This window comes from Atractosteus spatula, chromosome 11 (assembly GCF_055471065.1).
Source record: "Atractosteus spatula isolate fAtrSpa1 chromosome 11, fAtrSpa1.hap1, whole genome shotgun sequence".
NCBI lineage: Eukaryota > Metazoa > Chordata > Actinopteri > Semionotiformes > Lepisosteidae > Atractosteus > Atractosteus spatula.
The window spans coordinates 15,888,703-15,960,791 of NC_142716.1; the positions used below are offsets into that span (position 1 = coordinate 15,888,703).

General features: G+C 36.9%; 2 protein-coding genes across 2 annotated transcripts; one reads left to right on the top strand and one right to left on the bottom strand.

Moving 5' to 3' along the window:
* Positions 1–3,512: 3,512 nt before the first annotated feature.
* Positions 3,513–14,512, top strand: tspan1 (tetraspanin 1). Its single transcript, XM_088926617.1, has 8 exons — positions 3,513–3,621; positions 3,995–4,057; positions 6,634–6,840; positions 7,381–7,455; positions 9,384–9,482; positions 10,602–10,745; positions 11,229–11,312; positions 12,007–14,512. The coding sequence occupies exons 2-8, from the start codon at positions 4,001–4,003 to the stop codon at positions 12,076–12,078; spliced, it is 738 nt and encodes a 245-aa protein (XP_088782743.1). The 5' UTR covers positions 3,513–3,621; positions 3,995–4,000; the 3' UTR covers positions 12,079–14,512.
* An 11,582-nt stretch (positions 14,513–26,094) lies between these two features.
* On the bottom strand, positions 26,095–47,803 carry pomgnt1 (protein O-linked mannose N-acetylglucosaminyltransferase 1 (beta 1,2-)). The gene is made up of 22 exons (XM_088926618.1): positions 47,672–47,803; positions 47,102–47,314; positions 46,509–46,611; positions 45,573–45,688; positions 44,939–45,004; positions 44,412–44,525; positions 43,841–43,958; positions 43,642–43,740; positions 43,361–43,488; positions 42,853–42,923; positions 42,212–42,287; positions 41,848–41,931; positions 41,540–41,581; positions 41,384–41,442; positions 40,932–41,004; positions 40,494–40,622; positions 39,286–39,411; positions 38,229–38,293; positions 37,632–37,676; positions 36,806–36,941; positions 35,067–35,176; positions 26,095–27,993 (listed from the first exon to the last, which is right to left on the bottom strand). The coding sequence occupies exons 2-22, from the start codon at positions 47,219–47,221 to the stop codon at positions 27,912–27,914; spliced, it is 1,962 nt and encodes a 653-aa protein (XP_088782744.1). The 5' UTR covers positions 47,222–47,314; positions 47,672–47,803; the 3' UTR covers positions 26,095–27,911.
* Between the last annotated feature and the right edge of the window lie 24,286 nt (positions 47,804–72,089).

Here is a 72,089-nt window from a genome sequence, read left to right on the forward strand (position 1 = left end):
CAGCCTTACTGGGAAAAGCACCTTTCTGATAATGGACGGTTGGTTGGATATGTGCAAGGTAGCTAAAACCTGTTTAATCTAAGAGGTTAATAGACATTTGCTGGAAATTTAATAGGATGAGTAACAATAATTGTCAGAGGAGGAGAAGCAATTACAGACAGAGCAGCAGAGTGAAGGTTCCTTAAAACTAATTAGAAAGTACAGTAGAGTGTATGAATAAAAAGGACGCTCAGAACAGTTGTGTGGACATTAGCCAGATGGAATTCTGCTTCCAGTGCTTATCAATGTAAGCATGTAATTAATTGCCTGAAGAACAATAGAGTAACAAGAGCTGTGTACTTTGCCTTGTTCTCTTTCATTAACCTGCTGTCCTTCGTAGTGCTCATGAGTTAAAATATATTTATGTTATTTTTACATCAAATTAACTAAAGACATTATAAAAATCAAATGAGTTTCAAATGAATATTACTGTAGTTTTGTGCAAAGAGAAAGCAGTGCTTGAATGTCCCTCAGTCATCTACACTGGCTATCCCTATATCCTGATTATTTAGGAATGGTAGGCATATTTGAAGGCTTAATAGAAATTGGTCTTTTCCTGACCTCAGCAAAGGAAGAACCAAATTAATAACCAATATTTTCAAAATGCAGTCAAAGAATTCTAAATACCTATTGCAAAGGCCAACACATCCAAAACGAATGAATCAGCAATAAAACATTAAAATCCCTTTTCCTTGCTGCACAATAACTGTAATACCATTGCACCCTGTGATTACGGAGGGTTAACATGTCTTTGACCTGGTATCGTTACTGCTAAATAAATATTCATTATTTCTGGTAAGACCCTGTGTGCGGCACATTAGCACATAAAATACATGTGCTATTTAATAGATACTTTAAAGATCAGAATTTCTTAATTTACAACATATCTTTGAATGACAATTGAAACCTCAATTTAAAATGTATAAATTGTATAATGCAGATTTTAACTGAAATAATACATTTGTTAGCCTTTTCTTAACTGCAACAAAGCTGTGACTTACTGTATAGAGTTTAACAAATTAGTACTGTATGTGCCAGAAGTTATTGAATCTTTCCTTCAGATTGTCATGATTTTTTTAACTAACCAGAATCTCTTTTCTGACAGCATACAAATAGCCATCCCCATCCTCAGTGGCATTAACGATCTAACCTCATTGTTGCTGAAAGTCCTGGATAAATTATCCAAGTGTCTATCCTGAAGTTGTGGGATAATATTCAGTCTAAGCACCTCATTAAGGCAAAGAGCCATTTTACAGGGCTTTAGTCACGTACAGAAATTTCTACAAGTGCTCTGATGGAAAAAGTAGTGCAGTAATTATTATGCAACTGCTCCAGAATGCAAGATTATTAACTCGTTTAATATCTAATGAACCCCGGCAGGTGCTCTTCTCAATGAGATTAAGGGCTTTAGGGTTAATGATGGTATTGGTGAGATTGTCATAACTCATAATAGGGCCATTAAAGCAATATTACTGAGAGAGCTCAATCTGATATGGATTTAACTCTAGCAAGGTGGCACTGGACGGTGTATAATTTTTCATGCAGTTTTACTGCCTCTAGGATTACACAGTGTGCTGAGAATTCAAATGTTGCTTGGCGAGGAAGTGACTGAGACACCACTCTGAGCGGGTGCCAGTCACCCGGCCTTTGTTCTCCAGGCTGTCTTTGGTTAGATTTCCAATTATAGCTGATCCTACTTTCATTAAGAAATAAGAATTGTGTATTTTATTCACCTACAGTAGATGTCCTGTCTGAAAATGTATTAAGAGAATTCAAAGGAAATAATTGAACCCTCATATTTCTAATTAAATTTCTGTTCTTCATTCAGTAAAGGTCATACTAAAAACTAAAATCACAGGAAAGATGTTTATTTGATCCTGCATTAACACTATAATTGAAACTCATGTTGACATGCACAATAGCATCTTTTAGTCCGTGGCAGAATGAGATCCCAACACTGCACAAAAAGCAATGGGAAATACTGTTTCCACTGTTAATATAGGAGGACTGTATTACAGTTATTCCTAAAATGGACTGAGTGCTCAATAGCATTGTAATTAAGAATTTTTCATTTACTAAAATACATCATGGGTGTACTTCCCTCTGCTGGAAAATAGGAGGTATTACATGGAGGGAAGTAGTACAGTATGCTGCTGGAGACGATAGGTGATAGAGTCTAAAAGCCCAACAAGATGAGACATCCCACAACCTTGGTCCATGCACTGAAAAAGCTGTCTTCCTGGTATTTGTGATGGACAGACTTAAAATATATTTATCACGTGCAAAGCATGGAAAAAGGCAGGGTAAGGCAATAACCACTCTCAGACATAATGTCAGCCATAATATTTTAAAACTTAAATGCTAAAATTAATAGATAACAGATGAAGCGAGACCAAAGGGATTGGTGGAATACATGACTTTGATTTAATTACAATAGAAGTGTTACGGTTTTGTAAAGGCTAGTCGACCAGTTGATTTCTGCTAGGTGCAAAGGGTATTGGAGTTATCAGGTTTTAAAAATGCAGTAGCACAGACAATTTTCTCAACATCTAACATTAAAAGGCAAGATCCACCATGAGCAGTATTACACTAATACCATATTTCAGCTATGAGGGCTGAAAGAAACACTATGATCGAAATGGCTACCAAGAGCAGAATGACTATACTTACAGTGCTCAGTTTTATTCTGTGTAAACCTGAATTGTTTTTCATCCTGATGCCAACAATTAACAAGAAATAACATCTCATTTTCATCAGAATTCAGAATTCAACAAGAAATGCATTGTGGTATTAGAATGAAAGTAAATATACTGTACAACTGTTTGTGTTTATTTACTTTCAGATTATGCTTTAACTGCTCATAGGTAACATAGATAATACATAAAAGTGGGACCAATTACATATCTGAGGTACACCCTTAAGAACACCATTTTATTAACATTTTAATAAAATATAGGAACATAAAAATGTTTCTAAACGGAGTAGGTCATTTAGTCCATGTAGCTTTATGGTTTTAAGTAGATAAATTCTCTGATATCATTCTGTTTCCACAGCATGCCTGGTTATCTTGTTCCAAATCTTAAATAACCCTTTGTGTAAAGAAGTGTATCATTTTCTCAGTCTTAAATACACTTAAATACACTTCATTGTAGTTTCCATTTCTGTTCATTTCAAGTTCATTTTTATTGTTGATTTTGAAGATTCTGAAAAGTACTGTACATAGGGATTTAGAGTACAGAGTCAAGAAAGTCCTAACTTTTTTAAATCCTTCTTTGATGCCCATTGGTTAATGGTGTCGTGGAATTAATTGTCAGGAATTAGTACCCTTTTCTGCCTACAGAGGTCAGAAGACCTTTACCTGGAAAATAATTTCAATCTGTACACCTGTCATTAACAACCACCACATCTTCCACACCCCACCCACAGCTAGGAACAGAGAGACCAACACCGAGAGAGCTACTCAGGCCACCTCCTAATATTCAAAGATTATAATACGAACTAGAAGCACCTGCAGTCAGTCAAGAAGGGGCCTTGAAATAAAGACATTGAACTTGGTTAATCCACAAACTATTAACCAAAAAGGTAGGATGGGCTGTATGATCTGTAAATATATAATGTGTTATCTTATAATAAGAATATTGTGGGTTTAATATTTCTCATTCTAATTTTATTTCATTATAATTTTATGTTTTCATCTTCTGCTTATTTGCCAAGTTGTAAGAGACTCTAAACTGTCAAATTCTAGCATCACTATATACAGATGAATGTACAAGGCAAATAACTATTAATAATAATAGTTATAGCTGAATAGGAAAGCTACATTCATTAATATACAATTTTAACAATCATTGACTCTTAAATTTCTCAGGAAACTATGATATTGTATGAGTTTTTCATACATGCTGTTTTATTTTAAAGTTGTTTAATATACCATTTCATGTAACTTTTTTTACAGCTTAAAATGGGGTGTTTCACTTTTGTCAAAGTCATGATGATCTTATTCAATCTCATTATCTTTGTAAGTACTGTATTTTTCTATGTGTTGGTACAGAGAAACTAAAAAGTAATTTGTTGTGTTTTCAGATAACTAAAGGATTGCTTTTTACTAAATTGTGATGTCAAATATCAGAATAGATAGCAAATTACTAAAAACACCATTAAATCCTATTAAATACTAAAGGAGTTGCAGAGATTTTTCCAGTCACCAACACAAATGTCTGCTATTGACATAAATGCTAATTTTTAAAGAACTTTAAATTATATCACTTTTTGTATGTGAAGAAACTTAAAAAATCTTGAGTTTTTATACGTTTTAATTAGTATAACTACCAGTATTTTTATTCACCATCCTCCTAGGTTTGTACTATTGAATACAAGTTGTTGCTTTGATTTAAAAGTTGTTTTTTAAAAGTTTTTAAGTTTAGAAATGCCAACTAAGCCTTGTTCAATCTGAGTTACTTCTGTGACAGTGTGGAAAATTATTATCCCGGGTGTACCATTTTGACGTAATGATTTGCATGATCTAATGGCAGAAGGATTTTCCTTCCACGATCATATATTTTCTAGAGATCCATTTTGGTTTCATTAAACCAAATGACACATTAGTCAAATCCGACATTTGTTTTATACCCACAAGCTTAGGAGGTTTAACCACATACTGTACAATACCAGATCTAATATTGTCAAAGTCAATGCTAGGCTAGAATTAGAACAATAAACCTACACACACACATTCAAATCCAGAGAAAGAGAACAAAAGATTATTCTTCTCCTGAAGCTAGCACAACCTTTGTAGCACCAGTAATTTTTGTTATTTTATGAGTCATTTTTGTTTTTTTGGACAGTTGATTTGTGCTTTCAAGGAATTAAGACTTTGTAAAAAGTTTTAAAACTATCTAGAAGCACTGGTTTTATTCCATAAGAGGAGAAAAGGATACACAATGATGAAAACTTGATGACATGTTAAAGTCACTGTCATGCAACAGAGAATTGATATGTAATTGTGGTTCATCATTATATAAAGACAAGATAAAGATAATGATGGTCTGACTGATGTTTATTTTTTCATTTCTCTCTCATGTTTAAGCAAAGCCTATTAAATGTATTTCTCACACAGAGATGCCTTTTATTATGTAGTGTCTTTGTCAAATATTTTGTTTTTTAATGAGGTTTTGCACATTCTGTCATTCCTTTTAGGGCTTTGCAACATTCTTGGTCTAATGGGGTTCAGTTCATTTTTCTTGCGTGACAATTTGATTCTCAAAATACATCTTGATTCACACTTAATCTATGCCAGTTGTGTTTGCTTTGACACAACTGCTTTCACATGCAACATCCGATCAAAGAATTCCCAGAAAGAATGATGTGCCAGGATTAATTATTTCAGGAGAAAAGAAAAGTTTGTGGGCTTGGAGTTCGGAACAATATGCTTGTCATGTTTGATTTGTGGGAATGTGCGGGGATTATTGAAAGTTAGAGAACAACAGTCTGGGTGCACATCAGAAGATACAGGAACATTGCAGCCTGATATGTCCATGTGGGAGCTGTAGATATGGAGCTGAATCTGGAAATGGGCATTATGTTTTACTGAGTACTTGTAAAATAGTGACAGTAATGGCTTTGCATTCAGAGAAGTGTTGGGTTTCATAGAAACATCACAGGTGACATATCATCCTGCTGCCTGAAGTTTGATAACTTGTCCATGAATTCTAGTGAAAATAGGGAACAGTGATACTTCGCAGAAGTGTTAACATTTAATATTCTGTATTAATTATAATCAGATTTAGTCTCTTTTAAGAACGAAACTTTGGAATAGGCCTCTAAATTTAAATGTGTGTACGCAGCCTGGCTTTTTCAAAGGGATGGTAATTGAGTCAAATTACAATAGCTCTTAAATGGAAAAAGGACATTTAGAATTTGTTTTACAAGTTATATATAAAAAGCAATCACTATTAAGGTTTACAAAAGCTACACTAAGGTAATAAAACACTGCAGCAGAATACAAAGCACGTTTCTAAAAGCTCCTGAATTTTCAAGGTTAAAAATTTTCTAAGGTTACACTATGAAAAAGGAACCTCTAAGCCCATTCACAAATCCAAAAGGAGCAGTGAATTTGAATGAAATCGCCACTTTTGTATATGCAACACTATACAATACCATTTCCTTAAAACATTTTTCTAAGAACACCATACTGCTATAACTAAAGGAAATGTGTCTTCACACTCAGATTCGACTTAACTTCATACTAAAAAAGTCAACTTGCTAAAATAATTTAAAAATAGTAAGCATAAATTGAGGACATAAATTATTATATTATCTATTATCTATGCACCATAATGTGCCTTTTTAAAAAAAATATCTTGTGATGTGTGAGGATGAGAAAGAATGAGATTAGGTTGCATTTGACTCCTTAGTCAGGTGTTGATGTTTTGTGTCGGTGTGGAGAAACCAGTTTACCATGTGGGCCCGAAACAGAGATTAAGTGGGGGTTACAGCTGTACTGGGTGGCTGTGACGTGTGTGAGTTTGTGTTGAAAGTCAGTGATCCCAGTGTTCCTGGGATCCTAGTTCTTCTTCTCTCCCTTGTCCTCTGCAGTTAGGAGGGGCCACCTTGCTGGCAGTAGGGATATGGGCCAGCGTGGATGGGGGATCCTTCCTGAAGGTCCTGGGACCCATCTCGGCCCAGGCCGTGCAGTTCGTTAACGTAGGCTACTTCTGCATCGCCATCGGGGCCGTGCTCGTCCTGCTGGGCTTCCTGGGCTGCTGTGGAGCTCAAAGAGAAAGCAAGTGCCTCCTCATCATGGTATGAATGCCACGAGGGCAGGGCAGCTGCATGTGTTTCTTAACTTGTTTTTCTGCGGTCAAACTCTTTTTCATGAAAGAGGCACAGTTGGGGTTTTCATCTGTTAAGTAATGGCAAAATCCCTAAAGAAACTAGCAATGTATGCACCAAAGCAAACAACGGCCTTTTTAGGTCACAGTGCTGTATGCTTGAAGGATGACGTACAGTAACTGTTTGACATCCATTGTAACACACGCTTTAGAAAAACAGACTGTTCAATACTTTAGTTATACTGAGCAGTAAGATTGGTATTGAGAACTCACAATACAAAACACACAAAGTGCCTTGGTTTAAGGCACGCCTATTCTGATTTTTTTTTAAAGAAATGTACTTGTTCATTTGAACATGGGTAAAGGACAGAAGAACCTGAATGAGTATCTGGTTTAATAAGTTCCCCTGTCATTTTAAACAAATGTCATTGCAGAGTTCAGTCTATTACTGCTCTAGAAGACAGGCTGCCAAGTTGGGCTCATGTGTCCTTTGTCTTTGCCTCTCTTCCAGTTCTTTGCCATTGTCTTGATCATTTTCATTGCTGAAGTCGCTGCTGCTGTTGTAGCCCTCGCCTACACTTCATTTGTAAGTCACCCCTCAATGCCCCTGAACCTCCCTCCATTCTCTTTCTTTTCATTTTATCTCAATGTAAATTTTTGTCATATTCTGGCTTCATTAAATTACCCGTGTTTATGCCTGATTCAGTACACATACAGGCTCAATGACTCCCAGATTACCTCTCGCTACTGGCGACAGTTCTTACTTTAAGCAATTTATTACATTTGAATATTGAGGTTCCTGCATTTTATATGCAAAGTAGGCTATTTACATGTAAATGTTTCCCCATTTTCTGAAATGTATAATAATTACCACATTTCAAATGAAGTATGTGAGGGAGGTTAGAAAAACCTTCTAATAAAGAAAATAAAACCAGTTTCCAATTACAAATTTCAGAATAATCTTGGCTGAGGTAAAAAGGAGCTGCAGAGACAAGCTGTATAGGTCTGGAATGGGATTTTCATTTATGTGTTTTATCCTGAAACTGGTCATTCATTCTATGTTGGATTACATGTGTCCTGTTCAATTTATATCCCAGATGGTAATGCTCATTTCTATAGTGCCCAGCAAAGTGTGTGGACTAATAGGAGCGCTGGTCTTTGGAGAATCCACAGGAAACACAGCTACATTTTCAAAATGAATGTGATTTGGCTTGGGAAAATTGGAAGTAAACGACCATTTCATGCCTAACCAAATTAATCCTGACTTTTCATCAGTGTCTTAAGCTATACTGTGCAGTGCAATGCTTTTAATGCATTAGGACTTAAAAAGGTCAAGATGTAAATTCTAGATTGGATTTATTTTTTATTATTTCATTTTATTTTGCCATATAATTAAAAGGAATTAACTAATGAATGTATTATGCAAGCAAATGAGGTGAAAAAAACTGAAGACTCTTAACAGAATCATTCCGTACTACACAATTATACAGTATGTTAAAAATAACAAAGTTATGACTATTTTAATACAGTATGTCTACAGATTCCCAATAAATTCTTAACACACAGGTTTTCACAGTTTTCATGTCTTCTTATGTTCTAACAAAAGGCAAAAAAGAAAACAAGTGTGATATTCAAATGCCTTTTTCATTTGCTCAATGTATTTTCATTTGTGTAATCTGTCAAATGAAAAAAAATCGAACTCAGCCTGGCTTAATCTAAATTAGACCTGAATTGTCTGGAAGGTGAGTTTCTGCTATATGTGTGAGTTCAGTATTGTCCTGCTCTCACAAGCTTTTATGTCTTGCAAGGTTCCTGAGAATTCAGAAATAACCTGGGATTTTCAGTGACAGACAGTGATGAATGTACATGTGGTTAATAGTCTGTCTGTTCTACATATCACATCCGGCATCTGGAGGGAGTTTTAATTGTAGCATGTTTCCATTTTCCCCAGGGCTCTTTTTGAAAAGGGACTGAGGAAGCCAGTGTGTCATCTTAGCCCAACTAATCAAAATATGCAGCAACACATATTTCAACTTAAAGTCAGAAAACAGCTTGTGACCAAGCACAGTTTTAAACCTAATAGAGTGAGACAATATACAAAGTACTGTATATACATATACTGTAAATATTTCTAGAAACTAGACTGGAAAAAAGCTGAAAACATACTGTACTAAAAGCAAAAACAAGGTAACCTTTAAGGATGGAGATATTTTTCAGTGCTGTTTGAATAGCTCTGTGGCAAAAATGAATTTCTTAATGAAAAAAGTGGGAATAAAGAGATTACCTTAAAGCCATTATATTTACCTTGAGATTTGGCAGCAAGTCATTTCCTTTGATTTCATTAAACCAAACAAAAATGGACTATGGTGATGCATACATAGTGTTTATAACATAAAAACATCTCTTTGACATTGTTTTCCTTGATCATCATCATGCACCAGGGACCTGCTGTGATTTCCATACAGATGTGTTATCATGTCCAGTCCTGATGGCCTGTCTTTGTTTAATACCCAGGCTGAGAGTATTCTCAGGGCTTGGGCAACCCCTGCTTTGCAAAATGAATATAGCATTCAGCCAGATGTGACCAAGATATGGAACGTCACCATGACAGAGGTACTGTAAGCTTTTTTTAAGCTTTTCATTTTCTGTAAATTATTTTCAAATGTTTAAAAAATGAAACTATTCAGCAGATCTAAGAATGGAGGAGTCCTGGTTCAGTGTCCTTGTCGAGATATAGTTCAGCTAGTACAGGTATTGCTCAGAGTCCTGGTTCAGTGTCCTTGTCGAGATATGGTTCAGCCAGTAGAGGTCTTGCTCAGAGACCCGGTTCAGTGTCCTTGTCGAGATGTGGTTCAGCCAGTACAGGTCTTGCTCAGATTCCCAGTTCAGTGTCCTTGTCGAGATGTGGTGCAGCCAGTACAGGTCTTGCTCAGAGACCCAGTTCAGTGTCCTTGTCGAGATGTGGTTCGGCCAGTACAGGTCTTTCTCAGAGTCCCGGTTCAGTGTCCTTGTCGAGATGTGGTGCAGCCAGTAGAGGTCTTGCTCAGAGACCCGGTTCAGTGTCCTTGTCGAGATTGGTTCAGCCAGTACAGGTCTTGCTCAGAGTCCCGGTTCAGTGTCCTTGTCAAGATGTGGTTCAGCCAGTACAGGTCTTGCTCAGAGTCCCGGTTCAGTGTCCTTGTCGAGATGTGGTGCAGCCAGTACAGGTCTTGCTCAGAGTCCCGGTTCAGTGTCCTTGTCGAGATGTGGTTCAGCCAGTACAGGTCTTGCTCAGTGTCCTGATCCAGATATGGTTCAGCCCATAAAGCCCTTGCTCTGGCTCCTGGTCCAGATGCGGAAGCGCTGTTAAAGTGTGCCATTTTTAAAAACGGTCTAAAAAATATTTTGATTGTGACAAAGCAGGACAAAGTTCACATGGTAGAAAAAATAGAAGTGTTTTTTTTGTTTCTGCATTAAGAAAATCTTTTAATGTACACTCCTCTGTATTACAATGGAATTATCTTTTTGTGCAGAAAGGTATCATGAAGGATAGAGGCCAGAGGATTATCTTGCCACTTTTTCCCTGTGGCTAGAAGATTATCATGACACATCTTCTGTGATACTGTACATACACACAGATTAGTGAAAGTCTGGTGTAGCATTTTAGTATTTCTGCTTACATTGTGGGATTCTGGAAATCAGCTTTGATTATTCTAGAAGAGTCGTTTTCCTATTTTTCTTGGTCTCTTTCAGCTGAACTGCTGTGGTTTTATGAACTACACAGACTTTACTGATTCAGTTTACTACAAAAACCACAATGGTACCTACCCCTCCTTCTGCTGTACCAGAAACACCTCAATGTGTAGTCCAAGTGCTGCAGAGAACAGTAAAATAGAGGTAAGCACTGCTGTTGTAATACATAACATGGACTTTCTGAGAGGCTGGGTTTCGATTAAGTGATTTCAGTCTCCTATCAATCACAAATTCAGCCCTCTGTCTTCTCATTGCAATACAGAATTAGAATACAAATGTGAGATAGAAAGTACTTAAAGAACAGTCATGTTTAGAGCTACAATGTCTACAAATTGGTTGTGAACAGTGATCTGAAGGCTCCAGAATAAGTCTTGCCCAAAATACAGAAAGTTGTTAAAACTAAGGAAGTATGGTACTTTAATTAGAATGTTTTATAACAAAGCAGTCCTGTGCTTTTATTTTATTTGCTGATTTGAACACAAATAGCGCATTGTCCCTCTCCAAGCACTAAATGCTTTACCTTATTAGAGCTCAGAACTCTAAGCTCTAACGTCAAACTCAGAGTTCTAGTCACGTGCAGACACTCTGGGCTGTGGCTGACAATGAAGTGCTTTTCTTGACTTCCAGGGATGTTTCCAGCAACTGTTACAGACTTTAAAAAAGAACGCCAGCATTGTTGGAGGTATTGCTGCTGGAATCTGTGCTCTTGAGGTAAGAACAGGCATGTGATCCTTGAGAGACATCAATATGCAAGCTGCAGTAGATGTTTTTGATCATAAAGGATTAAATGCAGGCATTCAAAATTGATGGAACACCCACTGGCTGCTTTTAAATTGATAATTTCTTTATTTTATAATGATTTTGGTCTCCCATGCTGGGTACTACTTAATCTTCTAAGTGTCACATGTTTAGCCATTATAATGTCATCTTTATTTATGCCTTCAGTGCTAACACTTGATAAAGGCTAATACAGTTAATTCCTAATGTATTCAGCATATCAAATAATAATTTTAAAGGACAAAGAAAAAAATGGAATATGACTTTAGACTTTAATCTCTTTTCCATCAACCCCCACTCTAAAAGAGACAGGTTGTTAAGCTGTTTATGTTCTCTTTGTGTAACCAATCTCTTTTTCTCCACATCTTTAAATCCAAAAATAAACTGAAGTTAATTTTCCCACAGAGTATTAAAATGCAAAATAAAAATTGATTTTTTTCACACCTCAACCCTGCTGTGCTATATTTTAATCAATACACTTTGACAAGGCTATCAGAAAGCAGGGACCAAATTCTGAACGAGGGCAAAAAGCTTTGAAAAATGGCTCCTGTAAACAGAATGGTGATGTGACAAGGGCTCAGTTACTTTGCATTCTGGATTAGAAATCAGTTTATTTTTGTCTTTACAGGTGGCAGCCATGGTGGTGTCTATGTACCTGTACTGTTACCTGGATAAGAATGACGGCAAACACAGTGCTTAATCCTGTTGGAGGAAATTAGAAAGGGTCTCTTAACACACACACACATAACTCTATCTTTTGCAGATCAGAGGTGGTCAGCCTTGGTTTTAAAAGACATAAGTCCCTTTGATTTTATATTTTATTAAATTCTTAAAAGTTACTTGGCTTAATTGGTTCACAATGCCTCTTCTTTTAGATATTAACAGATCCAAGCCTTCAAGAGACCTGTAAGTCCTACAGGTTATTGACGCTCCAGGAACAGGGCTGGTCATGTGCACAAATATTCTCAATATTTCATAATCCTTCCCTACAAGTCAGTTAAATAAAATATCTCAGAACAAAGATCTTGAAAAGCAGGAAAACATCATAGTGATATATTGTACAGTAAGTAACATATATATAATGTAGTAGTTCAGGTGGGTAGCTGCATCAGCATGCGTAGGTTGCAAAGGAACAAGTAATAGGTTTATTCCATGCTGAAAAGAGAAGAAAGAAAACACAACGTTTCGGCCATGAAGCCTTCTTCGGTGTGAGAAAGACAGGGCAGCAAGCAATATATATACAGTATAATGTATACTGTTTTCCAAATGTGGTATGAAATTGCACAGTAAAGCCCTTGTATGTATATAATGTATTGTTTTTTATGATTGAATATACATCAGACAATATAAAATAAATAACCGTTTCATCAGTGGTGTGTTTCAGTCAGTGAGAGAGCAGTTAAGTTACACAAAAAGGCGGAGGTTTGTTACAAAGCAACCCCCCCTCCGCTGTAATGGAGTTTTGAACAAAGGCTGCATTAGGCAGGGACTGCCTTTGTCCAGCTGAAGCACTTTTTGGAAGGAACAATGCATGAGCCAGTTATTACTGGCACTGTGAAGAAGTACTGTATAATGACAGCCAGTGGTGCACAAAGGCCCAAGAAGGACAATATGTCAAAGGTGTTTCTCCAAAATCAGTGACATTTAAGTGATTAATGGCCCTATCTTGCCAGAGGAGCAGTTCTCAGAACTGGTGCACTCCACTGAGTGCATAAAAATAGCTACAAACAAGAGGAGACCATTCTGCCCACTGGAAAGCTAGTAGCATCCAGCCATTTCTTGAAGGAAGCCAGAGTATTAGCCTCAGACACATGGCTGCGTAACTTATTCCTTCTTCCCACAACCCTCCCATTCCCCCAGGTACCTTTCACAGGATTAAATACACTTTCACATAGTACATAGTTTCCATTTGAGTGCTCTGTTTCATGTTTCACTGTTCATTCAGAATAAGTCCACTCCATTTATATTGTCAGCTGCTTTGAGGGTTTTGAATACCTGTTTCACGTTCCATTGTCTTCTCTATTCAGTTATATCAGCATGTGTAGTGTAGAATATTTCATAAAGTTCTGAAATGCATTTGGTTGCTCTTTTCTGGACTAATTCCATACCTGCAATATATTATTTATAGCGACTAAAATTTTAAATATACTTAATGAAGCCCAACTAGTGCATTATACAATTTTAACATCCCTTAAACTTCCACACTTCTGATTATACAGTATAGGCTAACATTCTCTTTGCCTTTTTTATTGCTTCCCCACATTGTCTGGAAGATGTAAAAGAGATTTAAGAAATAGAATCATAGTATGTATGATATGAAAATCTGTTTTTTTTTCCACATAAACACCCTCTTCTAGCAATTCCAGTTTTGTATTTACAGTTTATGTCTTTACTACCTGCATGCAAACCCAACCCTGCACTTGTTTACATTAAACATCATCTGCCAGGTTTGTTTGGTGTGCGCCAGGGTGTTTGCCCAGTCTTGAATTGTATCTAAAACTTTTTTTTTTAAATTGACTTCCTGCTTCTAGAGAGTTCATTAATCCTCTTAAGTTGGTATAACCCACAAACTTAACCAGTTTATTAACTACTGTACATTAGAGAAGTGGTTCTAGTACAGATTCCTGTGGTTCTCCACGAATTACATCATAACAGTTTGAATAGTCACCACTTCTCTGTTCTTCAATAGAGGCACTTCAAAACTGCATTTTTTTTACTCAAAACTCAAAATAACAAAACCAGATAGTAATTTTGTGTGATATGTTGTATATTGTAAAACCATTTTGTATGATACTTTGGAGCCTTAACTTATACAGTAATTTTAACTGACAGCTACACTAAATTGACTCTGCTAAAGAGCTACTGTACCTTAAAGTGATAATGGGAAGGTTTTCAATGGGAGGGATACTTGTTTACTTACTGCTAGTCTTGATGTTCTTTCCAAGATAGGAAAAACTGGATCATTTTTTTTCTGTCTAAATAATTTGCATATAATCTCTAAAATCAGACAAAACCTACTGAACGATCATTTTGGAAGCTGTATTTATATTTTGCACTACTGTTATTTTGAGTGAAAAGTTTATCCAATGTAAGATGTTTCTATTAATAGCTGGAATAAAAGTATTGAAAATGCAGCTGACTTCTATTTCTTAAATCATTTCAATAGATTCATGTATCCAAATGTTAAAAATTGAAAATGAATTACTTTGTTCTTTCAGCAAAGGTAAAACACGTTTTTTCAGTTTGGAGGATCCTTATTTTAGTACTACATGTGGGTCTAAGTGTCACTGGTTTTACAAGTCAGGAATGACACAGTGAAAATTAGGAATAATTTAAATAGAGCAGAGTATGGATTTGACTTTGCTTGTTCGTTAGGTCAGACCTTACCCCAGGTTCTGTAAAGTGGATTGAGAGTATGTGACTCCTCGCTGGATGGAAAGCTAGTCACTGCAGGCTTATCTCCAGCAATGCTGGTAACTTTCTTTACAGCTGGGTGGACTGGGATTAAGTATCTCGGATTAAAGGTCAAGGGTAACCCAGATGGAATTGAATCCACAATCTTCTGGTTATATGTCTCTCTATGAGAGACAACTTCTTTGACTAACTGAAATCAAAACTTAAAACTTGCTTTTTGCCAAGGTCTGTTTTGCTAAAATTGTCTGATTACAGCGTTCTTGGGTTCGGGGAATGGCGCTTTAAAATTAAAAGTTATTATTATTGTCTATGTTGATCCCCCATGCGTTTCATTCCAGAAACAAAGCATTTGGATGATCAGAAATGCAGAAAGATGGACAAAACACCTTACACAACAATACCAACTGAAGTCGAACATTTTTGATGTTTCTCTTCAGCATAACAGGCCTATATTTATCTAGTAGCCATTATAGTTAGAATGCAAACATTGCCTTTATTCTTAAATTACAGCCGCCAAACATTTTAGATTTTTCTTCCAGTTGGAAGTCCAGGAGAGTGGTATGCAATATGATGCTAATCTATTGCAATGTTTGCATTGTGATAATTTTGCTGCTCTAAAGCAGTGTGTTTGCTGTGCTTTTAAGTTGACTGGCAACAGATAGCTTAACAGAACTGTTTTTGTGTCTCCCAATGCTACATTTCTGAGTTACCCAGGCCAAACTGTTTGCTTTTTTTTGTGTATCAGGGCTGGTACCAAGCTTACTAACTCATTATCTTTGTAAACAGGTGAGACATCCAACTTAAAAGTGATATTGAGCGTCAATAATGTATATAACACTGGCAGGTTGAGATTGTATGAAAGGTTTTGATAATGTTCCTCATGAAAGTTTAATTCTGTTTAATATTTTAATCAAGGTAAAGCACTGCATACAGTAGGTATTCACAGTAATGCATGGATTTGGATTGAGAGCTAGAAATGGACAAAAAACAAAGCATAGAGACAACATTGAAAACTTAGAAACTTAGAAACTCGTGGAATATCACAAGGAACTGAAATTGGAATCACTGCTCTTCCTAATTTACATAAATGATTTAGATTCTGGGATTACTAGTGAACTAGTCATTCATGTGAAATCAAAATAAGAGGACAGGTAAACACCACAGAAGCTGCAAAGGGGACTGAAAAAAACCATTAGCAGATGGATTTTAATGTAAACAAGTCCATGCAGGTAGCAGCAACATACACTACAGACAACAGCTGGGAAATATATAACTTGAGAAAGTTATGAAAAAGTTATCAGTTTCTATGTTGACACCATTTCCATCTTCAAAACAATGTGGAAGACAATGTTAATCAATGCTGATGGCTTTAAATATGTACCAATTTCTATTAGTTCCCATATTCATTTGTTCCATTTTTAACAGCCCTCGGTATAGATAAAACTGTATAATAAGGGGACATTAAAATTGTAAAATGCACTAGTAAGACCTTGTTTTAAGCAGGGTAAAAAAATCATAATTACCTTACAAAAATAGTTACTCTAGATCAATTTGCAAGAAATGTGGCCAGATACAATATATTCCCAGGCTTAAAAACATGTTCTGCACTGAGAGGTTAAAAGAAATATTTTTAACCAACCAATAAATCAATTTTTTCATTTTTTGTTCTTCCCCACACTTTGAACAGAGAAGACTACAAAAGCAACTGAAGCAACTGATTCAAGTATTCAAAATCCCAAAGACAAGTTTACAAAGTCAACCCAATGGACATCTTTAGAACAAAATGAAATGAAAATCAGGAGATACTAGTGGAAATCATAAGGACATTTAAAACCAAGAACAAGATGCACTTATTACACAAAGGGTTGTGACTTAAACTATCCAACCATATTGCAAAACTGTTATCCTGGTTTCTTTCAAGAGTTAGTTGAATGAGATCACTTACTGTAGCTACCAACAGCCATATCTTGCTTGTAGCCTTTTCTTGTTCTTTTACTGTATAATGTACTCAATAGATTCTTCATACAGTAAAATTGCTCATTCTTAACTAAAAGGTGCATATTAAGAGGTGTTTGTTTTGGCCTAAATAACTAGAGTTCACATACTGTACAGCTAGGTGACATATCTGGTGTACAATAAAGGTTTCCAAGATATCTATGATATTCAAATATCAAAATGGGTAATTGGAGAAAAACATAGATTGGAATCCCACATCTTTTATTTTTATCTTAAATTAAAGGTGCACTTTTGGGCTCAGGATATGACAAATATTGACACACCAAGGCCTTTGGGTAGCAAGCTACACGTTGGAGAGTGACAAAAGGATTTAATATTAGGCCTGTCTATGTCAGGCTTTTGTTTAAATCTCAGGTGATTCCAGGAAAAGCTCTCCTGTTACAAGTAATCAAAGGCTGAAAGCTGCAGCCCAGGCAATGGAAAAACAAGTTCCCCATGTTTTACCAAAACAAATGTGGATTCTTCTTCCTCTTTCTATTATTGTATTTTGGATCAAGTACGTGATATGTCTTTTACAGGGCTGTAATTTTCAGACTTAATGACGTAAAGGAAAAAACACAAGATAAAGGTAGCTTGTAAAGAAAGCAGAGCTTCTGACGTTTTTTTAAGTTTTCAAGTGCAGTTAAATACCATATGTCTGAGCTTTAAAAAATAAGAGTGAGAAAATGTTCTAAAAACAACCTTTGTCCCTAATAAAAAGACTTACACGAGATCTACAACAGCAGTCATCATTACCTTTTATTAAAATGCCAAGAATTTTGTGTGAGGGTTCAAAACTTGTATTTAAAAGAAGCAGAAGCTAATACCCCATATTTCTTCTGGTAGTGGCTGTAGAAGATCCATCAAGGAGTTAACAGAAACTGAGTGAGTCATATTTGTAACCTTAGGAAGGGTGGCTGTTTTGATGCGTACCAATGAGAATGGATATCTTCACAGTTTTGATTATTTGCTGTTTTCCTGAAACTGCTGCTAGGAAAGAACCATGCCAATTTTATTTTAAAAAAAAGTTTTTATCAGAAGAACACTGAGTTAAGTCAGTGGCTTGTTTCCACAGATGCCTCAACACAATTGCGACAACAATATGAAGCAAACACAAATGTTTGATAATGTGGCCTTGTGATTTTTATAGAAGAAAGGTGTCTATTAACATTCTATCACGTAGGTTATGTAAGTCCTTTAATACATTCACAGGATTATTTTAAGATGTATACAACTCTCTTTTTCTTAGGAAGCAGAGCAGCAGAGGATGACAGGATGGGTAAATGGAGATTAGATACACTCAGAACATTCTCTCCAGCTCTCCATAGACCTCCCTCTCTGGGAGCAATTTATTACTAGTTTTGCCAACTACTCCATTCACCAAAGCAAAAAATGAACTACCATCAACTATCTGTCTCTCTGCAGTCAAAGCCCCCAGATCTTTAACATTTTTAACTGTAAAAAAACGTGGCTGATTTTTCCTTTCATTCATCTATCCTTAAAATGTTTCCCTAATGAAATGACCTATTTGGTCTGCAGGTATGAATGCATTCACTGGAAATGTACAAACAATTATGAGTGCCTGTCATTGGATAAATCCAACCACACAGCATGAAGATATTTGCGTAAGTCAGTTGTGCAGGATAGACTTCAGCAGACTGCGTTTTAAAATAGGAAAATATTTTGGCTCATGACCTTTCATTGATTTTCCTGCCGCATGGAACATGCATTTGATCAGTGTTTCTGTTCGCTTCTGACTACTCTTAAGTTAACTCTTCACTAAAATTCATGAAGTTTTTCCAGAGAATCCTATCTCCTTTAGGATATGTTATTTCAGAGGATCACTGGGTATTAACCTGAAACAGAAAGACAATTCAACTGAATAACTTGCATATAAAGTTTCATTTTCTGGTATGGGTTTGTAGGGGTTTTGTGCATTTACTGGGACAATTATTAATTGTAGCAGTAAGTCACAAAATGATTCTTTGATGGCTATTAGAAAACTGACCCAGCGGGATAACTCAGCAACACACTCACACGGATACTAGCCAGCAGCCATATCACCCTGCAACTCACAACTGGCAACCCAATGAAGCTAAGTAGGTGTGAGCCTGGTCAGTACCTGGATGGGAGACCTCCAAGGAAAAACTAAGATTGCTGCTGGAAGAGGTGTTAGTGAGGCCAGCAGGGGGCGCTCACCCTGCAGTCCATGTGGGTCCTAATGCCCCAGTATAGTGACGGGGACACTATACTGTAAACAGGTGCCGTCCTGCGAATGAGACGTAAAACTGAGGTCCTGACTCTCTTTGGTCATTTAAAAATCCCAGGGCGTTTCTCGAAAAGAGTAGGGGTGCAACCCCGGCGTCCTGGCCAAATTTCCCATTGGCCCTTACCAATCATGGCCCCCTAATAATCCCCATCTATGAATCATTCCCCACTGATGGCTGATGGCTGATGGCTGATGGCTGATGTGCTGATGGCTGCCGTCGCATCATTAAATTGGAATTAAATTGATATCAACTGGGATTGAGGTAACAACTGAATTCTCGAGCTGTAATGCAGAATGTTGAATACTTATCCAATTTGTGTGGATTCAGATCTCCCGCGGACGCAAAACAGTGGCTGTTGCTGCGTCGGCAGCCTCTGGCCCAGTGCCAGGCTGTGCTGGTTCGGCGTGATGTGGGGGAGAAGGAGGGAGAGATTTTTGCTGCGGCGCGCTAGCAGTGGGCTCTCTGAAGACCGGTGAGTTAGTTCTGGCTGAAACTAGCAAGAGTTTGTGCACTTGAAAAGTGACCGTGGGTCCAAGCAGGTCACACTCTTTAGACGGGAAGAAGACCGGTTCGTTCCCATGTAGTGCTAGTCCTGAATCCTGAGATTTAGCTGTCCTCAGTTCCGACCATAGTTCACTCATTGATCAGGTGAGCGTTCGCGGTGGGTTCACGAGGCTTGCTGCTGGGCTGACCTCGGGCGGATCCTTTGGTTATGCGCGGGCGACCTCTGGTCTCGACTCTTAGAACAAAGGAAAGTCCAGGCACTCGGACACACTGGCCATTACATAATTGTCCGAGATGAGTCTGAGAATGTCCTGGAGGAGCCCCTTTCTGGGCCTTGTGCTGCCTGTTTTATCTGGAGGAACTACGGTCGTTCATTGGTTTAAAGTTCCGCAGTCATTCGAGACCCACGTGGGGTTACCCTGCTCTAACAGTTCCTGATTGGCTGATCGAAGTGGAGGATGAGTAATAATGCACTCTGACCTTAGAGTTGTAAACCTTGGGATGAGACTCTCCCAAGGAATCTCCCAGACAGTAAGGCGCCAGAGATGACCATTTATTAGGGTGGTTGGTGAATCTCAGCTTTGGGAGCTGTTCCATATCAGGAAACTCTATCAGCTAGAAAAACACCTTAAATGTGAATCTAATGGAATGGCCTCTCTGTATCCAGCACCACTGAGATGAGAAACAGAGGGACTGGCAAGGGAGCAGCAAACTTAATTCCTGTATTTTTAATAAGCCTTGCCGCTACAGGTGTAACAACAAAAAGCTTAAATGAAGAGATGAAATTGAACTAAAACATTTCAGGTTTTCAAACCCAACACTGCTTACTGCAGGGTGAAGACCCCTTTTTTATTGGTCCCTCAAAATTGCACTTTATTCATAATTCTTATTCATTGAATAAGTGATTGTTCATACTGCATATGCATTACTACTATTGATTTGAATTAAATGTTTAAGCATTTTTGCCACTAGAGGCAGCAAAACTGGCTTCCAAACTAATATTGAGGTAGACAGGTGGTTACAAGTTGTTAAACTGGGACAGTATTTAATGGTTAAGGTTGGCAAAATGCACAGGTGGATTGCTGTGTATGTAAGGGAGTTGGTTTGTTCACTTGGGGTCAACACGCAAGGCTGATAAAGAATTTAATGAGGGCAGTGGAGGCAGCCACCTTATTAGGTTAATTGAAATAGGTTGGCAAAGGCAGTGTCCGAAAACATTAGATAGTTTGGCTAATGTTTAGTAGGGCTTGGTGACGTTCTGTTTTTAACATATTTGTATGTTAAATAAAACCAGGAAACTTACTGGTCCATCATGTTATGCAGCAGGTTCTGAGTGAAAGTCCAAGGAGCACATTCCCAGAAATGGGGAATGTACAGATGCAGCCATTCAAAGTGCACGGCACAAACACGTACCGCGGGCATTTGGCTACGTCATAACGCGTTACCGCAGTACGTGATTGGTTGGCCAAAATGACCGACAGGGGCACTCGTGGTGCGTTGGTTGGTTGTGGAAAGATTTAAATGTCTTACTGTACACGTTTTAGTATTGAATATTTCGATGGAATTTTACCACTGAAGGGAAATTTTAGTAGCTGAGCATAAAAAGAATAGGAGCATAATGCGTGTGTAAGCCATAAACGATATTAATTTTGTAACATAAACATACAGTATTATGTTAACTGTATATGGCTGGTCTCGGTACTTTAAAGAAAAAATACACACCAGTATTCCATTTCTCCCTAAACATTTTAAGCATCAAAGTCTTTAACTAACATGTGAAATAACGTGTACAAAAAATGGTAGTTTTAAGCTTTTCTGCGAATACGATCGATACCGGAGTAAACAAGCATACTTTTAGAATTTGATTAATAGGGAATATAATATGGAATCGCGTATCTAAAGAAATTAATAACGATATAATTATATTCATGTACTGCAACACAAACTTGATACTGTATGTGTAGGGCTGTTTCACCACTCGTCTTGTGACCATGCGAGTGGCGTGATGGTCTAAGTGCCCAACTTCTAAGTGAGAGGTCAGCTGTTCATATCCAGCTAGCACCACGAATTTTCTTTTAACAAACATTTCTCTGAAAAAATAAAATAGCAATATTAGGGACAATTAATTGACTTTTTATATTTCTAAATATCACAACATGTTTGAATCTAAGTCATTTTTTAATAACAACGAATACTTATCACCATCTTTCCCTCTGAATCGCTCCAGAAGCAGGAACCGGTATCGTGTGGGGATCCCTTTAGATCTCCTTTCAGATTTAAAAGGTTATTAATAATATCTTCGGTGTCGCATCTTCCCAGTTTAGCTGATCTTTTGCTGCCTACGCATGCTTACACAGCTCCCTGGGTAAACGATCATACTCGACTGAGAAAGCTTTAGAGAACTTAACATTTTTATTATCAACAAATTGTAAATACGATGTTTACATTGGCGTTATTAATTTTTCACTTGAGTGTATGGAGGAGTGTCAGCTGTCAATGAGAGCAGACCCCCTCTCTTAGGCTGCGCAAACGATTTTTTAATTTTTTATAAAGAAATGGAGGCTGTATGCGTTACAATATAAACATTTACTGTCAAACTTTAAAATAACAATTAATTTAAAGACGATCTGTCAAAGTGCAATGAAATACAATATTGTTGTTGTTGTTACTGTTGTTTTTATCCTGTAAAGCGCTTTGAGAAGCCACCTTTAAAGGCACTACAGGTATATAAAGGCGCTGATTCTTATGGAATGTGTTTTCTTTCTTCTTTTTTTCAGCATGGAATAAACCTATTACTTGATTCTTATGGAAGCCCGGTTCCGCCAGGGATTAAAAAAAAACACACACTCTCGTGTTTCAAGCACCACGTCTCTTCCCGTTAAAAAGAGGAAACACTTTACACCGGTTTAACAGCTCTTAAGCAAACTTGTGTTTTTGTTAACACAAGTTTATCAGTGAAAAGCCCACGGGCATTCTCAGAGCCCTCGTTAGTCTGGAGGTGTGGAAATTCTGACAACAATTGATTTGAAGACGATCTGTCAAAGTTCTATGAAATACAATATTGTTGTTGTTATTATTGTTTTTATCCCGTAAAGCGCTGCAAGGCCCTTTGGCTACAGCGAATGCGAATTCTGTCTGGCATTGCCAGATTTTAAAAAAATAACGCTTTCATAGAAAATGTTTCAGGTGCGAAGAACACAGACCCCCAGTGCAATTTCAACCAAACCTGTCCCCACACACCCCGCCCTCACTGCGATTAGAATATACTGTACACAAAGCACTGAAATCTTTCGAGCAGATGATCAGGTGTTTCGCAGAGTTCATCAAGCCTGAATCGAAACCTGTTTTTATAGCTTTTAAAGTTGTGCAATGTCTAAGCAGGAACACATCATTATATCTTATATATGAAAATACATAATATAGCACCCAAACAAACGCAAACGTGTTTATGAAGGAATAAAAGCATTTTATTACAATCTAACTTACATAACTCACATTCCCGAATGCCCCCCACCCCGCTTAACAATTTTAGGAAGACTAAGGAAGGACTAAGGAAGTTGTCATCTGTTGTTGAAGCTCTGTGAGCTCGGTGACTTTGAGACCACTTGTTATCCCAAGTTATTTGAATCAACACAATTCAAATACAGAAAAGAGCTGAACATATCCCAGAGCACCTAAAACTGGGAATCAGTGAAATGGTGATGATGAAAATCTTTCAGGCACAAAAAAACTTAATTCCACATTCTTTAATTCATTTTTTTATGGAGCCACATCTTAAATCTTGTCAGTCAGCTCTTTTTTCTGTATTTGAATTGTGTTGATTCAAATAACTTGGGATAACAAGTGGTCTCAAAGTCACCGAGCTCACAGAGCTTCAACAACAGATGACAACTTCCTTAGTCCTTCCTTAGTCTTCCTAAAATTGTTAAGCGGGGTGGGGGGCATTCGGGATTGTAAGTTATGTGAGTTAGATTGTAATAAAATGCTTTTATTCATTCATAAACACGTTTGCGTTTGTTTGGGTGCTATATTATGTATTTTCATATATAAGATATAATGATGTGTTCCTGCTTAGACATTGCACAACTTTAAAAGCAATAAAAACAGGTTTCGATTCAGGCTTGATGAACTCTGCGAAACACCTGATCATCTGCTCGAAAGATTTCAGTGCTTTGTGTACAGTATATTCTAATCGCAGTGAGGGCGGGGTGTGTGGGGACAGGTTTGGTTGAAATTGCATTGGGGGTCTGTGTTCTTCGCACCTGAAACATTTTCTATGAAAGAGTTAATTTTTCAAAATCTGGCAATGCCAGACAGAATTCGCATTCGCTGTAGCCAAAGGGCCTTGCAGCGCTTTACGGGATAAAAACAATAATAACAACAATATTGTATTTCACAGAACTTTGACAGATCGTCTTCAAATCAATTGTTGTCAGAATTTCCACACCTCCAGACTAACGAGGGCTCTGAGAATGCCCGTGGGCTTTTCATTGATAAACTTGTGTTAACAAAAACACAAATTTGCTTAAGAGCTGTTAAACCGGTATGTAATGTATTACATTAAATTGTAAAGTGTTTCCTCTTTTTTAACGAGAAGAGACGTGGTGCTTGAAACACGAGAGTGTGTGTTTTTTTTTAATCCCTGGCGGAACTGGGCTTCCATAAGAATCAAGTAATAGGTTTATTCCATGCTGAAAAAAAGAAGAAAGAAAACACATTCCATAAGAATCAGCGCCTTTATATAGCGCCTTTAAAGGTGGCTTCTCAAAGTGCTTTACAGGATAAAAACAACAGTAACAACAACAACAATATTATATTTCATTGCACTTTGACAGATCGTCTTTAAATCAATTGTTGATTTAAAGTTTGACAGTAAATATTTAAATTGTAACGCAAACAGCCTCCATTTCTTTATAAAAATTTAAAAAATCATTTGCGCAGCCTAAGAGAGGGGGTCTGCTCTCATTGACAGCTGACACTCCTCCATACACTCAAGTGAAAAATTAATAACGCCAATGTAAACGTCGTATTTACAATTTGTTGATAATAAAAATGTTAAGTTCTCTAAACCTTTCTCAGTCAAGTATGATCGTTTACCCAGGGAGCTGTGTAAGCATGCATAGGCAGCAAAAGATCAGCTAAACTGGGAAGATGCGACACCAAAGATATTATTAATAACCTTTTAAATCTGAAGGGAGATCTAAAGGGATCCCCACACGATACCGGTTCCTGCTTCTGGAGCGATTCAGAGGGAAAGATGGTGATAAGTATTCGTTGTTATTAAAAAATGACTTAGATTCAAACATGTTGTGATATTTAGAAATATAAAAAGTCAATTAATTGTCCCTAATATTGCTATTTTATTTTTTCAGAGAAATGTTTGTGAAAAGAAAAGTAGTGGCGCTAGTGGGATTTGAACAGCCGACCTCTCACTTAGAAGTTGGGCACTTAGACCATCACGCCACTCGCATGGTCACAAGACGAGTGGTGAAACAGCCCTACACATACAGTATCAAGTTTGTGTTGCAGTACATGAATATAATTATATCGTTATTAATTTCTTTAGATACGCGATTCCATATTATATTCCCTATTAATCAAATTCTAAAAGTATGCTTGTTTACTCCGGTATTGAGCGTATTCACAGAAAAGCTTAAAACTACCACTTTTTATACGTTATTTCACATGTTAGTTAAAGACTTTGATGCTTAAAATGTTTAGGGAGAAATGGAATACTGGTGTGTATTTTTTAAGTACCGAGACCAGCCATATACAGTTTACATAATACTGTATGTTTATGTTCCAAAATTAATATTGTTTATGACCTTCACACACGTTATGCTCCTATTCTTTTTATGCTACTAAAATTTCCCTTCAGTGGTAAAATTCCATCTAAATATTCAATACTAAAACGTGCACAGTAAAGACATTAAATATACATATACATATCGTATACAGTACAGTTTACATACAGTAATATGTTTATGTTCCTAAATCAATATCTTTTATGAGCGTGTGAAAGGCATGGTGAAATGGAGATTCTCAAAAATTACTGTACTTTGCATGATTGGAAACAAATGCGTGATTGGATCAACGAAATGCTGTGGTGTTACTTTTACAAAGATGGTCAATGAAAAAATAAAATATTTTACAAAGACGGTTACAAAGAATGTGGACCAGGGCAATACTTTGTTTACAGCTTGTCCAAGGTCATTCATTATTAATACTATTAGTAATATCTTCGGTAAAGACTTTGATGGCGACAGCTCAAACATGAGAGGTTGAGCTTTATTAGCTCCACCTTGTGAAAATTCCAGATACTATTATTTTACTTGCGGTACCATTCAGTTTTATGCGAGAATATACGGTATTAATACGGTATTATACGGTAACTTGAGTTATACCGCGATAAGCGCACCGCATTATAATGCGGTATCGCCCGCTTGTTTTGAATGGCTGCATCTGTACACAGTCACATGTGCAATGCCATAATGTTTATGCCCCATGGCCATGAAAAATAAAATGCATATTACTGCAATAAAATTAAGTTTTTTTTATTAAGACAAGAAACAAATTGTAGTGTAGAACCATACACATAATCATGCCAGACTTCTATAAAACTGTACAATCAGAAATGTCTCTGGGCCATTATCAGCTGATAAAGACAACATTATGCATGGCGGTAGCTCAACAGTAGCTCAAAGAACAGCACATTAGCACACTGCATACAAAACTGTGATCATACATTAATCTTTATGAGAAAACAAGTAAAAACCATACACAAAGAACAAGAGACTTTCAAACATTATGAAGGCTGAAACTAATTCTTATGTGATTATTTTTTCCTTATTTAAACATCAACAAAATATGTGCTTAAGGTCAAGACTTTTACCATTTAAGTCTATGGGCTGCCAATCCAAACCATGAACTGGGAAAGCTCATCCAAGAAAGATGATTAATTTGGACCATACTGGACTTTAAAGATTCCCAACTACTAATGCAAATAATAGTGTTACTTTATACATTTTGTAAATAAGGAGTCCATGATTTAAATATTTAATCTGCAAAATTATTAACTACATTATTAAGACGTTGTGTTCTACTTACATGTTGCACTCTACATTTCATTAACATTCATACTATGTTATAATTTAGATGGTAAACAAGTAAAACTTTATAGACATTTTGATCTTCAGAAATGAAAGATGAAATGTTTATCACCCTAAGACAATAAAACACGTATGTAAACAAGTATTCTGTTCATACACAGGAAACACCACTACTACAGTTATTAGTTAGCAAGTTAAATATTAGCAGTGATGTTATGCAGTGTTCAAGTGTTAGTCATTCAAGCTACTCTCCATATGAGCCATATTCTACCTGAAAGATTCTCATCAAAATGAAAAGATAAATTAAATAACCACAATTCCAATTTAGCATTAAACCTGTAAGCTACTACTGCAGGATAGGCCACTAAAATTTCCCCCAAAATATAGATATGCATTTTAATTTTACATTTGCAGACAAAGGCAGTCATTACAGCTGTTTTTATTTTTTTTTCTTGTACTAGCAGTTTAAATAATACTAGTCAAAAATAAAACACCACACTGGCTGGTACTGGTTAAATAAATAGACATTAGTTACAATATATGTACAAGATGAATAGTGCACTCATTACTTCATAGCTAATGTTTTGGCGACAAAGGGATTTTAATAACCACAGTTGTCCTGTGAGTTCAGACAACAGAACTACCAAGTAGGGACCATAGCACCTTTTTTTCACTGCCATCTCCTCAGTCTTTTTCACCCGTTTATTCTTAAAAAGGCTTAATTAGGCTGTAGAACACACATGCCTGTGTAGCTTCTGTGGTGCAATGTCTGGGCAACTTCAAAAGAAGACTTTATTTACAATCATATAGACATGCCAAGCATGGACTAGAATCGGGATACCCTGCATTCCAAATGCCTTCACCTGAAACAACTGTATCCCCCACCGTTCCCCTACTTTGCACACTTGCCACACAAATCCTGATATTTCAAAACAAGTGAAAATTTGGAAACTTTTCCCTCACACTCACACCTTTCCCTCATGTCTTGTTCATTAGAGTCTGTTACAGCATGCCAGAGCATCTTTAGAAAATAACTCTTCTCCCTAAAAAATTAGTATCATTATTTAAAATGTAATGTAAAGCGCAAAAAAATCACTTGAGGTACTTCTGTCTTGTCAATCCCATGGGCTCAGTGTTTTGAATGGATCCCTCTGACGTCTCCCCTGGAGGACCAGGATGGCTGGGATAGTGGTTGAACGGCTGTTGCAAAGTCCAGCTGGGCACGTTGTAGCCCTCGGATACTATGTTTGCTCCATGGGGGCTCCCTCTTCCTTTGGAGGAGGTTCTAAGTGAATGGGTGTTAATTGTGCAGGCTTCTTCACACTTAAGAGAGAGTATGAAAGATGGAAAGAGAAGTTAAAACACTTTTTTTTAGAGAGTTGGAATTTATATTTCTTTTCATATCCTCACAAATTGGAAGCTTCAGTTATCCATCAACCCCCGTAAGCTTTCTACCAGCACATAATGGACAAGGATTGTGCACTTCTGAAAGGCGCACTGTCAGAACCTCCTCCCTCAGTTTCACAGTGTGGGCCCTTCCCATCTACAGCAGAATTAACATCAAGAGGCACAGCATCACTTTCAACACTGAAGGTGCACACGAGGCCACCAGCTCCAGGGGGCACTGTTGTGTCGCAAGCCCAGGAGACCCTGGTGGACTCGAGCCCAACCAGTTCCAGGAGTGTTCAGAAAGCTGGTGCCACAGCCCTGACTTGAACCAGCCTCATTTGCTCCACCTATGTGCCAAACAACCTTTTTTACAGCTTAGGCTACTTACGGTTGCCTGTTGCATTTTTCTCAGTCTTATGAACTTATGGTTATATTATCAAAACCCACTGGACAGGAGAAACGGACAGAAATGACATTTTTCCAATTCCTCACACTGTACTCCCAAGGAGAAACAAGAAGAGCATACAGATGCAGCCATTCAAAGTGCGCAGTACAAACCCGTACCGCACGCAACTCCGCATGAGCCACCGCGCCGTACCGTGGTACGTGATTGGCTGGCCAAAATCACAGACAGGGGCACTCGGTAGTGAAAAGATTTAATCATTTAATCTCTTTACTGTGCACATTTTAATCCACTTAGTATTGAATATTTATATGGAATTTTACAACTAAAGGGAAATTTTAGTAGCTGAGCATAAAAAGAATAGGAGCATATCTGAAGGTCATAAACGAAATTAATTTAGTAACATAAACATATTACGTAAACTGTGTATTGCTGGTATTGGGAGTTTAAAGAAAAAATACACACCAGTATTTCATTTCTCCCTAAACATTTTAAACATCAAAGTCTTACATGTGGTTATTTCGGAAACGTTTTTACGTGCTCCTTCTGACCATATTACTGTACGTTTATATACTTTGTGAGAAAAGTGATAGTTTAAAGCTTTTCTGCGAATATGCTCGTTATTGGAGTAAACGAAAGCATACTTTTAGAATTTGATTAATAGGGAATATAATATGGAATCGCATATCTAAAGAAATTAATAACGATATAATTATATTCATGTACTGTAGCACAAACAGTAGTATAAGACTTTCTATTGATATGTGTACGGCTGTTTCAGTGCTTGATACATCACTGCATCTGTGGCGTGATGGCTTAAGTGACCGATTTATAACCCTGAGGTCGGGTGTTCAAATCCAGCTATCACCATGAATTTTCTTTTAAGAAATAAACATTACTTTAAAAAACTAAAATAGCAAATATTATTGGCATTATATTGAGATTTTTTAGATTTCTAAATATCACAACATGTTCTGAAGCAAAGTCATTTTTCAATAACAACGAATAATTTCAAACTGCTACTGATATTATTACTGACAATAAATATTATTGACACTATATTGAATTTGTTGGTCTTTCTAAATATCACAAAACATTCAAAGTTAAGTGATTACCATTTTCCATGAATACTTGCGCTCGTTATCACAGTAAAATAAACTCATACTTTTCAGAATTTAATTATTATTTTGGAAACGTTTTTATGTGCTTCTTCTGACCATACTGTTTATATACTTTGTGAGAAAAGTGATATTTTAAACTTTTCTGCAAATACGCTCGCTATCATAGTAAACAAAAGCATACTTTTAGAATTTGATTAATAGGGAATATAATATGGAATCATGTTATCTAAAGAGCATGCTTGCCAGCGTGGTGACGTCACCGCCTTTCCCTCTGAATAGCTAATAAATAGGCAGTGAAAACATTTGTTTGTCTGTCCGTGGGGGGAAGGGGGACTGTCTTTTATTGGAAGGTACGCCTATTCTATTCTGAGAATGTAGGGGGGAGGAAAAGTGCCCGTGGTCTTTTCACTGATAAACTTGTGTTAACAAAAACTACAGTATATTTAAGGGTTGTTAAACCGGTTTTTAATTATTTTTCTAGAGCACCACAATTTATACTCAACCACATCACAGATCATAGATCAGTCCCAGTGTGTGAGATATTGCTGTTTAATCTGTGCTTGATCTTTGATCTGATCCGATAGCTCTATAGCTATCGAGTGGTATTAAATGCAACTTTTTTGTATAGATGACACTTTTCTAAAATTTATTTAAAAATAAAAATGATTACAATTGGCACGCCTGTAGCTTTTTCACGAAACCTCCTAGAGTTGCCAAAACAGTTGTGTACAAAGTACATTGTGACTGTTTTCACAGCCTTCACTATGTCTTTTTTAAGCCATTTGTTTGACCACGCTCGAATATTCTTCTGTCCGTATCTTTGGAAGGGAAACACAGAAAGCCTTCAAACCAAATGCATTTTAAAGACCACGATTTGTGAAAATTTTCACAGCCTCCACATAAAACAGTGACCTAATCCTTTTTTAAGCCTCTGGTTTTTCATCAATGCGTAATTATGCACTAACTGGAACCCGGGGGGACCACTTTGTACATACGTTCACAACGCAAGAAATACTGCTCAATACGGCTTCGTGCGAAAAACCCGTAAATCGCCATAGGAAGCAAAACAGTGCAGCATCCATTTACCCAGACTGTAAGCACGGGAATAAAGCTTTGTTTGATTTCTGAAACCCTTTATTTATGTCCTGTTTTCATTCAGGTAAGGGTCAACTATATACACAATACTGCTGACAGCAGGAAAATTCAAATATTCTTTACTCAGCAGCTTATTAGCAGCTGCATAATGCTGCAAGTAAGTGTTTTACACATTAAGCAGGTCCTCTGACCTTTCCAAGTCTTGCTTTGGGTTGTGAAACTGTTTTTTTTATTTTTTTGAAGATGATACTACAGGTAATACACTGGAATAGCAGGTCTTCTTCATAGCCTCAATAGCATTTACACACCAGACAGCCTCCCTCACCTTATACAACCTTGCTTTGGGTTGTGAAACTGTCCTTTTTTTGTTTTTAGGATTTTTTGAAGATAACACTGCAGGTAATACACTGGGATGGGGGGTGCTTCCAGTAATTTCTGGGTTTCCTGTGTTTTATTTCAGTTTCACATTTGTTCTGAAAGTTAACACTTATGCAAGAAATACTGTTTTTTGGGCATATTGAAACTATTAGCTTTCTTTGTGAGGGGAGTTAAGCCCAAGTTAAATGATCAAAAACACAGTTGGACATATGTTGAAGTTGACCCACAACCGGCTAAAGAACTGCCCCTTGCTGTCTGTATTAAACCTTGATCACTCAGTAGTTTAAACTAAGTGTAAAGTGCTATGAAGAAGAATGCATGAAGATACTCTCACATTTTTATGAAAGCTATAGTTTAAATCTTTTAAATATTGGGTGCGCCTACAGTTAAAGGACCCAAAGAATCTAAAAGCTTCACAGCTCAAGGGCAAAATATCCATAGATTTTGCCAAAGCTATTTGAATCAAATGGCTTTTTTTATTCCTTTTTAGGAACATATTTATAGCAAACAAATTATGCCTAAGGACGTTTTTTTTACAGCAAGAAATTATGTTCTGTCTGTACAACTGAAACACATTTTGGAGTACTTTCACAATGCTTTTCTGTTTTAATCAATCCAAACATTTCTGGCTCCAGCATGCCAAACAACATGGTCTTTAACATCATCCCTGAAGGAACTGTATCAGAGATATTTTGCACTGCATCGGGGAGAATCAGTATAGCTTCTGAGAAATACATTTTTCCTGCATCAAAGTTTAACTCATTCAGAGTGCCACACACAAACACACACACACACCAGGGCCAGTGTTCCCGTAAGCCAATTAACCTACCAGTATGTTTTGGAGTGCGAGAGGGAATCATATCACACATAAGGAAAAAAACACGGATCCCAGAAAGAACATGCAAACTCCACACACACAGGATGGCAGGAATTGAACCTAGGGCCCCAGTGCTGCAAGATAGCAATGCTAACCACTTCGCCACCATTAGAAATGGATATGGAAAGATATCTTATCTTTCTAGTTCAGAGGTTTACGTGCATAATTTAATTTTGAAAGCCACTGAGACATCTGGTACTACTGTTGTATTTATAAAAAAAAACATACAAAAAGCTTACTAACAACTGTGCCATCCTATTCCTTAGTTAATACATTTTATTTTTATAAACAGTTAACATTGTTAGCAAAATATTTTGAATGATAATTTTTCCCTATTTTTTTTAGTTGTGTATTTAGTTGTGTATTTAACTTATTTTCCGATAGTCAGATTTTATGTATATTTGAACAATGAACATATATTTTTACAAGATGTGAGGAAAAGTGCAACAATTTATTACAGTGCTAAAATTAATATTATTGATTACTAATAGTTTATGCTAACACCTAACTTTCTTAATTAGATGTATTTAAAACAATGAACTAAGTGTAACATAGCATTCAGAAATACAATCGAGAATAGTTTTGTGGTGTATGTATAGATGAAACGTTTCTAAAATGTATAACAAAATTAAAGAGCTTTAAAATTTTTAATCTTTCCACCTGTAATGAAACTGAAAGTACAATATGTTCCTGCTTTGTCTAACAATGGTATCAAAATGTAGTCTAAGTGGTGAGAAACCTGTGCTTAATGATAATCAAGGGACTTAGAAGTCAAAGAAAATGATTTATGTCGTTTAATTTTAAACACTAAGTTATGAATGCAGACGCAATTGGTGCTTTACGGCTACTGTGCAATACTGTGCTCTGCCCTCCCTCCCTCTCTCGGTGCCGCCTCCCCCTCTGACGCAGCGCAGTGGGCAGCACGCTGTTTTCAGAGCCTCTGATTGGGGAAAAAAAGACCTGCTGATCTGTTCTACATACCAGGAAGACAACAGAATATGATTTTTTCTATTTGAAAGGTGTGTTGTTTTTATGAAATTCATGTATTTTAAACGTTTAATTAAGAAGTAAAAACCTTACAGCGTACACAGAGATTTGAAGCTGATCACGAGGAAGAAAAATCACCCATTTTTCGCACATAAAAAGTGGTTATTAACTATCGAAACCTCTTTTTATAGCTTTTAAAGTCGTGCAATGTCTAAGCAGGAACACATCATTATATCTCATTTTTGATTTATTTTTTAAGAATTAAAAAAATCGTTTGCCCAGCCTAATTTTAAAGACCTCTACTTGTGAAACTTTTCACAGCCAGTACATAAAACTATATACACAATACTGCTGACAGCAGGAAAATTCCTACTCTTTACGCAGCAGCTTATTAAAAACAGCACCTATGGTGTTCAAACCGTTTTTTTTTACACAGAAGAGTGACACAGCTTCACGTTGTTTTCTTAGAAAAACAGATTCACATTTGTCAGTCTCTCTGTGGGATGGGGAGGTGGACTGTCTTTCATTGGAAGACTTCCCCTATTCTACTTTGAAAATGAAGAAGCTGAGAAAATACCTGTGAAACCGGTTTGTTTACAAACAATGTAGACACAGAGACTCAGACTTTGTGGAGTGAAATTTGGCACAGCCAGCACTCCTGTGCGCCAGCCGAGAGAGAGATACATACAGTACGAACATGTTGTGATATTTAGAAATCTAAAAAATGTCAATGTAATGTCAATAATATTTGCTATTTTAGTTGTTCAAAGAAATATTTGTTAAAACACCCACCCTCAGCTTTATAAATCAGTCACTTAAACCATCACACCACAGAAACAGTCACGTATCGAGCACTGAAACAGCAATACACATATCAATGTTAAGTCTTATACTACTGTTTGTGCAACATTACATACATTAATATAATTACATAATTAATATAATTACATTGTTATTAATTTATTTAGATACGCGATTCCATATTATATTCACTATTAATCCAATTCTAAAAGTATGCTTTTGTTTACTCTGATAACGAGCGTATTCGCAGAAAAGGTTAAAACGATCAATTTTCACAAAGTATATAAACGTACAGTAATATGGTCAGAAGGAGCATGTAAAAATGTTTCCGAAATAACCACATGTAAGACTTTGATGCTTAAAATGTTTAGGGAGAAATGGAATACTGGTGTGTATTTTTTCTTTAAACTACCAAGACCAGCCATATACAGTACAGTTTACATATGTTTATGTTCCTAAATTAATATCGTTTATGAGCACGTGAAAGGCATGGTGAATCGGAGATTCTCAAGACTTACTTTGTATGATTGGAAATGAATACGTGATTGGATTAACGAAATGCTGTGGTGTTACTTTTTGTCAATGAAAAAATAAAGTACTTTTGTTTACAAAGACGATTACAAAGAATGTGGACCAGGGTGATACTTTGAGTTTACAGCTTGTCCAAGGTCATTCATTATTAATACTATTAGTAATATCTTCGGTAAAGACTTTGACGCATAAAATATTTCTCCGTAATTAAAATATTTATGATAAAGGTGGTAGGTTGTGTACTTTTGTCCAACTGAGCAATCTTGCTTTCATAAAATATACCAACTTTCTAATGTTTAATGATTAACATGCTCTAATACAAAGTTTAAATTTAAAAGTCTAAGGAGTATACAACTTAAATTCTTAATTGAATAAAGATTGTCCCTCAGCAGTGATCAGGATTCGAAACCAGGTGTTTTCTGGTGACAGCTCAAATTTTGTACATGGGAGTTTAAGCTTTATTAGCTCCACCTGGCGGTTTTACAAGGTGATTCCAGATACTATTAACAATCTAATTTGCATATGGTAAAGCACGGTATGACGTGAAATGGCGCGATATGATGTACACGCCCACCGAGTTGTACCGCAGCGTACCTTGCTTGGTTTGAATGGCTGCATCTGTATACTCACCATCATAAATTCTTACAAGAAGCTATGTCTCCTTATCATCACAGTTTTATGAATGAAAGCTCATCAACAGACAGGACATTTTCTCATTCCTTTTGTTTTGTGAACCAAACCCCGTCTACCACTCCAAACGTAAATTCCTTGACAAGAATCAATCCCAGTAATATCCTGAATTCCAGCTACTTACGAATAAGGAGACACGGGAACCGCGATGACCAGGACGTGATTCTTCTTCCGGAACAAGCGCCACATTCCCCTATGATTCCCACGTACATCCAAATCCCACACATGCAGGCACTAAAATGCACAACACGAAAGTCATCATTTCCACAAATCATGGAAATCTAAGCCTGCGTTATCCTAGATTCTCATGTGGGGCATACATGCAGAAACTGTATGCTTGTGATCCATTAAAAAGAAGACATCTAATTTATTGCTTCAGCTTGTAATGAAATCACTCTTTCTGAATGTGTTTTAAAATATTTTAAAATTCAACACTCATTGCAACATACAAAGATGGGCTAACAATTGACTTTAATAATGCTCAGTTCTCACTGTAATCCTTTTTGGATTTCTTTAAGATCTACTTAATATTCATATTAAGCACTGAAAAAAAGCTAATCAACTGACTTCTTACAGTATAAACAAATTACCTAAGAGGGACAGGAGACAAACCCAGTCTGTGGCCGAATTTGAAAAATGAGAAAACGAGATAGCAGTGGGTTTCCAGTTATGATGAAGCACTATGCTGTGCATAACTGAATGCCAGACAGGATCCTCATAAAAGCCATTACGTTTACTAAATGAGATAATGCACTGTGACAACAGGTGTTGAGATGGACTGGTGTCCAGTCCAGGGTGTACCCCACCTGGTACTCAATGCTTGCCAGCATAGGATTATGTTCCCCTGCAACACTGAATTGGATGAAATGGTTAGATGACTGATCCAGGCTGTTTCAGGGACTTTTATCAGCATTTTTACATGGACATTTACAATTCTCTCATTCTCTGTGTACTCTCCGTTACCTAGTCTCCATGGATTTTCACATAATGTCTCCAAAAGGTCAATTGGAGGTCTGGCTAGTGATATGGAGACAAGCCATCTTTGTCAAGTGTAGGGTTTAATTTCTTGGGCTTCCCGACAGGCTCTGTCTGCTGAGGATAAGTCGCACTAACTGACTTATCTCACCTCTTTCTTTGGCCGTTTTTAGATGCTAGTTATGATCTCAGCCCCCTGCATTCAATACTGGCATTTCCATGGGCGGGGGCTTGCTTCCTCAATTGTGTTGTGAACATGGTGAGATTATTTTATTTCTAGCACGTGGTATCTCATCTGTATTCCCCATTTTTCATTTCGTGTTGTCACGGAACTTAAGGTACTGTACTTCCACACAAACCTGTAAAAATGTTCCACGTTCCACTGTAATCAACAAGATCTCCCTGCGTCCTAATGAAGCGCTGATGAAATCTAAATTTTAACGCAACTTTACACTATCAAAGGCCTGACAAATAAAGCAATTAACAAAAAGAAACAGGGGCTGCCGAGGGGCTCAGCTGGTTTAGGCACTTGCTCAAATGCAGGTTGGGATGCATGATTCATAGAGTCGCTGGTTCGAGCCTGGTCACGTCACTAGCAGACTGTTGCTGGGATTCCCCAAGCATTGTTCACAGCAGGGCTGGGTTAGGCAGCAGGGCTCTATTGCTCCAGTGGACCCCTGTGCCTTGAGTGACACCCTGAGTGTCGTGAAGGTGGGCAGGTTGAAGGAGTCTTCCTACACCTCATTCTCCCCACGTGTGGCTGCAGGGTCGTAGCTCAGATCCAAGACTAGCCAACACATCACTGGAAACTCCAAATCTGGTGAGTTTATAACAAACAACTGGAAAATAACTGTTCAAAACACTAGAGATGGGCAAAGTTTCTCTTGCCTTGGCTAGCTCAGTCCATGTGGCAGTATCAGTTTCCTCCTCCATTTTAATGTACATGACATAGGTCTTCCCCTCAGTGTCGGGGATGAAGGAGTCCTCACAGGGGTCCTTACTGTGATCCAGCAGCTCCGCCTCTCTGTGCAGGGAACACAAGGATAGGTCGTTAAAGTACCCACAGAACTAAGAGGAAACCAGACTACATTTCCTTGAATTTTATGGACAAAAATAAAGTTGAACCAATCTGTTGTTTCAAAATAGGTTAATCAAAAGGTCAGCAGGACAGAAAAATGAATGTAAACAGCTGATTCTGTACTTATTAAAAACCGCCATACTGTGGAGAACAATATGAAAATAAGGGTTTTAAGTGACAGGAGGCCATTTGGTACTCCTTGCTTCTTTGGCTACTAGAAGTTGATTATTTCAAGGATATTAAAGGGCATTTTCCCTAAGGATCAGAAAACAGTTAAGTAGCTTCTTCCACAACCTGTTTTGTAAACCATAGTCTGCCCATTTCCAGTCCTCAAAACACATCTTTGAAGTTGTGTCTTCATATTTTAGTATATTATTTCAACTTGATGCTCTCATAAAATCACTTAGTGTATGAGAAACGCAAGCCTGTGATGGACTGAAAGGCTGTTCTTAAACAGCCTGTTTCTTTCCTTGTATTCACTTGCATTTTCATTTCCAGATATCATTTTGTGGGGTTCATGACACCAACATGTTTTATACTGCATTTGTGACAACAAATCTGCACACTCAGATACAGCTCAAAGTCAGGACAATAGAACAAAAACCGTTTGTGCTGTCAGCAGAGAAGCACACTCACCCAAGCAGTCTCTGGATCTCCATTTCATAAGCATCTTTCTTCAGACTGGAAAAAACATTAATTAGGAATTAGCCTTTTAAATTTTAACTTCCATTATTTGGAAAGAGACTTACACATCGATATCACCACAATTACATTTAATTAAGCTAGAAATAATGTTACTAGCAAACACAGACTATGCAAATATAGAATTCCTATATTCCTAAACTACAAAACCACCTTAAATGTTAAATATGAAAAAGGTATTAGACATGAAATAAAGTCCACTACATCATGAACTGAAGTTAACTTAATTTGATCAAATTCTTAACTGTACATTCTTCTGCACCAAATCTGAGTAAGCCAAGCTCAGTACTATAAGAAAATGACTGCAGTGTCCAAAAGGGAGCACTTTCTACATTCTGAACAAACCTGATTTTGAAACTAGAAAAAAGATCTGTGAGAGCTAAAAGCCAACCTGATTTAGGACAGCACCAATGAATTCTGTCAATGAACTTCTATTTCCAATTCTATTTAGAAAATCTTTGAAAATAGATTCTTTGAAAATAAATGCAAACCCTGTGCTTGTTTTAGAAGAAATCAGAAAAAGGGACATACCTATCCACATTCTTCAGCTGGACATTGGGAACAGTGTTGAACTTATGCTTCTTAAAGTATACTTCCTGAAATAAAGAAAAATAATAAATTACAGGTGCATCAGATGTTGCAAAGGACAAAAGTTTGAATAGCATTAAGAAAGCAGCTATTTTAACACACAAAGAGTGCTAATTCTTCATACTATTTTCAGGTACACAGCCACCCATATCTGGAATATAGTGGTCCAGATAAGGGACTGGACCCCTGCAACTACACACAGGGGAAAATAACGAAGTGAGGCGGACTCTTCTGACTCGCCCACCTTTGAGCCATTTGCTTCTTAAATCCATCACAGGCTACGAAGCCCCATACTGGAAACTCTGTTCAACAAGTCCTGGACTGGCGTGCTGACTGATGGAGAGGTGTGCCCCAGAGGTGTGACTGATGGAGAGGCAGCCAGAAATATTAAAGAAGGTCACAGCTCCACTCTGACCACCTCACACCAACCCCATCCTTGGAGATGCTTATAGAATCTCTTTCACAGTCAGCTAGAGACAAGACCCAAGCTTGAATTCACTATGTCTTAATCATTTAGCTCAGCCCATGGTTAAGTGAGTAACTTATCTGGCTGAGCCACTGCAGAATTTCACCCCAAGTGTTTCTCTGCAATAGCTGTGTGGATACCATCCATCAGATGGGTTTACAAGAGAATGCTTATGTAAAAAGCATAGTGAAAAAAAATAGCCAGTCTTACTGGACCTAAAAATACACAGAAATCAAATAAACGTTCATTACTGCCTCGATTGAATAGCAGGCTGTCCAGTCACAAAATGCTAATTCAGTGACTAAACTGTGCCATTTTATAAAGTTAATTAGTATAATAGTACTAATGATCTGCTTCCAATACAGGGGAAATGAAAAAATCTAATGTGGAATCAACCACTTTTGTTTTCATGTGAGGATAAGGACTAAATACATTGTGCTTAAACAGCAAAGTAAGCCAAAAAGTTGATCAATATATAAAAAATATCTATTACAGCATTACTTTATTTATTATACAGTATGAAAGAATTCTTACATGGAAGTATCCATTCATATTCAGTCCAATTATCCCAAAATGGTAAGACCTAGAGACATCAGGAATGATGCACTCCCGGCTCTTCCTCTGCTCCGGCATTCTCATCCACATATCCCAGTCCCACAGCTGAAGGGGCAAACATACACATTGGTCAGAAACAAAAGTCTCGTAACCCCTCAGTTGCAATTTACTATTAGTCATTTCAGATTTCATGAGCTTCTCCATGTGCTGCGTATTTTAAGCTCATAACTTTATTCCCAGTAAAATTTGCACAACCAATATAAGTTACCATCTTCTAGCCCAATACCATCAGATTTCAGAAACCAGGCAAGGCTGTGCCTGGGCACAACAGGAATGGAACACCTCCAGGGAAAAACAGATTGCACCATTAAGAAGTGTTGGTGGACTGGTGTGTAACACTCCTCCCCCTGGACCAGATGTCCATGTCAATGTCCCAGTGTGGTGACGGGAGGTCACCGGAGACTGGATACAAGATGTCGTTCGCCAGATAAGACATTAAAATATTACTTAGTCAGTTAAGATCCCAAGGCACTGATCCCATAGAGTAGGTGTGTTATCCCATATTATCATAGCTAAGTTCCACTCCAGACTTGCTCAGTCTAGCTTATCTGAAATAATTTCTCTAATGAACTCTGTATAAATATAATTACATCTGTATTGTGCTATATTATACTGTATTTAATCATTGGTAAAAATTATATAATACTATCCTATTGCACGATACCTGTGTAATATTATGCCAATAAAGCTCAGGTCTCATTCATGAATTGAGTTACAGGAAAGTTACATATGTTTGATTTCTGTTTCATCTGTGGAAACCTGTGTAATAATGTGTAACTTACAAAACATGAAACTAAACAAACTCCTGTGCAAAAGTAGTCTGATTTCAAGAAACTCTCGCCAGAAACCCTGCAGAGCTTTCATCACCACCATTGTAACACCAGTTTCTAAATGCCTGAAAAAAATTACTTCTGATTAACTGCAGGTGATTTATGTGATGGGAATTTCCAGATCATTTGCAAAAAATATTCAGTCCTAAGGGACAAGAGCTCCTTTATTGAGCAAATTACTTGCTTAATAGTTAAAAACCTCCAAGAGCACACAACAGTTAGAAATGACCTAGGGTGACTTATAAATCATGCTGGATTGGGGGCCATGGTTAGAGACCTCTACTCTGTCAGTCTTACCTTCTCTGGAGTTGGCCACTTGGGTTCCAGCTCATCCTTGTATAGAGATTTCTTCAAGACCCAACCCAGCCCAGGCATGCTCTCCACACGGTACAGCAGGGAAGGATCCTCAGCAGTATGCTCATAGCCCTAGGAATGTGGGAAGATATGTTGAGTCTAAAACTGTGTTGAAATGCCTCCTTAACAAGTAAATGTCCAAGACACTAAAACAAGACAAAACACTTTAAAACAGGTTTTGAAAAGAAGCACTGAATTCCACGGTCTTGCATAAATGTTGTTCTTTTCCATAAGGGAAAAGCTTTTGAAATTAATAATTGAAATTATATGTAACAGCTATTAAATAAAAATCATTGAGAGCATGAATCTGTTGAACAATTCCACCACAACCTGAATGATCTGTCCTTTCAGGTCGGTCTCATTGTGCACGTTTTCACTCACCTGATCATTCCAGGCCGAGATACAGTACAGACTCTCATCCTCATCTAGCAGGTGAATTGTCTGACTCAGGAAACTAGAATTAACACCAGTAAATCAGTAGTAAGAATAATGCTTTTATTAGATAGGTCATGTAACAGATAATTTAAGAACTATATATCACAGCATGATAAAAATAGGTACTGTATGCAGTATATTCTCCACAGATACTGCTGCCATCTAGTGGATTTTATGTCATATGTTATGGTAATAACTAACCAATGAAGCTGACCACTGGATTCTGGATTCTGCTTTAAACCTGTATTCTAGTCTCTACCTTACAGCTTTGGAAGTCATGCAGAACTGTTCTGTTTTACCAAGAGAACATTAAAATGGAATGCTTCTTACAAGAGAGCAGATGTTGAACTGTCAAATAATTATCTAGTGAGGCTTGAGTGTACTTTAATTTCTCTTACCTGAAGAAATCAATAGAGATGTCGAGATCCTCTTCTAAGACAATTGCAAAGTTGGCATCCTAGAAAGAACCAGGAAAAAATAAGACAGTCATGCCTTTTAACAAAGAAAAATTTAAATCTTGGAATATTTCAGAAAAAGGTTCCCACAATACTCACTGGATGCAAGTTGAATGTTGCAGTCAGGCTGGCTTTGTAATGCTATTTGACAAACACAAGAAAGAAGTGGAGTTGGAAACAGCATGATTAGAATGACTTAGACACAGGGCCCCACAGAGCTGAATCAGGGATAACAAAGGAAAGGTTGGGTGTCTCCCCATACTGAGTACCTAGCATATACAATATCGAAACATCATCAACTACATCTATTAAACACAAACTGTTTGCTCTAGAGGCAAAACACATCTCTTACTATTGATGCAACCTGTGTAAAACTCCTGAGCTCCTGGTGCTGGTGCGACGGTTACCTGGGACACTCTGGCGTTCTTGATACTGATAGGCGTGTGCTGAACCCCCTTCAGTCCAAACAGATCCACCACATCCATGGGCTCCTGGCGATATGTAAACAATGACAAATTGGCTTCTGAAGGGTAGGACATATTTAAAAAAAAACAAAAGATACACGGGTATGGTTTATAAAAAAAATTCTAACTGTGAAATAAATACTTCATGACTGAACCATGGAGACTTTCCACCGAACTGCCTTTAATTATGAAGTTCACAAGCAACAATTATAGGTTTTGTTATTTGGTCCGGGTTCCTAGTAGATCTTGGATGTCTCCAGTTTCTTAGCAGTGTAGGATTTCTCTTGCAGACATACGATCCATGTACCTCATAGTACCCATCAATAAAGACTGTGATCATCTGGGGATTGACTCCATGAGCTGACAGCAAGGACCGGAGCATCCTAAAGGAAAGTAATGGTAGCACTTTTAAACAACAAAGCACACGGGTAAAACACAGAAAATCACAAGACCAATTTAAATTAAATTACATGTATAAAATTAGGCCTTTAAGTTTAAGAAATGTACTCAGAATCTCTAATGGATGCGGGCAGCAAGTTATACAATCATGGTGCTGCACAAGAGAAGGCTCTCTCCAGCTGACTGAAGCCTGGTCTTCAATTAAGGCCTGCAAAAACAGACCAGTAAAGAGTAGAAAGGCCTTGGTGCAGCGTTAACTTTTCTGCTCAACATAATCAAGGGATAATTTAGACTGAAGGACAAACTATCCATACAGAAACTGCCCTTGTTTGTAAAAGAATTTGTAAATGCTTTTATCATTGAGTTTTATTAGCATCATTTTGTCTCCCAAACAAGACAAAAGTATATGTAAGGATGCTAAGGTAAAATCCACACTCATACAAAACTACATCTATAATACTCAATTTTTGCATCTCAAATCTTACCAAATGCATAAAAAAAAAGAAAATCAGTAACACTTCACCTTTTACAGCCCAAATTCTTTCTCACCTGTAGAGGTAGTTGGGTCGGTTTCCTGCAATTACTGCCACAGGAACATCATATACTTTATTATCTTGTAACTACAGAGAAATGTTCACAGAAATACAATGAAAATCTACACAGTAAGAGACAAAAATAAGCAACTGCAGAAATGATCATTATTTTTTCTCAAGCAATGTAAATGAAGTCGCAAATCAAAAACTAATTAATGGTGTGGTTTGCAACACTAAATTTGGAAAGCTATGCATTTTCTGTGCATAAATAACATGGCTAGGGAGACCTGCTGCACTGCAAACAAATAGCAAAATTGGACTAATAAAGCATCACGTTGCATTTGTAATTGCATCTGTAAAGTACCGCCAGAGCTCAGAAGCAACAAAAAAACAGAATACTATGCAATAGCAATACTACAGCTCACAACACTCTCCACCTCCGGTCCATGTCGTTTCACTGTACGGTACTTACAAACACTCCTCCTTGCACAATGTTAAAAGAAAGTTATGTTGTGAAGTCTTACCGGGTCAGGGTTGAACTCAATGGGGGCTGGGTCCTTGCAGCTGCAGATGCTGCCATAGCCTTCCACTTTACTACAGAAAAGTTTCCTTCGCCGGTTCAGCTCGGTATCAGGCCAGTGGCATTCAGCATCTTCAGGGAACAGAAAAGAGAAATTCAAATAAGCAAAGCATCTCCCAGTATTGATGAGAGTAAATATGTGTTTGATAAAACTTGTTCCATGATGGGTACCAATGAAAACAACGAAAGGATAAATAACAGCAGTCCATGTTTCTTCTGTGTTACCTTCGGACGCTGTTAACTGCACCTCCGTCTTCAGTAGCACTGGGTCTCCCCACGTTGACAAAGCAGGTGATTTGGAATGCTTCTCCCCATACACTTGGCCTGCAAAATTAATTACATGGCTTTGTATTTTTCAGCAATCTTGTTCACCTACTGCAAAGGAATACTAAACCATGCTCTGTCACAAGTGGTCCCATCTTACCTCCTTTCTTCACAACTAAAGTCCACATATCCCTCCAGCTCAGGGAGGTGGACACCTGACTGCCCAGCCCTTTCAACAGGTTCTTTGCAGCGTCTTTTAAATGGAAAGACCCTTCATCCTACGTTTGAGTGAACAGAAGACAAATACTAGACATCAAATGATACAAGGCACTTGAGGATACTATCTCACTATCAGACATTTTCACAGAATTTTACAAGCATTGCTATACAATGTATATGACACTTAAAACATATAGGATGAATGCTGAACCTCAAAAAATAATTTTGGTGAGAAAGTACAGAAATATTTATCCTAAGATGGAGGCAAATAAAGGTCTTGTTTCAATAAACCCTATGTTTTGTCAATTTCCAAATTAATAAATTTTAGAATATTTTACTGATTAAGCTTTAATTGCGACAGTTCATTTAGATATTATAGTAACTACAGTATATAATTCTCTGAAAGAACACAGGGTAACTCAGACACTAAGAATTCTCTTCTGAAATCTATTAAGTCTACAGCCCACATAAGTCATATTAGGGCTGAAATGGTACAGAATGACTTTACCCACCTTAATGGTGAAGATAAGCACTCTCCCACGAGTCACCATGTTCAGGAAGAGGATCATTGCTTCATCTTCATGGGGAGAATAGGTATCAAATACACGCTTTGCCATCACATGTCCCTGCACATCAGATACACATTTGTATTTTATTTCTTTTACAACTGTTTTCTGGGATTATGCATGACAAATACAAAAATACAATATTTAGTGATGCACTGAAAATCAGTAGACCAGTGGGTTGACAATGTCAATAATAATGAGACAAATCTGCCTTGTACGTTTTGCCATCAGTAATGCATTTTAGCACTCAATCTACTTCAACTCAAATTTAATTTATGTTCCACTATAAAATATCAGGTTGGAACAGGTATGAGTTGATACAGTCTGGTAAGCACTGCCTACAATTATAGGTCAAGAAAGTCTTTAATGATGCACCTCTGGTCATTTTTAATGCCAACAGCACTGAACAAGCCAATATGATATGTTTATTATTACAATACAGTATGTTCTACATGTAACATTATGATGCTTACAGTGGCTTGATTGAGAACTATCACATGGATTCCTCTGCCTTGCTCTCGCATTTCATCCTCCAGGACCTGAGAAAAAGAACAAAGCAGAAAAAGACAATAGACACTATTAAAATTAATAGAAAATATATATTTCACCACATCAGGTAATAATGATCGTATCAGGTCCAAAAATGAAAGAGACCCAGGAGTATACAGATGGTTGTCCATTTATGGACTTGTTCAAAGCCCAGGCTGAACATTAAAATCCAGACATTATATGTCAGATCTATGACATTAGTCAATTGTGACCATAATGACCCATAATGTGGTGTTGGTGCTGTGAATCAGGCAGATTGTGCAAATGCAAACCCCTTTGACTTTCATGGCTTGATGGATAACAGGAGTATGGGATTCAATATAGCGCAAGAGTCTAACACAAGAAACCATTACAACCCACACAGACTGCAGGGTGAGCGTCCCCTGCTGGCCCCACTAACACCTCTTCCAGCAGCAACCTTAGTTTTTCCCAGGAGGTCTCCCATCCAGGTACTGACCAGGCTCACACCTGCTGAGCTTCTGTGGGTTGTCAGGGTGAGCTGCAGGATGATATTGCTGCCAAGTGGGCAAGACAGAGTTACAGGAGGAGCAGACTCACAGTGGTGCCATCCACTGCCACGTAGACCTTGGAGCGGCTGGAATACACCTCAATATCCAGGACCTTCCTGCCACTGGGAGGTCGCCGAGGGGTCTCCATATTGGACAGGGCTTCATCTTTGAAACAACGGTATTCTCTTAACTCAAGGTGTTGCCATTACTTTACACATCTTGTCATTGTTCTAGACTATATTTTTGTAGCTGATGATGAATTTTACAGTGTAAGAACTACATAATGTACAGCAATACATCCAAATGAAACTTCACAAACTTCCACAATCAAACAATAAAAGACACAACATTTTTTTAAAAATGAAGCGTGAGTACAGGTCTAGAGAAGTGGTTCCTACAGCCAGTCCTAGAGGATAACTGGGCTGCTGGTTTACTTTCCAGCTGAGCTCTAAATCTCCAGTGCTATTTGATTACTTAATTGATCTGTTTGCTTGCTTAGATGGATTATGTACTTAGCCACATTCACAGTTGATATTGTCCTGATATTGTATACTATACATTTCAGTTATTTTCAGAACACAACCCATCTTCATTCCATGCTGTGTGTGCTCTATAATATTACTGGGGTTAGCCGACACCAGTGCTCACTGTTCCAGAGGAACCTTGAAACAGATGAGGTTTTATCATATTATATGACATATATCTCAAATAAAAAACTGAAATTGATCAGCAATGTAATTAAAAACTCAACTTAATCACAGACATATTAGAACAGTTTAAGACAACAGACTTAATACATAGTTATAATATACAGTTTAGGTATAATCAAAATGATTAAAGTATTAATACATCACACTTGACTCAGTTACAGGAGCAGTAATTGAAAAAATACTAAGAAAATCTGTGGAAGTAAATTGAGAAGGTTGTTCTTTCAGCATTGGTTATGGCAGCAGAACTCTGCTGCAAGGGAATGTATCATATTCACCATATTCTTGCACTGCTTCCTCCTCTATTGCAGCTCTCCGGGTGTCCAATATGAGCTTGATATTGATGATCACTGTTACCAGCAAGAACACCACCGCACCTGTCTGAAAGGCACAATACAGCACAGAGATGTGATCAAGCATCTTATTGGTACGAAGTAGTGGTTGTTAGAAACATGATCATTACTCCACAGCTCAAACAGACAGCTGGCCTTCAGTGGACTGTACTATAAAAAAATCTTGCTGAGACGAGTTTAAATGTAAAGAGTTCCTGACACAATCAAGGAGCTTTCTGCTTGGTAAATTGCACTAATGATGGTTTCAATGTCCCTTTTTTCCCTCTTAAAGCTTTATTGTCCGTCAGGACTTTGAAGTCCAAGCAGAAAAAAAAAGTTAATGAACTCTGAATCTGGGTGAAATGGAAGATTTTTAGCAGGCAAAGACTTCAGACCGCAAAACCGAGGTGCACACACTGGTGAGAATGTATCTCCAAATGAGACAGTTGTGAATAGTAGCCTGTCCTGTATGAGCACCTTTTACTGTTTTTTTTACCACAAAAATATTTAAAAAATCAGACCATAGAGGGTTAATGTACCTGGCAGAGCCGTCGAACGGCTCTCTTGTTGGTCAGTTTGTACTTCCAGGTGAGGTAGAGGCTGCGCTGCTGGCGGGGGATGAAAGGCTTGGCCCGCGGATTCGGCTTCCAGGTATCCATCACCAGCACGTGACTGAGAACCGACTCTCCACCTCAAGTGTTACTCCAAAACAACTGCAGTCATTTACACTCTTCTCAAATTCACGTCGCCATCTGAAACTCATGGATCATTAATGTGCAATTGTAAGGGACTGAAAGCACGCCACAAAACAATAAAAAATATCCACTCTTTAATAGTAAGCTATTGCTAGTCGCTTGTTCATGTACATCGGTGAATTCTTATTATTTTAAGACACTGATAAGTTTAATACACTCTATTAAATCACTATATCTGACACAAGTGTTTCTGATCAGATTCGGTTTACATACGTCAAAATATAATGAACTTATATTTTGAGTTTATTACCATTACTCTTCGTTAAATGTGAATCTAACTGAAATCACACTTAATCGACAGGTTGCCACACTATACTCCGAACCACATTAAAGTGGATTATTTTTGTTGCTCACTTTCGATGCTGCTGGTAGATTTATCCAGAACATCTATTTCTGCCACATGTTTGAATACTTTCCCTTCTCCTCCTGATTTCTCTCCATCCTTGCTTTCTCTCAATGGTTCAGCTTAAGCAGGAGCCCAACAACAACTTCCGGTGCCGACGTGCACATCACTTAAAGGGACCAGGCTCCGTTTCCGCTGCTTTCAAATGTGGTTTAGGGTGCAAAGTTAGCATGCAAATTACAAATCATTCTGATTTCTCGTCAACTTTATAATATCAAGCTTATTTATTAATCAGACAGTCAATTAATTAAAGGGTCTATTTAATTAATAAAAGCCTAACACAGATTCATCTACTTCATGTCAAGAACGATGCAATCAATGTTTCTTCCCTGATGAGTTATTAGGCAGCCCTGAAATGGTCTTTCAACATATACCACAACCAATTTTTGCAGCTACTGTCAATGAAGAATAACGTTCTAAGAATACTAACTGCAGGATCACAGATGTGGATGGGGAGAAATGAATGCGTTTCATATTTTAGCTTATTATTATTACAGTGGTACCTCAGTGTTTCACTATATTATTGACATCTATCAGAGCCACACACTAAAAAAATGAAAGCTATTCACAATGTACCAAATCCCAGAGACCTTAATTACTATTACAGTTTTATAACAACATTATATACTAACATTTAATGAATAGCAGTAGAACTATTGTTATTTCTCCTTCTGGAACAGCAAGAGGTGCTGGTCTCTGTGGACTTCCCCTAATTCACACCTCCAACACATTCCAGATGTGTGCCTCAGGGTCCTTAGCAGGATTGTTCACAACAGTTTTTTCAAACACATTAACCATTGTGTGACACTACCAGCTTTATGAGAGAGAGACGCATGGTTTTGCTGGTAGATCTGCAAATCCCCATCATGAAGTTGCTCTAGTTATGTCAGACAATGCACTGACAGGTCGCAGTGCCTTCTGGACTGTTGTTACATCCAGATCCGCCCCTCAGAAGTAAGCTGTTGAGCATGACTCTTAACTCCACAAGAAGTGTCTCTTCTGTTTTAAAGCATGCTATTAATATTTAATGTGTGTTTAAAATGCTGAACATTGGCTTGTGGAAGGCTGACCTGCTATGAAACACTTTAATAATGTCTAATTTAAATAACTGCTATTCTGTATAATTATTTTGGTCAATTTGACTTTGCCATATTATATATTATATATTATATATTATATATTATATATTGTATGTATATTATAGCTCGTTGTGCCTAGCTTGTCATAATTTGTACTTTTCTATTTTCTAGTCCAGCATGTCCCTTTTGCTTCCTTCTTGTATTCGCCAGACGTTCTCTGTACACAATGTAAAAATGTGCACACTGCTCAAAACTAAAATTAAATCAGGATTGTATAATAATTATTACCACACGATGGCAGCAGAATGCTAATTTCCTTGTTTCTTTTCTTTCCCAGACAACTAACTCCTTCAGCTCACCTGTGCTACAAAATGTTGTAATACTGTAAATGTACTAAATGTTTCAAATAAAATAATACAAACAATAAGAGCCAGTCAGGCCCATATAGCTCATTACAGGTATCCTATTGCTTTCAGTTCACCTCCTCTGTCTTTTTGGGTGATAGTATGTTATTTAAAAAAAATAAAACAAGACAGGTTTGAATTTTTTTCCAATTTTCATCGATTGTCAGAAAGTCTCTTTTTTCCAGATGACTGTTGCAGCAAATGTTGAGTCTATCCCAGAAGTATGGAGAACATAAAATTGGAACTAATCACAAACTCACCTGGAATTTGCTCTTATTAAAATTATTTTGGCATGTTACTGAACACAGAACAAAAAGACATTTCCATGTTGTTTTCTTTGAAATAAAATACACCTTTTGTCATTAAGATTCAGTTAAACCAGAAATGACAGCATACTTGTTCTGTGAAGAACTGACACATCAGGATTACAGGCAAACATAGAAAGTGACATGATAAGTACAGCAGTCATACAGTTGCATTAACTGTGCCAGACGTCTGTGTGAGCTCTCTAACCTAGGGCCAAACAGAAATAGTCTTTGAAAGACTTAGTTCAAGCAGAACTGAAGATGGAGCAGAATACAGAATACAGGGCTCCTTTAATGTGAAGCAGATCTTTTCACATGTCCACAGTTACATTTATGAGTAGCTTCAAAGTACAGAGGAAGCTCAGTGAAATCCCTATTATATAAGATATTAACTTCTTATAATGCCATAAGGGAACAGTTTTTAAATAAAAATCACTTGTGCAAATTTCTGTGCTTTACTCCATATTTTTGTACATAAATAGTGTGTATGTCCTGAAATTAGGGTACAGTTAAAACAAACTGTTCATTCACATTCAGGGGAAAACAAGGGATTCATGTTTAAGGAAATTTAACAGCACAATCCCCAAATGCTCCAAACCTTTTAAAACCCTTTTTTTTCTTTTAAAATAACAATTTTGCTCACTGGGCTAGTGATTAGCACCCAACAAAAAGAAGAATACTGATATGGTCTTCTCATACCTCTCCGTTAAAGTGATTATTAGGCATATGTTTTGTGTTTGCTTCATAGTCTGAGTGAGATCTTTGATGTGTTGCAGAATGGCCTTGAGAAGTGGCTCAGTAAGTGACCTGAGGCATGGAGAGTTCCATGCTGTTCCCAGAGCTCATTCTACATAAAGTCCCCTGGACAATGCATGAGTAGATGGAGAGGCTCATACTGTACTTATCCTCTTGCAGCATTTTGATAATGTGTATACCTTGACTCAGGAATGAATACAGCTGTTCTGTAAATGCACTACAGATTCTTGCAGAGTTGTAGGTGTAGTCAAAAACAACTTTCCACGTTTTATCTGTATCTGTAGGTAGAATCTCAGACTATTAGAATTTGTAGAGGATTCTACCAAGCATCTTCTTTCTACTGTAGATTATGCAATGATATTTTCATGACTTTCCAAAAACATTTACTGGAGGATTCTACCTTCAGGAGAATAACACTATTTTTAAGTTTTATTTGAATAATGTTTAGATTACAGGGACATTTTGCTTCCACCAATGTTTCTACGTCTCTGTTGTAAAATGTAATTTGTAAGTTGTAATATTATCATGCTAAAAAGAGAAGAAAAGAAGCACAACATTTTGGCTGTGGAGCCTTCTTTAGGTCACCCAAAACAGGCGCTCCTGTCATAAGTGACTTAATTCTGCATGCACCAAAGAATGAATATATTTAATAAGAAACCAATATAGCTTGAAAAACAAGCACTCAGAAAAGCACTGAAGAAAACATCAGTCTGTTGAAATCCAAATAGATTTCATATCTTAGGCAAAATAAACCAGCAAGCCAGACTAGACTGCAAAGATGCCCAGCTTTCCTAATTATGTACAGTACCTGACACTTCATATATAGAGTTAATTAACAACCTTCTCAAGAAATCACATATCCATTATCCATTATCTGTATCTTCCAGCACTCAGAAGGCCTGCTAAAAGAAAAGGAAAATAAATGTTTTTATTTTGCACTGCAGAAAGTGGAACTCTGCAAAACAATGAGGTGCAATGATCCCTTTGGCATGCGGTGATAATGAATCTAGTGGAGTGCACGCACACGTCATTTTTAAAGAATTACCATCATAAACCCTAGGCCATCAACAGTTACTTAAAAACAGAAGGAGACAAGAGTGGGTGTATTTGCCAAGCCAACAGAGAAACAGGTGCTTGTATTTTATTAAAAATGTAGATCGGAAAAGAACGGAGATTAATGTGAGCAGTGTAATCAATTTTCTCTCCTTCCCTCTTCCTGACAATCAACATTCCTGTTTTTGTCTAAATATTAACTATCTGTAAATGAGAAGAAAACGAAAACTATTTTGGTATGAAAACAGTTCTGATGCAATTGATGTATTTTAGTTTCTAATGTGACCCTGGAATCATGCCATTAATAATACAACAATGTTTCAGAGGAATTTGTTTTTGCAGGAGAGTAAGAAATGCAAGAGGAATGTTATCAGTTTGTTGAGGAAAACTTCTATAACCAATGTCCTTAAGGAAAAAGAGCTTGTGAAGCTTTGAGATAACTGTCTTGATACTTGTTGGAAACAAAAGTGAAGTTTTCTTAAATGTTTTATATTCTGTTCCCATGTGTGTTAATTAGAAACTGTCATCTAGAACTGCATATTTTTTCTTGATGTTAAGACTGAAGAAACCTGATCATGATCTATGCACAGTTAAGTTCCAATGGCTTACACTAATCCTTGTGAGATAACTAACTTTTCAGTGACAAAATCAATTACATTAAAATTCAATTTCATAAGAAGATGAAGGTACTGCATTTGCTGGCAAATAGCATGCTTTGTTACTTAAATGTAAGAAAAATCTTCCAGAAATAGTCTGTGCATGGCTTAAATTAAATGGAAAGAACTTAAGACTTAATGGACTATCTGACTATCTTCAGGAAAGAATGCCAAGAGAATGAATAGTTCAACCATTCTTTACTAAAATGTGGAGGCAGGATATACTTTCACCACATCAGTTAGAACATGAGAATATTTATCTCGTCCGAGCTGTTAGCGGTTTTTCACTTTAAAAACGACAAGAAGAAACTAGAAGTGTGTAGTGTGTCTGTTTGATGTGCCATTTTTTATTTTAAAGGAAAAAAAACTCAATTTGTAATGGAGGAATTCCTTGTATCCTTGGGGAGACATCTGTTCCGTGCGTGATTTATTCTGCACTATATACAGACATAGTTCTACTGTTGGAATTCATCTTGGTTTCCTCATCGCGGGGCTTGCAGACATTACTGCTTTAATGGCTATGCCTGCTCTGAGTGGCAGGAGAGAAGTACAGTACCTCAAGTGAAGATCCTGGTAATTTAAATTTGTTTGTCTGGCCACCTTCAGTGTCTGAAAACTGGCAACTGCTACTTTCATAAAGTATATGGCTTTCAAATCAGCTTATAGCCTACACACTCACAAACTTTCCTTTTTAAGGGGAGAGACTATGGCTGAGTGGAATGTCGATTAGGTATCTAAAGTGCTTTATCCTGTACTGTGTAAAATGTAAAGGTGCCTAAAGTCCTCATGATCTTCACAACTGGGCTTAATAAAGCCAGTTTGTGAAGCCACGGATCTGAGCTTTTCTTGAGATGCTAACAGTCTGCAGACATAGATACATACTGTAATTAGAACATATAGTACTGATGATCACTGACAGTGCAGTGTCAGGAAGAAGACAAAGCATTTCTATAAGTTCTTAAATTAGTGTCTACTACAAATGTGAGTTATTAACTAAGTTAAAGCAGGATAATGTATAAATTAAATATAAATTAGGTTGCATTCCAGTTGAATATAGCCTTTGTGCTTTTTACAGCAACTCACCTTAGTCAACATTACCCATCAATATTAAAGGTTCACTAGGAATGACAACGCCCAAGATCGAAGCGTAATGAATTATTATGGAGGTGATATTTGGCTTGACCCGCTTGGCTGAGGGCTGGCCTCCTGGTCATAGGACGAGGAGGCCAGAACCCCCACGCTGGGTAACCAAGGGGTCGCTGCAGAGGTGGGGTTGGGGTGGAGGTGGAATTCAAAAGTCGCACGCGAGAGACACGCGAGAGACATACGCGTTGGTATTTAAAGCGTTTGCTGGAGGAAGGATGAAAGGATTGATTGCAGATTTCTGATGGCTGGAAACGATTGAGCGTGGTTGTTGTCATCCATCCTGAACTTTTGTTATATAAACTCCATAAACCGTGATATCTAATATTATTGATACAGATAACTCAGAACCTTCTCTTGTGCCATTATTATTATTTTTATACTTCAGAAATACAGAGACAATTTTTCAAGTGCGGAGTAAAGCAAATTTGAATTTATAAAAGTAAAGCAAATTTGAATATAAAGAAGGAAACTACAATCTTCAATTAAAATACCAAATCCAAGAGTTTCAGCTGACATTTAAATGAACATTATGTTTGAATGATCTTTTTTCATGCTAGGACACAGTAAGTATTTTATAATATTAAACATTTTTCTTTCATTATCAGTAATCCACAAAATTGCTCTCTTTCTAAATATATATGATATATATATCTACAGTTCAGCTGTATATGTGTTGCCTCTGTGGTTTTTATGTTTGAAAACCGTATAACATTTGTAACAAAAAATGAAAGAAGATGGAATGATGTTTTATCAGAGCTGGAAATGGAACCCTCATTTTTAGTATTGGAATACCAGTACTTCATGTCAGTGGGAATGTGATGAAAACGAACTGCTACAATACGAGTGAAAAAGCAGCTGAATTCTGAGATGTGATTAAAATGGTGAGTTTTAGTTCTGGCTGAGGCTGGGTGCTGTTGATAAGAACTCTTTTTAATTGAGGATTATGGGAGAAAGCTTATGCATGTTAAATGCCAGAGAAGCCTATTTTTGCCGAAAACAGAACAGCACGAAATTTTATCCTCTCTTTCAAGTGGTCAGTTTTAGATTCTCTGATCCAAATTAGCAGGTAGAAATGCAAATGAACATTTTGACAAGACTGGAATTGCAGTGAGTTTCCCAGAATATAAAGAGCATCAGAGTAACAATGTGGCTACATTGTGATGTGTTTTATATTTATTTTCATGGAGCTCTATTCTGATATACTGTTGTTTGTGTATTGTGGGGAGATATACTGTAATTTGTTTTTCAGCTCAAGCTACCAGAGTAGAAGTATTTTGTAACTAAATACGCACTCTGTCATCATTAATAATTAATAGTCATTTTTGTTTCTTTAGAACACAAGACAAGAAAAATATTACATTCCAAATAAACCAAAAGAGGTAATTGTAATTATAAATGATTGTTATAGAAAAAATACATGAATTGAGATTTATTCAGCACAATAAACACACAGTTAGGGTTACAATGACAACTGGATTGCGGTTATACATCTTTCCAAGCACTGGTTTTATGTTTCTTTCCAGCCAAAGATATCATTATAAGTCATTAAAGTGCTGAAAGTTGAAAACCTAAGTAAAAGCAATCACCATTTCTAAGTTGGCTGCACTAACCTAAACCACATATTAAACTTAATTTTCAAATTGCTCTGTATATTTTAAAAATTCAAAAAACAGGTCATATGAAAGCTTTAAACTTAATTAGAATGGATCCAGATTCTACAGGGACTTTCTTAGATTTTTTGTATTTTGTGACCCTGGGAACGCAGCCAACATTCTTTCTCCTCTGCTCTAACCTATCCTATCCATAACCTATCCATAATAAAGAAAGATTCTTGAAATAAGATGCAAGCTGTGCACAGCAGGAAAAACACTATTCAAACACCTGAACTATTTCTTTCTCTTACAGTGGCTGTCAAGATACATAAATATATTCTCCTGCATAACTCCTTTAAAACAGCGCCCTCTCTTGGAACATAGCAGAACTCTTACTGTATACAAAACATATACTGTCAACATACAGCTGACCTGGACTTATGAACACAGCCACTTCATTGAATCTTGAAAATGCTATCAGAGTGCAGATAAGCAGCTGTAATTATTACTGTTATTATCAGTCTGGGCACTGATAGATAGCTGCTATTACACTAGTCTGAGTATGTATAGACAGCTGTTAATTACTCCAATCTGAACACTAATAGACAACTGTTATTACTGCAGTCTGAGTGCTTATAGACAGTTGTTATGACTATAGCCTGGCATTGATAGATAGCTTTTAATACTCCAATGTGAGCTGTGATAGACATCTTTTAATAGTCTAGTCTGAGTACTTATAGACAAATGTTATTAATCCAGTCTGATCGACAACTGTTTATATTCCAGTATGAACTCTGATAGACAACTGTTAATATTACAATCTGAGCACTTTTAAGCAACTATTACTCTAGTCTGAGCACTGATAGACAGTTGGAATTACTGAACGTGAGCGCAGATAGACAGTTGTTATAACTATAGTCTAGCACTGATAGACAGCTGTTATTACTCAAGTCTAAGCACTGATAGCCAGCTTTTATGACTTCAATATGAGCACTAATACTGCTGTTCTTACTGAATTTGAGCACAAATAGACAGCTGTTATGCCTATAGTCTGAACACTGATAGACAGATGGTATTACTGAACATGAGCAATGGTAAGTCAGCTGTGACGATTGCAGTTTGAGCACTGATAGGTATTATGGCTGAACCTGAGCACTGACAAACAGCTGGAATGACTGTATTCTGGGCATTGATAGAGAGAGTTAATGTGTTTTATAGTTCCTTGATGTGAAAAATAAATTGAATTGAATTGAATTATGTGATTAGCTTTTACATTAATTACAGTACACCCCTCTTTTAATGAACATTTCTTTACTATTTTGCATGTTTGAGCATGTACTTTATGTGGCACTGTCATGGAATGACACTTGTAACACTCAGGAAACCCATCAAAGACATCTGAATGTTAGACAGCAGTGGATAAATGGGAAAAATTGTTTACACAATGCTTTATGTCCTAGTGAGATAATACTGCCAAAGCCTGGGAAGAAAACTAGGAATAGTTTAAAAATAAAAATAAGTGTGGATGGCAAACACTTCCTTATTCCCACAAGCTCTTATATTACTGGTGCTTTAATTCCAAAATAATATAATCACATATACCCCTACCAGTTATTAAGAAGAACATGCGATTCATACTTACAAAAGTTATAGGGAAAGTAGAGTTCTAAGTAAGACATTACCATGTCTGATCAAGCAGTCTTCACTTGAAGAATACTGTAATACTTGTGGTCAATTCCATACAGGTATGTGTAATGCAAAGAAACAAACAATGTCTAAGATGCACTGATTGGAAGCACTCAAATGCGTTCATGGACCTCATAGAGTGGATGAGATCAGAGAAAACTGGCAGAGATTGCTACAGCTTGGCTTCCAACATGGTATTTTCCTCACAATGGATAAATGCTTGAGGGCAGTCAAAGACCAGGGTCAGGGACTATTCTCTGGATTGGACCACACATTCTGCTGGATTTAGTGTTTGCAACACTTTCATTTCATGAAGCATTCAACATCCACAATGGTGTTAACCTATGGAGAACAAAAAAGAAGGCATTGGAACAGTCACAAGCTGACAGTGTAAAGCCTTTCATTTACCTGGCCTGTGTCCTTAGCACCCTGTTATGTGGGAATGAAGGATAGGCAACATAGAAGAGCCTACTTTCAACTACCTCTTCTGCCTTTAGCCATTACTTGGTGAAACTGAGTAATCTATTCTCAAATGCTTAAAAGGATTATCATATCTTTGCCATTCTAAAATAGGGACAGCATTGATAGTTTGACCATTTCCTTAGAATGAGAAAAAGAATGTCCTCTGTGGGGAAGGGCCCAATGACAGAGATCCCATTGGGTCGACCCAGATTACCTTTTAAGGTCTGTGGGAATGGTATGTAGGCCTTTGATATTCCACTTAATAGATGGGAGTCACAAGCAGGAGGCATAAACCACAGGAAGCAGATCTTGCAAGGGTGATGGGAAAAAACATTTTAGAAAGCAACAGGTCTCTCAAAATGTACTACATTAGAGACTGCCTTTCCAAAACTGGAGAGCAAAATTTTTCCCATATTTGATTTAGAACACAATGTTAGAGCCTGGTAAACAAATCAGCTTTTCCCATTGTAGTCACTGTCTCTGTCTGACTAAAGAGCCACTTGACCCCTGTTTGATTGTGTATTATAGTAGATGGAAATTGCTCTTCCTCAAAGGAAGTATGGTCAATGTGGAAGGAGAAGGGGAACAGATGAATCTTTTCCCAATAAAAAAAGCATTCCTCATCCCAGCTGTAGGACAGATTGAAGAGCAAAACTGCTGTGATTTAGCAATGGACTACAGTACATTAAAGATTGCTCCAATTTATTTGCATAACATTCTAACGGAGGTTTAGATTATTTTCGAAAGTATTTTGCACAAAGAAGAAATGAGCAGCAAAATTTTCCCCATATTTTGAAAAAACAATTGAAATCACACTCTTTTGGCTTGTAATGGATCTGTATTAATACTATATATACAGTAGATAGATATACATACTGAATTTTATTTCTTATTAAAGTTATTTTATCAGCCAATTTTACCTGCTTTGGTTTGTTTATTTATATAAAGGCACTGAAGACACCCAGATTAGCCTGCATAGTCTATGCTGACATCTGTAAACCATGGATGCAATTAAAAGAGCCTGGTAATACAAAAGCCTTTACTACTTCTCCAAAACGCAAACTCTGCTCTGTTTCACGGCAGTATTTGGCTGGCAGTCCTCCTATTTATATAATAAGAGTGGAATGTGAGATTGCAGTGCCCAACCATAACAGTTTTGACAAAAGTGAGAGCAGCTCACTGAAAGCCACAGACATTCTGAGATTTAGATGCCTTCTGGTTAATGGCTCTACACCAAGGTTTCAAATATTCTCAAAAATAAAAAAAAGATTTGAATGAGCTAACCAGCCATCTTGCTGAAAAAGATTCCCTTTTCTTTAAGAAAAGGCTGGAAGAAATCCTTGGATCAATAAGCCACTAGCAACAAAACTTACAAGGCAGTTGAACTGGCTTCCTCTAGTTGTAGCTTTTCTGATGTTCCCATGAGTCCACAGTACCCTGTGACTGTCAAATAAACTGGGTGAAGAATTACAAAGATATTCTTCTCTTAGGCAATAGTAACGCTGTATGACCCTTTTGTAGGGACAAAATTAGATTGAGAAGTGAGATGAATGTTAGATACAGTATATACTGTAGCAAATATGTTTGCATGAGAAGACTACACAGTGTGGACCTCCAAAATTTGCCATACTATCAGATCGTTCTTGCTGTTTTAGCCTTCTCGGAGTTGGGCCTTGTTTTCAATAACCAAGGCCCACCCACTAAGACATGTCCTTTGCTTTGCCTCTGTTTCTGTCCTAGCAGTTTCATTTGGCCAGAAAACATACTGTAGTTAATCTTGGAAAAAAAGAGGAAAAATATTACCCGTCCTCTGTGATATGAAGACCATGTCTAACTATATCCATTACTGCTGTCCAAACATCTCTAATACGTTAGTTAAGCAAGCCACCTCTTTTCAAAATCTACACTGAATCCCAAGAATCATATATCAAACATATAATCATTCAAGTTTAGCTGTAATGACCGTTTCCATAGCCTTGCATGTAACAAAATACTGTAATAGTTAACAGTAACAATTTTTGTCACTTTTTTATGTATGATTTGTACATTAGCAATTTTTCAGTAAATGGGTCCTAGGTCTTGACTGACTGTTGAAAGAGGATTAATCATAAATAATATCATTTGTTTTCTTAAGTACAATTGATAGAATACCATGAGGCCCTTCAGATTTAATTTATCAGCCATTTATCCTACATCGTCTCATTATTATCTCTGAGGCAATTTACTTACTACCTGTTTGCTGTTGTACTACTGAAAAACAACTTTATTTCCTTTAACTCCCATTGCAATGTTACGCTGACAAACAAAAGTATGAGAATGAGAGTAGTAGACTACCATTTCAGTTTTAATTTCAAGATGTGCTTAGTGATTTTTTACAATCTACATGAGGAAAATTAAACTCTCCCACAATAACTACTTCTTCATTTACACTCACATTCATGATTTCTTACACAAAACTGCATTATAACCTACAGTACATCTGAGTTTGGTGGTTTGTAACATATTCCTAACATTACTCAATTGATGACAAAGAGCATAGTTTCCTACCCTTCAGTACTGGTGAGGAAGCTGTTTTTATAGTTTTCATGAGTATTCAACTACTTGAGAAAATGACCACATAAGAAAATGGTGTTAACATTATCGGACAAAACCTTATAAGGGTCTAAAAATTACTCAACTAAACAGCAAGACTGGAACACTTGTAGGGTTTTCTCTGACAGTACTCTTACTTAGAAAAAGCAAATAACAGATGCAAGATACTGAAGCAATATATTATAAAGTATATATAAGTATAATATACACTATGAAGTACTGTATATTGAATTCCAGGCTCTGCATTTGTAAGCGTACCAGGATGCTCCAAGACACCATCATACTTTATTCCAAGACTGACTATCTCTGTCAAGATGTTTTAGTAAATGAATAAGGCACAGTATAATAGGTAGGATATAAATAATATATATAAAGGTAGATATTTAAAGGGTTTTTGTTGAAAAGAAAAGTTTCTGTTTTCATTTTCAGAAATGCTTTATAGCAGTGGTGAGCATGATACAATATTTAAAGGCACCTGAAAATCTGTTGTAGTGTAAAAAGCTTAGTTTGGAACTTTGGTCTTTTAGTACCTGTGTTTTTGTAGTCGCACATGTGCAAGCCTTTTTCCATTCATTGGAACCTTTGCAGCCAGGTTTCTCCATCTGTGGGGAGCTGCATCTCTCCCTGCCTCTCACTGCCTGTAGACTTGGAAAACCTCTGGATCTGTGGCCTTACATTCCTGCTCTTTGCATATACTTGTTCATCCTTGGTCTGCAAAACCAGAAACAAACAAAACATACTATTATTGCCCTAACATACCTACAGCAAATCATACATTTTAGGATTGATAAATCTTAGTGTTTTCACAACTATATTGTATTCTTAAAACTGTGCCATTTCAAATTAATCCTTCTGCTAAATTACAACAGTATAATAATAATAATCTCTCATCCTAGCATTAATCCTGCATCAGCAGGGTCCGCTTGTCAGCACGCCCGTCTCCATTTGGTGGTTTGAACCAAATCTTTGAGCTAACGTTGCCATTAAATGCGACCGAGAATACTCCAACGTGCCGCTCCGCCTGCCGTCGGAGTGGGGGGGGGGGAGGAGAACAAAGTAATGTATCCAATTCATAGAGGGGGATTATTAGGAGGCATAGGACATTTGGCCAGGACACCAGGGTTACACCCCTACTCTTTTCGAGAAACACCCTGGGATTTTTAATGACCACAGAGAGTCAGGACCTCGGCTTTATGTGTCATTGGAAGGACGGCACCTTTTAACAGTATAGTTTCCCTGTCACATGCTGTGGCATTAGGACCCACATGGACCGCAGGGTGAGCACCCCCTGCTGGCCTCACTAACACCTCTTCCAGCAGCAACCTTAGTTTTTCCCAGGAGGTCTCCCATCCAGGTACTGACCAGGCTCCCACCTGCTTAGCTTCAGTAGGCTGCCAATTGTAAGTTGCAGGGTGACATGGCTGCTGGCTAGTATAATAAAAATGATAAAAAACTTTATTTTATATAGAGCCTTTAAAGGTAGCTTCTCAAAGCGCTTTACAGAATGACAACAACAATAAATAAAAAGAATACATAAGATACAACACAATTACAATATACAGAGGAGACCGTGGATGGTGGTACTAAGAAAAGCAGAGGGGTGAAGAATGGAACCAGTTAAGTAAAGTCTCTTCTAAAGAAGAAGGTTTTGAGACTGGATTTGAAGGAGTTTAGAGAAGGTGACTCTCTGAAATCCTTGGGGAGAGAGTTCCAGAGCTTGGGGGTATAACAGGAGAAGGCCCTGTCACCTATACAATGTAGACGGGCTTGGGGGACAGTAAGGAGAGCAGAATTAGAAGAGCGAAGGTTACAAGGTGGGGAGTATGGTGATAATAGTTCAGACAGGTACTTATAGACAGAGCCTTATAGGTGAGCATGAGGATTTTGAATTTGATACGAAACTTGACAGGAAGCCAGTGCAAGGACTCCAGGATAGGAGTAATGTGATCACTTGCACTAGACCTGGTCAGGATTTTGGCTGCTGAATTTTGGACATACTGCAGTTTATTCAAAGTAGATTTAGATACCCCAGCGAGTAGAGCATTACAGTACAGTAATTCGAGAGAACACAAATGTGTTGATCAGCTTTTCAGCCACAGTTAGTGATAGCATAGGGTGTAGTCTAGCGATATTTCTGAGGTGAAAAAAATATGTTTTGACAATATGTTGCACATGTGGGTCGAATGTTAAGCCAGATTCGAAGGTCACCCCAAGGTTTTTCAATTTAGACTGAAGCTCAACCATCTACAGATAGGGTTACAGGATTGGCTTTACGAAGTTGATGGGGGGTGCTAATAAGCATGACTTCAGTCTTGTCACAGTAAAGATGAAGGAAATTTTGAGTCATCCAAGTTTTTATGTCACAGATGCAATTAGATAGAATAGAGACAGCCACATCAGTGTCAGGTTTGATATGGATGTACAGTATATTTGAGTATCATCAGCGCAGAAATGATAGCTGAGGCCATGTGCTCTTAAAAGCTGACCAAGTGGAAACATGTAAATGCTGAAGAGTAAGGGGCCCAGTATTGAGCCCTGAGGAACACCAGACTGAACAAGACCGATTTCAGACCTAAACCCATTAAGAGAGACAAAGTGACAGCGATCAGTGAGGTAAGACTTGAACCATTTGAGAGCAGTGTCAGAAACTCCAAACACAGTCTCAAGACAAGAAAGTAAGATGTTATGGTCAACAGTGTCAAAAGGATAGTTAAGTTTGTTCAGTGTAGAATAGTTTTTTTTTCAAAACTCTTGCACCAATATTGCAAAGTTCTAATTTGAATTCCTTCAATTAGTTAGACTGGGGTTCTAAATGCAAATTAATTCAATTAAACATTCTTAGTCAAAAACAAAAAATACATTGTGTTCATTGTGAATGCATGCCAAGTTTGTGAGATTGTTTGAAACCTATAGTGTATCCAAGTTTACATGGTAATCCTTTGTTGCTTGATGATAAACGTATTGTGTGTCTTCACCATTGTTTAGAGTTTCTCTGGTTAAAAAAGCAAGAACATGTGGTCTTAGTATATGACCAATTTTATCTATTACAGAAGCTGCCAATCTTGTTAAAAGGCAACTATTCAATTGTATAGGAAAGATTAGTTGTGGTATGCATGACCCCTTAAAAGCAGATTTATATTTTTTCATTAAAAATCCATAAATTACTGTTAAATGTGTAAATAACAAAAGAATAGACATACTGTATACATACCTTGCAATGTCAGATTTTTCAGTTGGAATTACAGCTGCTCTCAATACTTGTTCATTAATACTGTAGCTCTTGTAGGATGTGTCTTTATATTTACTTTCTGTCCTTCAGTCACCACAGCTCCAGCGATCAACGATCTAGTAGCTGCCTATAGTGCAGCTAGAGTACGTAACTGTTGTGAATAAATGACCAATTTCCACATCAGAGTTTGGATATTTAGGTAGCACAAAATCTGTTTTCTTTTGGATGTGTATAGAGCATGCATTTTTCAATTCACATTTCCATGCAACTTGTATTTAATATTTAAATAGTTTAGAGAAATAGAATTAAACACTTCAGAAGAATCTTGCCAAGAATCATGCTACTGCATGTATGATTTACAAAGATGAGATTTATCAAAAATATTAACAAATGAGGGCTATTGTATATGAAAAAGTAAATCACCAGACATAAGAGTTTAAAATGGCACCAATTTTAACATTATGAACATTGAGATAGAATTATACATTATTCTTAACAATAGTAATGATTGTTATCATTATCATTGAGTTTTTACCTTCTCTGGATTGGTTGGGTCAGAAAAGGTCTGGAGGAGAAGCATCAGTATTGACAACAGGAGATGAGCTTCTTCGTACATTTGTGCAACCATTATACAGGGGCGGACTGGAAAGTAGAGAATTCAACATAATACAAAGCGCTCTAAGTAAGTGATACCATGTATTGTTGAGAAGCTACAGTAAATGTTGTCACGGACTGTCAATTCCACAAGTCAGGTTACATAAAAATAAATATAATCAGTAACCATCCCCTTGCTGTATGCAGTATATGTGATTTTATTTACAGTACATGTATATTTAGGTACCCAAGTACACCTTTGAGAACAGGAGTTTCCAACTCTGGTCCTGGAAGTTTTTTAGGTGACTATAAAATACCAATTTCTAAAGACTGGGAACAATTCAGTTGTGAATGAAAAGAAGAACTGCCCAATTGATCATTTGGACATTTGAAACAAAAATAAGAATAGTCTTAGCCCTGAAAAAGCCAGACTAATTGCTTTGTTTAATTGATCAAAAATTACATATACTCATGATCTTTAAAAATGCAAATGATTTAGAGTGACCTACAGTATATGGCTCATTGCCCTCTATGACCATGGTTGGAGATTTCTGTAAGATTAATTGGAAAATAAATCAACAACTATCTTTTACTAAAGAAAAAAGAGATGGAAATCCACTTTGACTATTGTTATTACAACTGATTACAAATAGCACTGACTTTTTTGTCTAAGCTGAAGACCATTTCTCTTAATGTTTGAATATTAAAGGAAGCTGAAATGACCTATTACCCTGTCTAAATGTGTTAATAAAGTAAGTGAACTACATAACCAAAACACATTTCCTTTTCAATCTGTCTAAATTTATATTTATTAATTCTTACACCAAACAGATGTCAATAGTTATCCAAATTAAAATGTTTTATGGATTATTTTTCGAAGATATAGAACTATTTATGGTTTAATGACTTACTGGAACTGAGGTATGAAGCTATAAGGTCATGATTCTGAACAAATGAAAAATAACCACGTCAGTATTTCTGTTGTCATGTTTCATTATGATTTTTAAGCGGGCTCAGCAAGCTTTATTTTACAGGTGAGGAGCTGCGTCAGCATGCGTAGGCTGCAAAGGAACAAGTAATAGGTTTATTCCATGCTGAAAAAAAGAAGAAAGAAAACACAACACTTCTTTTTTTCAGCATGGAATAAACCTATTACAGTACTTGTTCCTTTGAAGCTTTTTTTTACTACTTCCTTGTATGAAAAATTCAAAGTGGCATGAACTTGGTAAACTTGTACTCTTCAACATATCACTTGAAGTTATACAGTACTTAAGAGCTAAACAGCTACTGTATGTTGCACATAAAGCTACATACAGTGGATGTCAGTTCTGTTTCTGTCAGTTATCATGTACATTCTTAGTCAGTAAAGTCTTGGCTTTTATATAAAAATCCAAATAAAACCTACTGTAGCAAAAATAGCATTTTAAATCATTCTACTTCATGTTAACAATGAGTATTATCACACCACTTCTTAGTACACTGTAATAAAACCATATCTCATTTCATAACTATAAATAAACCATGTAAGTTCAGGAACAGAAAACAAAGCCAAGCTGAGAATAATGTGTTCTGTCCTTGCAGTTTCTTAATAATTTTAGAAATACTGAACTTGGCTTGAATGAACCATATAAACTGTATTCCCTGAATAGCATTAATAAGCTGGCTATCTAAGCTTTTAGTTCCAGTATACCACTTCCCCTCTTTATCTCCACATAAACTAATAATTTCAAAAACTATAAATGGAAATAAGATGAAACTATTTTGCCTTCTTATGCCCCTTTCATCAAATCTGAGCCTTGAGCTTTTACAATTATTGTGCTTTCATAAAAATGAAAATACAATTTTGTTCTGGAGACAGAATGTTATGAAACAGACCCAGCAGTTTCCAATGCATGAACTCTGGTAAACATTTAATAGTGGGTGAACACAGAGATTGAAGCAGACTGTGGAGTGTTGTCCCTGAATTTCATGAATATGTGCTGTACAGTATAAAGAGATCTAGTACATTGCACAGGTACATTGCACAGCAATGCATTCCGGCAATGTTTGAGTTTCTTCATTTCCTTAATTTAGTTTGTATCAATCCTTTGCCATCTCATAAATGTCTTGTTCTGTCAGGAGATAAAAGAACCACTCAGTCTCTGATGAACCACTTCTCACTTCTGACAGAGTGAAAAATAACACTTTTGACAGGTGACAAGAAGAAAAAAAAGTCTTCTGTGTAGTTTCATCTCCAATGACAGGAATGAAGCAGTCTGCATGTCCTGTCACATCAGCATCTTCAGGATGCTTCAGGTGTGGCAATATCACACAACGCTATAGCTGGATATTGAAATCTTTCCCTAGTAATTCAGTGCGCTTAAAAGTTTCAAAACCAGAATGTGCTATCAGAAACTGTAAAGTAAAATGTTTCATTTACTTGTTTGTGTTTCATATCTTACCAAATATTGGATTGTTCTCTATACTCTTCCTAATATACTGTACATACTGTAGCACTACTTACAGTACAGTAAATGGTGTCCAACACATACTGTACTGTATCTGTGCATGTATTTCTGCTTTTGGAGAGAAATAAGATAAATACCTGCATTCTGTCAGTCATTGTGATACATTTCCTGGAGAATATAATCCCTGCTATGTAGATGTACTGTAGTTCATGTTAACATACAGGACACTGTTCATTACACACACAACAAACTAACTGCAAAAATACAGAATAGTTATTATGATGCATTCTTAAACTAAATTGTATTTATAAACCATTGAAAGTCTTACATTTTTGCATTTTTATTTCTTGTCTAAAGTCTTGTGGCTGTAGAAGCTGTTTTCATATGGTATTCAATAGAAAGCTCAATTATATTTAGCTTGGCTACAACATGTTTTACCATTTGTCTTTTTACTGTATAGGTGCCTTGCCTACTGTGTTGCTCTTGGCAAACATTCCAGCAGAGTGTCATATTCAGGTAAATAGCATTAATTACTGCTTTTTAAATAGTCTGTGGTGGGCCAGATTGCACTCAGTTGCATGAAAAAAATTCAATTGACATGCACTGCATTGCCAAATCAAATTAAATATTTTGTGCTCTGTACAAAAATTAGCACTGCTGCTTCAATAACCATCATTAGCACCAGAAGCACTTGATACTGTTTCACAGCCTAAAATGCATCCTTTTAGACTTCTGCTCTGAAATAAATGGGTGTCAAATATCATATTAAGTATGAAATATGAATTATTCACTCCATAATACATTTACAGATCATTTCCATAATACATAAAAAAAAAACAAAACCGCATATTTCATTTATCCTTGCTTCTCCTGTAAAAAATATTTATTTTTTCATGCATTGGATCTGTTAATGTTACATAAAACCATAAGAAACTGTACTTAGATACAGTAAGCTTAAATACTGTAATAATGTTACTTTTTTGTAGAACTGGCCTCCATTACAGTTTTTAAGGTGTCTTAACACCTCAAAATTAAATACAGATACACCTTAGATACAATGGTTTACACCTGGCCCAGTGTCAACATTTGAAGGTCTTGGGAGATTCAAAGCAAGAAAGGAACTAAGGTGTTTATTTACTGTAGTTGTACTGGTAGTGAGCCACATTAATCAAAGGAATCATATTGTTTACTTTATATAATTGAGTTCTGTGTAAATGATTAAGGGTGATCAACAGTTGAGGAAAAGAGAATAAAAAATAGGCATGTAGGACATATACTAAGACAGTACACAAAGTGAAAGAAGGAACAGAGGGAGGAAGGGAAGAGACAGAAAGGCACAATGAGAGAGAAGAACGTGTGTGCCAGATGAGAGGTCCTTGTCCTGATTATCTATAAAGACTGGAATCTAGTTAAGTTTTTAGAACCTTGTTAGGAGAGCTTGCTTTTAGGAAACTTGGATTTCCTACAAGGGTTAAAAACAGCCTCTCCTCATTAGTGTATGTCATATTGTGTTTAGTTTAGAAGGCTTGTGTGGATGTTATATATAATTTGAATACTTGGTAGCAGTATGGGTATTTTTTGTTTGGTCAGGATGTAGGCCTCTGGGCCTTGTTTATGGAGTAACTGGTATGTTGTATGTTATGTTGAATTATGTTGTTTAGTGTATGTCATTATCAATACATTTAAGATCACTTTTATTGGCCATATACAATTTCTTGTATTAGAAATTTTTGTCTTTTCACATACCCCAACTTGCTCTCCATGAGACACACAGACAGGGAGAGAAGCTTGGGGTCAGAGCGCAGGGTCAGCCATTTACAGTATATGGCACCCCTGGAGCAGTTGGGGTTAAGGGCCTTGCTCGGGGGCCCAACAGAATAGGATTTCTCTGCCGGCTGCAAGATACAAACCGACAACCTTCCAGCCACAGGCGCAGGTCCTTAGCCACAGAGCCAAAGCACTGCCCCCTGTGGTGGAAAACCCATTTTTGGTAAATGCAGTGTGCCTGATTTATAACTCTTTTCATCAAAGCTGTGCCAGAGAAACAAAAAACTCAGGTGCCTCTAAGTATTCCAACCACTCAAGTACATTCTCTGTAAAGTCTTTACAATTTGGAGATTATGGTTATTTAATTTACTTTTTGATCAATCCACTCAGACTATTCCTGATATTCACTTTTTCATAACCCCTGTTTGTAACAATAATAATTACAGACACTCAGCACTTACAAGCCAGAGGATTGTAGATGTAGGCTCAGATTATCACATTGTGCATGTTTCATTTCTGCCTTTAACTGCAGTAACTTGGTAGCCAAAATATCAGCTGGTGGCCAAATGATTCAGAAACAATTCAGTTGTTGATAAAAAATGGTGAAACACAATTTACTAATAATTTAAGAGTGAATTAAGTATGCTTTAAAAACTGTCTGGAATTTACTGATCTGATATACTGTTATACAGTATCTGCTATACTAAGAACTGAAAAGTTTAAATTTGTAATATTTTGCCCTGCGATGGACTGGCGCCCCGTCCAGGGTGTACCCTGTCTTGCGCTCATTGCTTGCCGGGTAGGCAATATTTCATAGTAATCTGAAACAAGAGTGGTCAAATAATTGAGATGTTAGCAAAATAAACTAAAACAGCTTTCTTTTCTTAAATATATAATAACTAGAAGGTCTAGAAGACAGATACAAATTTGAATTTCCAAGGTTGCATATTCAAGTACTGTATGTTTAAAACATACATCTTCTTGCAATGGATTACAATGAACATCCTTTTTTAGAATGCTTGGAAACTGCTTTGGAAACATTTGATATCATGAAATAACTCTTGACTTTTCATCATCTACACATTTCAATTTGTGCCTTACTACAGAGGTGACTGCTGGAAGACCTTTGTAAAGCCAGGAGACTGGTACATTATCGACCTTCCTTTCTATTTACTGAGGCATAATTTAACTGTACTGAATAAAGACGGAAATTCCACAACTAATTAGAGAGTTAGAAGAAAAAAATCACAGAGGAAAGTCTTGATTATTTATGCACTGTTTCAAGGGAGTTAGCCAAATGAAGCCCACTAATCTAATCTTCAGACCTGGAACTGGTAGTTACTGCTTATAAGGATGACAACAGCAGCTCTGTATGATGTAAATAGGAACTTAAATCATAGTCATGGAAAGGTCACTTAAGTATAACATAATTTTTTATGATAATTCGTTCAGCAATATTATACTGTAGCTCTCTACCTCAATGAAAGTTTATCATAGTTTCATCACACTTTTATTGTTTTTGCACTGTAGATTGTCTGTAGTTTTTTTGGATTTTATCTACCCACTATGCTTTTCTATATTGATCTGTGTTATATACAGTATATAGCACTCCAAGGTGAACTCATGATCCAGTGTACAGTAATATAGCCCGGTGAGGCAAAAAAACAATGACAAGGGCTTCAGGAAAAATGTAATCAATTTTCTTTATGTATTCAGCCATTACTATCATTAAAATCAGCTCTCCTGTCTCCTACACATATCCATATTACAGGTTATCTCTAAGAGGCTTACAAGTTGACACACTAAATGTACACATTTGGTGGAGAAACTCCATAACTTATTTCACAATCTGGAGTGTTGACAAAAACATCTTCAATCCAATTTAAGAGCAAACACATTCTTTCAAGGAATCCTTGCAAAAAATAGTTCTTAGTATTTCTGTCATGGTAATGAATATTTTTTATATGAAAGCCCTGTGAAATGACTCAATAAAAGGCATTTAAAGTGGCATTGGTGTGAGAATTATGATCATAAAAAATGTAACATATGAAAAACAATATAAGAGAAAGTGGCTCATAATTTATTTGTATTAATTTTTTACAGAAAGTTTCCAATTATAAATAATTTTGTATTACCTTAATTAGAGGTACCAAGGCCTTATTTATAGGTTGATTTTGTTTCCTACTGTAGACTGGATGAATTAATTTTCTGTGAGCAAATAGTCGTCACTGTTTTTAATAATAGATGGAGCAAAGCTCTATCATTAGAGCTGTGTTGCTTGGAGTCCTGTCAGTGTCAGCATATGTTTTATTAATTCCAGAAAGCTGCTTTCTAGATGAAGAGTTGAGTCATGGAGACATTTTCACATTAGGTATCTCAAGCATGGAAAAGCTTTACATATTGTGATAAAATAAGTGAGGTATCTTAGCTGATTTATCTCCAAAGCAAACACATGCCTGTCACCATCTGGAAATGATCAAGTTCCCCAGCCAGGCATGCAAAACCGCCGAGCTCACTGTGTTGTGTGCAAATAGGGGCTGCATGCTCCATCAGCTCTCCATTTTCACTGATATTATGCTCTGTGGTTTGCTAAGGAATAATGACCATCATGAGAGACTCATAGCTGAGGAACAATATGTTGACAGACAGAAAGTAATATTTAATACTGTTTTTGATCTGTGTTTAATATGAAAACTATAGATTAGTGATTTTAAAAATGTATTATGATAAAACACCAATATTTCTAGCAATGACATATGCGGTATGCATTGGCCTAACAGCACGGATTTCAGTCTACCACAGTAATTAAGGGCCAGGAGCTAGTTGGCAACTACAGCTCTGTTGGCTTTTCAGTGATTCAAATTCATCCAGGATGAAAGCATTTACTAATCACTTTTTTGCAGCGCAACATCTCTCAAAAGATAACTCTGCTCTGTCAAAAATCAGCTTTCATAAAAGTACTGCCTTGCAAAAGCAGCTTTATTAACTTCCTGTGATTAACATGCCAGTGCTACAGTATGTCTGTGTTGAAAGCATGTAATTTCTGCCTTTGTCCCAGTTACAACTCTTCAAGAATAACAAACTTGAGCATGAAGTAGCTCCGAACTTGATATCTAATATCTCCCTTCTGGTCCCTTCCTTTCCCTTACATATCGCACATATTATCTAGGTTACATTCCCCTATATTATAGCAATTTGTTTCCAAAACTGCAATCACTAAACTTCAAATACCTTATTAAGAGTAAGCAATGAACTTTGTGGAAAACCTTCTACAGTGCATACTTGATAGCAATTATTATTTTATCTTGTTTCTAACCTGACAATTTGGGAAATAGTGCATGGAGGTGACAAAAGTATTAATTTCTGAGAGTAAAGAATTGTAGACCGCATGTTAGGACCAACAGTTTACAATTACTGCTAAACAAAATGGAAATTTAATCCATATTTCTCTGGGCTAGTCATCAAGGTGACCCCTTGAGGTGGTGATGTTTAGAAACAGTCTTGGTGGAAATTAAAACACTCTGAAAGTAGTCATTGTTGGGAAAATAATGGAGTAACATTTGCTGTAAATTATTTTTTGTGAACATAAAACAGAGTATTTCTCACAATAATTCAGTGCTAGACAAAGACTGTTTGTCTTTGACTAATTGGATGAAAGAGGCACTGAGTTGCCCCATTTTTAACTAAGCAACAAAAACAGAATGAATAACGAATGTGTTCAGCATAGTGGATGCTCGCTTTAGAATTTTTACAAGAGCCCACTTGCATAGAAATGTTCAATGGGATTACAGCAAAGCATGCCTTACCTTTTACTTGCACACTGTTCTATCCAGCTCTGTAGTACAGTTTCTCTCACGCATGCAGCATTGTGAAGAGATTTTGCAATGGATCCTGTGCACCTGAATGTGTTACTGTCAACTGTAGAGAAAACTAATCATTCCTTTCTTTCATAGTCTTTTGTGCTTTGTTTATTTAGAAAAGGGTCCAATGTGGTTATAGGTAAAATTTCTGATGAGCAATGTACAGGCATGTGCTACCTTTTCAATCAACCAAAACTACTGATTCTCTATTCTATTGACAATGTACAAATTACCCACCAACCTCCTCCACATCTCCCAAGAGCATCTTAGATCACACAACAGTGATAATAACAAATACCAAACAACTACTTATTATCTCTTTGCAGTCATGCTTTACATTCTTACAAAAATGAAAATACCACAGTTCTGTAAAAAAGGGAAGAGTAACTGACATCTTTCAGTGTTTGCTTCATCAATCTTAACGTGTTACAGCATAAACTGGCATCATTAAAATCCCCTCAGTGAACACAAAGCTGATTACAGATTTGAGGTGAAAAGACTTATCCTTCTTCTTATACTATTTCTGCTTTTCAAAAGGTTTAGAATGAAAAAAAAGATTTTTCAAAAAAGCATAATTTTCTGACCACACATAATGCATAACACAACCACATGCCTCTGTTTTTGAGTTAGGGTTTTTGTTAGCAGCAGCAACAGCAACACCAACAACTAAACCATTATTTACATTTTTTAGGGCATGAGTGCAATATAACAGAGTAACTGTTCTAAGTGAGCACATTCCTT

Coding starts and splice junctions, on each gene's coding strand:
- tspan1 (XM_088926617.1), top strand. CDS start 4,001: ATGGGGTGTTTCACTTTTGTCAAAGTCATGATGATCTTATTCAATCTC. Junction 4,058..6,633: donor TATTCAATCTCATTATCTTT/GTAAGTACTGTA, acceptor TGTCCTCTGCAG/TTAGGAGGGGCCACCTTGCT. Junction 10,746..11,228: donor CAGAGAACAGTAAAATAGAG/GTAAGCACTGCT, acceptor CTTGACTTCCAG/GGATGTTTCCAGCAACTGTT.
- pomgnt1 (XM_088926618.1), bottom strand. CDS start 47,221: ATGGATACCTGGAAGCCGAATCCGCGGGCCAAGCCTTTCATCCCCCGC. Junction 42,288..42,852: donor CGACCCAACTACCTCTACAG/GTGAGAAAGAAT, acceptor ACTTTCCTTTAG/GATGCTCCGGTCCTTGCTGT. Junction 35,177..36,805: donor CATGGACTGAGCTAGCCAAG/GCAAGAGAAACT, acceptor TGTGCATTTTAG/TGCCTGCATGTGTGGGATTT.